Source organism: Clupea harengus, chromosome 17 (genome assembly GCF_900700415.2).
Source record: "Clupea harengus chromosome 17, Ch_v2.0.2, whole genome shotgun sequence".
NCBI lineage: Eukaryota > Metazoa > Chordata > Actinopteri > Clupeiformes > Clupeidae > Clupea > Clupea harengus.
Genome location: NC_045168.1, coordinates 26,693,527 through 26,765,615, shown reverse-complemented (window position 1 = coordinate 26,765,615; position 72,089 = coordinate 26,693,527). Strand labels below are relative to the sequence as shown.

Below are 72,089 nucleotides of genomic sequence, written 5' to 3'. Positions count from 1 at the left end.
GAGTTCAGCAATAATTTGCTACTTTTAGTTTTTAAAACAATTTTAAAAATAAGTGTCAAAGTTTATATTGTACTGGCCTCGTCTCTATAAGGAAACCTTTTTGTGGCCGCTAAGGCTATACTCTAACTGGTTATAGCACATCTGTTTTTATATCTCAGAGTCAATTTAAGGATCTGATCTTGGATGCATCTTTCAGGTCAGGATTGTAGGTTTGTTGAAGGGCTGTTTTCTGTAGCAATAGACCCAGTGTGTGCCTGGTAGCCATCTATCCTCTGTGTCCATCTCTGTTCAGAAGTTCAGCTTTCTCACCATAAAAGAACATCATCCAAGATAAGCTGTTTCCAATGTTTGATTGTTTATGTTGCTGTTGTCACCATTAGTATTGGCCTCCATACACAATAAAGAGCATTCAGATGTCATAGTTGAGAATCCACTCAATAAAATGGAGAAAACGACTTCACCCAAACCCCCTTAGACTAATTCATATAATCCAACTTTACCTGTGGTTCCTTGTACAGAATTCAGAAGTCTGTTTTGTGAAAGCACTGTATTCAAAGTAACATGCATATTACCGGTTCAAGAAATCCGACATGACTAATAACACTCAGTCTAATAATATTAAATAGCATTAAAACATAGTTCCGGCTCACGATTCTTTCACAAAAGGAAAAATATTCAAACTCTCTGCAACTGCTATCCAGCTGAAATACATTTATGTCTTAGTCCTTCACTCTACAGGAGAGCCTACATTGCAAAAGGTGATACACGTCATAGAGATTATCTTCTTGAGGGATAATTAATGCTATTGCCATTTAGCAATACAAATGATAATGAACTGCATTTCACTAAATCTGCAATCTCAGCTCTATATTAATACATATTGTAATACTGAAATTGTGAAATTATGAAGCTTGTCTAAGAATGGCATATTGCAATGAGAATAAACCAATTCCGTAGGGTGCGTATGACACACGTATGTCTGTCCACACAGAAGTAGCCGCTCATCACTATTGTAATTATACGCAATATATTTCTCACAAATATGGTTAAATATTGCTATGGTTAGTAATTACATATGTATCTAAAGCAAGCAGTGTGTTTAGGTTAAGGATAAAAATGTGCAACAATAACATGGACGCAAGGCAGACTTGACTAGACTATTTGATTAAGAATTTCATTTTTTATGTTTTAGAAGGGGTCAATTACTCTTCTACTGGACTGATCTCGCTCTCTCTCTCTTTCTGTCATTTCTATCTACAAATAATAACCATAATCTGCAGTGGTGCCCAGACACAAAAATTGTAATACTGATTTCTAACATTGCACAGAGAGCAACTTGTAAAATAATTACAAAGGCAATGTTATTATGAGCAATTTTCATCACACGAGAGTCTGTTCAGCTTGAACTGCCTTCAGTTAAATGACTTTTGCACAGGAGAGGAGCCATAGCCCCCCAAGACTTGAGCTTTAGCTTGGAAATGTGTGTGTGTTCCGTTGAGAGTGTTTCTGCCAACATCTGCGTATGTGAGTGCGCGCGCGCGTGTGTGTCTACTGTGTGAGAGCGTGTCTCATTTTATTTTATTTGTATGTGTATACCCAGTGTGTGTGTGTGTGTGTGTGTGTGTGTGTGTGTCTGTGTGTGCGTGTGTGTGTGTGTGTGCGTGCGTGTGTGAGCCTGTAAGCCTGTGTGTGTGAACTCCACCATGCCATATAGCGCTACCGCTATGCTGGGGGATGAGGCCAAAGCATGTTGCTGTTTGCTCCCTGATCTAATGGTTTCAGATGGGTTCTGTGCTGTGGAAGCTGAACAGATTTGGTTTGACAGTCAGCGGGCGGGGTGTGTGTGTGTATGTGTGTGTGTGACTGTGTGTGTGTGTGTGTGTGTGACTGTGTGTGTGTGTGTGTGTGTGCCCCCCCCCCAAGCCCTCACCCCCGCCCCCTTCTGTTGGGCGCTTTGCAGCACACTGGCCTCCACTTCCACTCTCCTCATTTGGCAAAGCAAACGGCCTGCAATTCAATTACTCTTCACAAAAGAGAAGATCAAGCAAGGTCTGTGTGAACATGCTAATAAATAATACCAAGCAGAATTTGTTTATAGTCACCAGGGCTGTTGGGTCATTTCAATACGGACAGCGAATGATGGTGACAGTCATCTATGTGAATGTGAGGAAACATTTTGCTCTTTCATTTTGGTGAAAAGACAGTGACTATAAAAACGATGGATTTATATTTGTTCAAAGAGACGGTGGCTTTTGTCCCTACAAAATGTCAGCTATGTATTATTTCTCTCTCTCTGTAAATTGGCTGTGGAGATTTCATGGAAAACAAACATCAACTGACCTGTGTTGGGAATGAAAAGTTTAAATGGATCTGTAAGTTGAATAAATCAGTCTTTGCTGTATCTGTTGTTTGCTGTTTTGTGAAATTATTTTGTTTAATGCTCTGAAAAAAATGAAACAGACGGTAACCATTTCCTGACTCAGAGGAAGCCAGGTGCGGCACAAATTTTGTGACAAAGAAAGACGGCACACTCCAATTCACTTTCAAAAGTCAGCGGAAAAAGTTTTTGTCTGGCATGAACTCTGTGCACTCTGTGCTCTACATGTTCCCAGGGTTTTTAGGGTATGTTCCAGTGTTCATATTCATTAGACCTGTAACACTTTACGATACCCCTGGGGATTCCTGAATGTATCATAGAACATGTGTGCATATGTGGGAGCAATTGGCTAATGAGAAAGGAGTCACTTTTTACAACTACATACTATACTTATATATTTATTTGGCCGATGCTTTTATCCATTGAGACATCCCAGTGAGGTTCAATAAAGACAAACGGCTGATTCAAGGTGAAAATATAAAAACGTGCCATAAAGCCACGCTTCGTTCAAGTGCCAGATAGCGGTGAGCACGGTGAGGGGAGTGCTTAGGAGACAAAAGAGCCAGACAGAGGCAGAAGAGCTGGAAGGAAAATAAAAAGGATTTGTTGGGAGATGAAAGTGCATCAGGTGCGTAGGTGATAAAAGAAGAGTTGGTGTCTCCAGCTGGCATTCAGCAGAACTGGATAACTCCCTCGGAAACGTCAGGACCAGAGAAGATATAACTATAGACCAGGATGCCTTAAGTGGTTGCACTAATTGATCTGTACAACTAGAACTCAAATATTTGTACAAATGTAAAATGGCATACATACAGTATATACCCCTTAGAGGTGCATTTGTCCATTCAAATGACACAAGTTCATTCATTACAAAATTACAGAAACAAAATTACAGAAATACTAGAAACACTGAAGACTGCCGTTCTTTGCCTTGTACCACTGGTCATGTTGGCCTATTCCTACTGCTACCAGATCTCACTGGATTTCATGGAGGACACCCATCACCTGTTGTCCACTAACTTGTGTGCATGACGTCGTGCTTTTGCCATGTATTACCCAGCACTTACACTGAGATGTGTGAATCCCATGGTTCGATACAGTATGTGAAAGATGTGTAAAAGATATGTGATAATGGTAAAAACCCATCATGAATATGTAGGGGGGTGGGTCTGGGACACCAGACAACACCGTTGAGCCTTCTGGAGGTGTTGTGGGCCTAATTCAACGAAACACTGATGGGTGAAGATGCCAGCTTGAAACCCCCGTGAAATGCTCACAAAGGTAGCTTTGTTGTTGTGTATGTGTTGTTGTTGATGGCTAGCTAGATAGACAGTAGACACTGCATCTTGATGCATAGTACATCTCATATTGAGATAAGGCATACATACATACATAGACTATTATGAGTATAGAATTTTATAAAGCTTAAGTCCAGAGAAATCAAATAACATTGGGCCTGGCAGAAAGCAAAACACCCCTATATGTATACGTTCATGTGTACAGTCTGGACACGCATACGTGTAGTACTGTAGGTTCCAACTATGATTTGTATCATAAAGTGCACGACATGAATCCTGCCTCCAGGTAACCACAGAGAAACACCAATTACTCTGTCCTCTATAGGTGATTAAAACCACATCATCTGGGGGAACAGATTCATGCTCTGGAAAAAATATGATTGATATCCAGACAGTTAGGTGTACAATTAGTCTCCCTGGGCCATTATCCCACTGTGATCGTACACCTACACAACCCTCCTGCAGCGTTCAACATCTAAAACCCTGGCATTCCACTTCTGCTGTTTCACCACTGTAAAAAAGCCACAAGGTAAATGAAAGGGCTTTGCACATCAGTATGCCCGGTGTTCTATGCAAGCGCGTAACACTCATGAAACATACTGCAAGCACGTTTCGCTGTCGTCTAATGCGCTTTTAGAACGTGTAAGACTGACTTAAGTTTGTAACACGAGAGGAGCGCTCCGTGCCCATCCCAAGTGAGGTGGAAAACCCAGCAAGCAGACATAAAGTAACAACAGATGTTTGTGACACGTGATACCCAGGAGGAGGGGGAGATGCTACGTTCCCACAGAGCATCCCGTTTTTAGAAGTAGGAGATGGATGCACTTCAAGTGTGAAGTTATTTGGGCTAACGTTCACCCAATGTTAGGGTTGTGCGGTTTCTGGTGCTTTGTGTTTCTCTGCCTTATTTACAACCTCTGATGAAATGTTAGAATAATATGCATTGTGTATTTGTTTGAGTAAATGTTTAGGGGCTGAACATTGAGAGGACCAGATTTTGCAGATTTATGTGTGACAACTCACACATTTGAAAATGTAAATTATTTAATTCAAAAAGCACTGAGGCAAGGGCACGTCACATCAGTACTCGCTTTCAAGTGTGGTGCTGGGGTGCCAAATCAGGGTGGATCGTGCGTGTAATACACGGGTCATCTGAGGTCATCTGAGGCTGAGCCTGGAGGTGTTGCTGTGCTAATCACTGAGGGCTGTAAAAAGACGACAGGCTCTGCAGGCAATCAAAGACAAAGCGAAACCAAACAAGCTCCTGGAGGGGGGTGAGGGAGGAGAGCGGTTGGGGGCCACAGGCAGAGAAGGGACCGGGATGTGGTTCAGTGGGAACTCTTGCGTCTCTTTCAGAAGGCGATGGGCAATATCTGAGTGTGCCCCTTACCCAGACCCTGAGCAAACTGGAAACAACAGATAACCTGCAACTAATATATAGAAACCCAATGAATTGTTCAGCTACTCAAAGGAAATGACGCTGCACAGAGAGAGTAATGGAGGACATTCTCCTTCCAGGCCGAGTGAAAAGAGGACAATGTTTCCAGTACTGCTGCAGATAGGGGTCGCATCAATCACACAGCGAGAGAATACAATGAGCTCCCAGCAAATGACACCTACTTTTAGAAATGATACTGCACTAATGAGAGGCCATATTTCAAGCAGCAGACGTCTACTTGGGTGGAGACATGGGATTATCCTCAATCCCAAAGCTCACTGGAGCTGTTCCTGAGATAAATTAATGACAGATGCTTTGATGCTATAAATTCAATTACAGGTTGTAGATGACAGAAAAAGCCCCTGCATTCATTAAGCTGGTAATAGTGTTTGAGATCCTCCACTGAGCTTTCTTCATGCTTATGTGTTTAATGCCTAATGTCTAATGTGTTTTGGTGAGAATACATACAAACCTCTAAATGAGTATGCCTTGGCATTTAAATATGAAGGAATACCATCAGTGCCTTGCTGGTTCTGGAGTCAAGGGACATTGCTGAAGATGTCCCCATCTGGCTCACCTGCAGGTTTCCGGGACCCTCTGGTTCCGTCAGCCATTAAAGGCAGTGACAGTTGTCACAGCGCGTCAGTGTAGACTGCTCATGTTTGCTCTGGACTGGGTGCCAATTGCCTTACCTGCCCTGCTGCATCATGGTCAATCTGTCGGGCCTGCACACAAGCATACTTGCCATCCGCTGATCCTGCGAATCCACCATCACGGGGATGCCACCAGCCCTGCAGACACTCTCGGCGCCCCCAGACTACGGGTACCCGGCCATGCGGGTGCGCCGCGTGCCTCAGACCGGGGTCGGCCAGTGGTCAGGGAACTCGGCCCGACAGTCACAAGGCTCAAGCATGAGAGGATTTCTGGCATAAAAGATGTAGATACTTTTCATTGCACACAGCAATGTCATACGCCCCCAAACTAGCAAATATCTGATTGCGCTGCATGCAGCATTTTATATGATTGTAAAAAGGCAATAACAAATACATACAAGTAGTGATTGGTATGAGTCATTTAGAACCGCTGTTGTTTATTGGTTTTAATCACCAGTGAAACTAATTTATAATAAAAGAGCTTTGAAAATCTCGTTATATTGGATGTTACCATTGCTTAACCTATATACTGTTAAATGACTGCCAAAGCAGCACAACAATGGCCATCATTTTAATTAGGATTTAGTCAGAAATGCTACAAACAGCAAATCAAATTGGGCAGCAGAGGGGGGAAACATTGAGGACATTTTTTTTTTCTTCTGTGATCCAAATCCCACATGAATGCATTTGCATGTGTATGTGTATGCACTGTTTGTGTTTGTTTGCATGTTTATGCACTGGATGTGTTTGTTTGCATGTGTATGTGTATGCACTGGATGTGTTTGTTTGCATGTGTATGCACTGTTTGTGTTTGTTTGCATGTGTATGTGTATGCACTCAATGTTTTTGTTTGCATGTGTATGTGTATGCACTGTTTGTGTTTGTTTGCATGTGTATGCACTGTTTGTGTTTGTTTGTATGTGTATGTGTATGTGTATGCACTGGATGTGTTTGTTTGCATGTGTATGTGTATGCACTGTTTGTGTTTGTTTGCATGTGTATGTGTATGCACTGGATGTGTTTGTTTGCACGTGTATGTGTATGCACTGGATGTGTTTGTTTTTGTTTGCATGTGTATGCACTGTTTGTGTTTGTTTGCATGTGTATGCACTGTTTGTGTTTGTTTGCATGTGTATGTGTATGTGTATGCACTGGATGTGTTTGTTTGCATGTGTATGCACTGGATGTGTTTGTTTTTGTTTGCATGTGTATGCACTGTTTGTGTTTGTTTGCATGTGTATGCACTGGATGTGTTTGTTTGCATGTGTATGCACTGTTTGTGTTTGTTTGCATGTGTATGTGTATGTGTATGCACTGGATGTGTTTGTTTGCATGTGTATGCACTGGATGTGTTTGTTTTTGTTTGTATGTGTATGCACTGTATGTGTTTGTTTGCATGTGTATGTGTATGCACTGTATGTGTTTGTTTGCATGTGTATGCACTGTTTGTGTTTGTTTGCATGTGTATGCACTGGATGTGTTTGTTTGTATGTGCATGCACTGGATGTGTTTGTTTGCATGTGTATGTGTATGCACTGGATATGTTTGTTTGTATGTGTATGCACTGTTTGTGTTTGTTTGCATGTGTATGCACTGGATGTGTTTGTTTGTATGTGTATGCACTGGATGTGTTTGTTTGCACGTGTATGCACTGGATGTGTTTGTTTGCATGTGTATGTGTATGCACTGGATGTGTTTGTTTGTATGTGTATGTGTATGCACTGGATGTGTTTGTTTGTATGTGTATGCACTGTTTGTGTTTGTTTGTATGTGTATGTGTATGCACTGGATGTGTTTGTTTGTATGTGTATGCACTGGATGTGTTTGTTTGCATGTGTATGTGTATGCACTGTATGTGTTTGTTTGCATGTGCATGTGTATGCACTGGATGTGTTTGTTTGTATGTGTACGTGTATGCACTGGATGTGTTTGTTTGCATCAGACATTTGCTGTGAAAATAAAAAAAACTTCCAGGGCAACAACCGTAGCAACTGGCTCCATGACTGGCTAACATGTCTTCTGTGCTCTTTGTAAACTCCTGTTAGTCAATATATAGTCTTTTTATCAGAGACAGATTTCTCCGATTGTTTAAATTCCATGTCATGCCTCCAAGCACATTTCATCAATGGATCATCATGGTAGTGCTGCTTACATTGGACCCTTCATCAGGTTTGTGATATAGCCAATTATAGCAACAACTGTAACTGTTATAACTTTTACACTCTATAATTAATACATAAAAGAATAAAAATGGTACAATGATCAAAATGAACAGTTACTGTAGAGATAGTAATGAAACCTTGCATGATGTTTGTACTTCGCTTTCACGAGGCCCAACAGTCTGAATTCAATGCATTCATTGGCCTGAAAAAGCTGACACAAGCATGAATGTAGGTCTGGCATAAAACACCACTGCCGTGATGAAAAACAAAAGTAAATTGTTGGCAAAACATCAAGACACCTCACACATGGACACATCCATCACGTCTGTCAAGACTGAGCAAATTCTATCTCTTCCAAAATCACCTCTCAAGGAGCCACAAACACATTTTCTAGAATGTTCAAAGCGGTTGACAGTGACTGGCTGCAGAGTGCAACCAAATCACTGTGGGAGGGCAGCTTGTGAGCCACGCTGATTCTGAAGCCTGAGCCAGAAGGCTAAACCTGCCACTTCACACTAAAGGGAGAATCTGGCATTTGGGTCAAAGTGCACATGATTCTCAGACCCAAAAAAAAGAACTCCAGTGCATCAACCCCATCAAAAGTGAAATTATGGTTGAAAAACACTCTCTCTCTCTCTCTCAAATTCAAATTCAAAAAGGCTTTATTGGCATGACTGCATACAATACAACGTTGCCAAAGCATGTTTACATAAAATGTACAAGCACAATTAACATAAATAAATAAAAACAAACAATAAGTTATAGGTGGTATCAATCTCTCTCTCTCTCTCTCTCTCTCTCTCTCTTGCTAAAACACAACCATCCCAACCCAAACAAAGACTCACACAGACCCACGGAAACACATGCAAATTGCAAGGCACGTCAGTTCACACAAAGGCAAGGCGGGTGGACATTCCAATCACACTCACTACCTCCAGACATCCAAAGGCTGATCTAAAGACTTTGGCGTCTACTGCTCTGCCTGGTTCGGTCCCTCCTGAGGGGGGAGAGGGCACGGGGCATCCCAGTGGCGAGAGACCGGCTTTTTGAGAGGATGGTGTCCGTCGCCCTTCCCATCAGCACCACCTCTGTGAGTGAAGACTTCCCGGCAGACAGGGACGCGGGCGGGGTGCCAGCCTGGTGATTAAATGAGCCTGAGAAAGACAGGAGCAGGCAGGGGACTCACAGAGCCCTTTTCTGGACAGCGCCATCACCCCCAAGCCAGGCCTTGTGTTGTTTATGGCAACTGGAACATCCGAATGTTATGAAGACTCCCTGGCGCTGTCACTGCCAGGACAGAACACAGGGAATGACAAGGAACTACTGCGGGGACGTTTTTATGATCATAACACAAGCTTTTGTTTTTCTCTTCCCATCCCCTCGCTTGCCATCTAATTTCCTGATCTCATCTCTGGTTTAAAGCCCTGATTTCCAAAACACACGGGCTGCTGGGTAGCTGTGTCTTGTGGCGAGCAAATCCAAAGCCGTAACAATACCACAGCAATCATTTAGCTAAAGGCTGAGGGATCAGACAAAAATGCTAAATCAGTAGCAGCCCAGCATACTGTGGGTTCATTGTCACGAGCAGCACTGTAGTTACAAGAGGAGAAGAAGAGTGGGGGGGGGCGGCTGTCAGAGTAGAAAAGTTCCCTCCATTTTGTTTTTTCCTTTCCTCTGTCCAAATTCCACTCGGGCTCCTCTGTCCCTACTTTGTCTTTGTGGTTTTTTTCCGTCCTCCCGTCTCCCTCTCGCTCTCTCTCTCTCTCGGCCTCTTCATGCGCGTAGAGATAAGTGAGGACCCACGAGAGTGGTGTTTGCTGTATGGGGTTGCCATGGCAGCGCAGGCCCTGATGAGGTCTCTCGGCGGAGCGGGAAGACGAGTGTGTTCTCCCGGTGGGAAGCGCTGACCTCGCTCTCCAGAGGTTAATCCTCCTGTTTGTCTCAGACTGGAGCAGCCGGCGCACCGCGCCACACGGCCCGGTCCCGCACGCGCTGCGCCCCCAAACAAACATGCACAAATGCACAGACGCATGTCAGGGCACGCATGCACATGGACCGCTGCTGTACAACACACCCAGGTGGGGAAAGGCAGCACCTTTGCAGCCTGGAGGAGTTTGGAGGTGTCGAGCACAAACCTGCTGTAGGCTTAGTGCTCCTCTGCACATGGGTAACATCAGTGGGCTCACATGCTTTACCTTGTGGGAGCATTCAGGCAGATCCTCACGCAAACACACTAATAGAATCTACATTTCCTTCTATGCTGAGGGCACAAAGGCATACGGATAAGTCTACATAGATGTATTGTAGAATACTGGATAAAATCATGAGAAGATTACATTCTCTGTCCATATTAAAGATACAGCACATTGTAGATCCAGGCTAATTTCACTGAACCAGCTCTTAATGTGAGGGATAATTCCTTAGCCTCTCTTCCTCTATAGCGAATGAGGCGGTACAGGAAGCCGAAGAGAGATGTGATGGGGAGGCTTTTTAGTGTACAGCTGCTCTAAGCGATAGAGTTTTTGGCACACTAATGCTAGCTGGCTTCTGACAGCCACCAGGAAAGAAAAAAGAAAATTCTCTGTCACTCTCCTGCGCTCAGCAACGAAATTTTCAATACGATGAGACTGCATTAACCAATTAGGAGACGGCCGTCAACGCCTGCCAAATGTTTTGCTTGTATGACACACCTCGTTGGCAGGGAGCGTGCCCCTGAGGTGTCTAAGCCTGGCAAAGGTTAGGAAGATATATAAATATTGTTGAACGGTTGAGCAGATCATTAAAGGGTGAATACTAATTTCACAAAGAAGCTTTTTAAAGTGAATTAAACCTGTTTTACTGACTTAAGTGAACTTATTTAAGCACACAAATATGTACTTATGTACAGCAAAAAAAAACCTCAGCTTCACATTTGAGCATTGGGAGATTTTAAACCACTTAAAGCAGCTGATGCAATCACACAGTAAGGGAACTCCATGATCTTGTAGGCTTTCAGGGAACACATTATGTTATGTGGAGGGATCCTGTGAAGTAACCATAGGCTTTCAGAAGGGTGAGAGGGGAGACACCTGGGTGAGCACTCCTGCATTATCTCACTGCCCTTTTCATTTTAGTCTCATTACACAGCAAGGGACCTTCGGAGGATGCGGTGCTTTCCCCCCGAGACCACCGATCTCTAGGGTTTTATTCCCAGTTTGACTTGGACTATTTCCAGCTGAAGCTGATTCTAGCCGGCGTCTCGCGAGGACAGCGAGATCAGCACTTTCTGACAGGATCCAGAGTGTTTCCAGTCTGCCCAGATCCAATTAATTGGCTGATATGAAAAAAACTCGTATCCATTTTAGATCATTTGGTGGCACTGTCTACTTTGCACCGACTAAAGAAGGGAACGTACAACATTAGCATTGAACGATGGCGGGCTACTGTAGATGTTGCTCAGTGCCCCAGTTGTATTAGTACAGCAGCTTCACATAGAAGTTATATGTACAGAGGTTCAATAAAACACATTGTAATTGGAGGTCAGTAAAGGACATGCTACGTAAGATGATGTTTTATATAACATAAGTTATATAAAATATCATGTAAACAGATGTTTTTTTGCTTTGTTCAATTTAATATTGGGTAAACACTAAGCGCTTTTATCTGACACAGCAATGACTGCTGCTTGTCAACATGTTAAATAGGCTCTGGAGCTTATTTATCTGGAAAATAATACACAAGTACAAATAATATATGTGTTAGATATATGACCACACAAAAACTCTCGCCTGTGTAATAGGTTGCCGATACTACAAAATCTACAACTACAGGTTCAGCAAAAATGTATGTGAATGAAAGAAATACCTTTGCACAGATGAAAATGTTTGTCAGGCAGCACCTGAAAAGAATACTGGAGCAGGAGCAGCTCTGACTATCAGTATTTGCTAGTGTCTGAAGGGTGTGATGGCCACACAGCTCTACCTGCTGGCCTAAGTGAGAGTGGCAGGAAGGAAGCAGCTGAGAAACTCATCTAGAGGTGGTCTCCCCCTTTCTCGTCACACAGACGGCTGTATGGAGTGAAATCATAGCTGATCAACCATCTAATTATAATCACTTCATTGGTCATGTTCATATAGCCTAGCTCTTTCTTTAAGCAGCTGCAATATACATTAATCATCAGTTAGTAAACCTAAGTATTTATTCACAAGTATTAATTTCTGTAAACAATTTAATTTTGTAAACAAAAACTATACATGATATCAATTGAAACTGACAATGAATTTGAACTTTATTGTCCGAAACATGTATTCTTTTATGGGAAAAACAGAATCATCACCTCCGAACTCAAACTTCTGATATATTGCACTTTATTCACATATCTCGAGAAACAGATCTTTTGGCAGTTGCTTTCACTGACCTCTCCTCTCCGAATTAGCATATAAAAGCATAAAGGAAGCTGAAATAACAACTTGTGCATCAGTATTGGGAGTCAGTTATATTCAAACAATGATGCGTTCTTTCTTATAGCGCTTTTCTGGCGCTAATTCGGGTGTGTTCAGGGTCATCAACGTTCATAAATGTTTTCAAAGGTTTTCAGTGTTGTTTCCAAACAATGTAAAATGACGTAAATAACAAGTAAACTCCTAGTGTAGAGCACAGTGCTGATTAGGTATGGGAAAAACCCTCCCTTGGGATGAGCCTTTCGGTACAGGGTTGCTAAGGAACCCCCAAAACGCAGGGAGAGCCCAAGCCAACCCAACGTCAGATCCTCACCCGGAGTGAAGGTGTGAAACCTAATGGGACAGGCCTTAGAGAGAGACTTTCCAAAACAAGCCAGTGAACACATAATCACGCTCCTTTCTTCGAGTCGAAGGGTAGGTAGAGCAAAAAGTGTGCAACTGTTCTATGGCTGACCCGAGTTAATTAATAGAAAGCTCCCTGCAGCTTAAGTTGGAGGACATCATTTGAAAATTGGCTGAAGCCAAACCACCTCTGTATCCTTTCCATTTAGGAAAACAAATGAATGCTGTGAAACAGTCCTGAATGGTAAGCTAACCACATCTGTTTAGGACTTCATCAGACTGCTGTTGATGGATCACTGGTTTCCAATTACTACGGATAATTACAAAACAAAGCAGCACAAATCAAATCAGACATCCGCCAAGAAGGGAGGTGTGGGCGGGAGGTACAGCAGGCCTTGGCATGGCTGGAAACATAGGCTAACTGTGTTGTACAGAGAGAGAGAGAGAGAGAGAAAGAGAGGGGGGGGCATGGCTGCAAACATAGGCTAACTGTGTACTGTACATATTTGGTTGTTTACAGGAGGAATGTTCCAGAACAAGACGGCAGACTGCGACCGCTAATTACAGCCTGGGGTTTGGCCAAGCACCTGCTCCTAAACAGTGCAAGTCTGAGATTAGGAAACGATGTGTGAAACAATGGAGAAAACTTATCACCATCATTTCCTCATTTATAATATTCCTAATGTCTTCCAAAAGGATCACATCTTTTGACTTGCCACTTCCCATTTAAAACAGGACAATGCATCAAGCATAAACTAAATGTCATTGTCACACTAACAGAAAGTGCAGGCACAGGAGTAATACAGTCTAGGTGGTGTTCATTTTTAACAAATATCGAAATGGTTACAATATGATTTTTAATTCAGACTAACAATGTAGCACTGTCTATTGCCTATGATTTGGGATTGGAGTTTCCACTAGGATGTGACCTCTGCATCCTTCCGTGTTTAGAGATCAGTTTGAAGGTGACCCATGGGCCCTTCTCCCTCCCAAAATGACAAACAGCATTACCAATATGACAGGATTAGACTGGATTATGGCGGCAAGTTATTTCCTTTATATCAGCTTCTCTCAATGAAGCAGTGTCTAAAGGATTTCAGTGTTAAAAAAACGTTGTATATTTAATGCTTTGTTTGGATCTGATTGTTGGTGAACTTTTGTCCTCCTCCGTAAGCCAACCTATTACCCTCAACTCAAAGCAACAGGCATAATGAAAGTATTTATATCTTTTTTATTTTCTGCTACTTAAATAACCTGCGGCAGGTGAAACTCTAAGAGGAGCACACACTCAAGATAGACAAGACAGAAGGGAATGCATGAGAAACTAAACTGATGATGATTACATTAGGCTTCCAGCTCAGACTGATCTGCCACTGCTTGTCAGCCATCTTGACTGATGGCACAGGTTTTTATGAGGACAACATGAATTGGTCACACTGTGCGAAGCTCACTTGTAATGTTCATACTTTGCTTTAATACCCTCCAGCGGTGCAGTCACTTCCCCCCCTGACTTATTAATGCCCCTGACCTCACTGTGCCACTTCATCAGCAGCAGCAGCAGCAGTCATAATGGGCCCTACACACATCTATAACATAACAGGGGACACAGCAGCTGAACAGCCACACTGCTTAAGGCCAGGGCTGTTTTTAAAGCAAGAGCTCCTGGGCTAGCCTTATCTCAGGCAACTACAACAGCCTCCGCGACACAAGTCAGATTAGAACAGTGATGTACGGAAAATAATCCCGTGTAAAGCCAGTTGAGGCGATCGTACATTAACAGAGTACATAAGTGGTAATGCACTATTCCATGTTGAAAGGATAATGGGCTGCCAATAAACAAACAATCAATCTTGTTAGTGCATTTGTTCCAATCTGACAGCTCAGATTAACTCAGATGCCTGCTTTCCTCTGGTGCAGCAGAGAAGTCAAACGCAATTATGCACGATTTCTGCCAGGGAGCAAATTGGCCCCGAGTCCTCCATTAGCTCCCGTCCTAAATAAAAGCCTTCCTTGATCAAAAGATTGAGCTGTAAGATGAGCCTCCATCAGACATGACGAGACATATAGGCTCAGACAACAACCAATTCCAGGCTGGATTCAACCTTCAACCTACTACACAAGCTCACCCCTTAAGGAGATATGGCCCATTCAGCAGAGGAGGAGAGGGGGGGGGGGGGGGGGGGGGACGAGAGCACTCATGTCCAATTTCAGATGAGAAATATAGAATGCATTAAAGATATGGCACATGACAGATTCGGAGAATCTGTTGACAAATTGAACTTGTTTTCACCGTTTCAACTTTCTGTAGCTTTATTGTTTCTTTGTATTTCTAAACCGTCCTTAATAATAAACGAGGTCCATCAAGAGGACAACAAGTGGATAGCCCAGTCGGGTAGATCAATTCTTTGAAATAATTCTGGGTCCCATTTACAGTGTGGATTATTGGGATGGTTCCCATAACAACATACAAATGAAACTTTTCTAACAACAAGCAGAGGCAACTTTAATGCTTACACTGTACATTGGCACAATTAAAAACTTTGCTTTGTTTAAAGTTATCAGTTTTCATAAAAAATACTCTTATTGGAGGTTTCAATTGTAACGAATAATTTGCAGTCACTGCAACCAGTGTGATCAAATATCAGCTTGTATCATAATCACTATTTTCATTTGATGGCCAAATACTTGCTGGGTGATAATGCAGTCACCTCTAAAACACAGTAAAGGCCTCTGAGCAGTAATCAGTTTCCCATCTTGCCCTCCGGTGTCTCCTTTTGCCTGAGCTCTTCCTTCTTTCGTTGGTAGAGTTTCAGAAGGTAGTCGTCCGGAACGATCCCCATCTCCTTCAGCTCCGCCATGGTTTTCTCCAGCTTCTCTGAACTCCTGGCACCGCCTACCTTGCGGCCCGTGATGTAGAGGGTGAACTCTTTGAAGTCCATGAGGTGACACGAGTCCAGCTCACAGAGGTTTCCCAGAGTCAAGGTGGGGTCCACTTCGGGGAAGAAGGAAAGGCCAGACATCCTCTCCAGGTCAGACAGGCTGACCCCATACTCCGCCAGAGAATGATCAAACCCAATAGGGTGATTAGGCACCACAAAGGCACCCAGTGCCAGAGTGTCTGATGAAGGGGTCCTTCGGGCAAGGATGACTTTGAAGAGATGTGTAGGGACGGCGACGTCGTCTTTACCAATGAGCTGGCCAGACAGAAACACATGACACGCATGATAAATATGTGATTTTCAAAATCACAAATGGATTAAGCAATTGAACATGGTAAAATGGATAGCAAAGTGATATTGATAAGCTTTGATGCAACTTCCTCCAAAAAGGAAGCTCGTACTGAGGGTAGTCACAGAAGTTAAACGTTTCATCAGTAACCTTGCCACAATACAACTTGAGATTTTGTGAAACAGGCTCACAGATTTGTGGGATGTGGGACATGCAACCAGTGCTGAGGCAACCTCAAACTTTAATATAATGTATTTAATCTCATTGAATAAGAAACATTAATATAATGTATTTAATCTCAATGAATAAGAAACTTTAATATAATGTATTTCATCTCATTGAATAAGAAACATTGGTATTCTGCCTTTCAGCTCGTAAACACCTATACTTTGTCCTGTAGTCAATTTGACAGCACACAAGTTAGGCCCTAAAAGATACAGGCTACAGGTTTTGCTATATGAAAGATATGATGAGCACAGTGCTGTTTGTCATCCCAAAGACACACTAATTTTGCAACGTAACATGTCTTTATTGATAAACATCAACATGCATTGGCCATTACAGGCCCATCAAAGAGAACTATCCTCAAGCGAAGTATGTGGTCATGATGTCATCTCTTAGCTTCTACCTTATCTGCAAAGTTTGTGTGTGTTTGGTTTCAGTGACGTAACACAGGAGTTCACCAGCCCCACGTCTGCAAAGTTTGATTGATGGCAGTCACTGATTGACAGCATCTTGATGACTGCCTTCGCTGCTCTCTTCCCAGGTATTGGATGAAAGCCAGGCTTTTAGAAAAGCTTGGCTGTGTTGCATTTGTATGCATTTGCTTTTGACACAGCGCTTCTGACTTAAATAGAGCAGAAAAACTAAACTATGCCTCAATGGCATTAGTGGCTCATGTGCCGGGCGGGATAAAGAACTCATCCATATATGTTTGCATTTCTAACAATTAAACACCAAATTACAAATGATATTATGGGACATTAGCTCAAAATGCCGGGTGTGGGACAAAACGGTCAAAACGCTGTGCAGTACAACCCAAAGCAGGCCACCTCGTCACCCCAGGCAGAGGGAGCCATCTGAGCCTGAGTACCTCCTGGGGCTGGAGTGTATGCCAATAGGAGGAACATGGCCGCTGTCGCAGCTGGTTTGCGGTAGGTGCCGGCCTGGGGGTGGCTGTCTCTGTCCATCTCGCCTCACCAGGGAAACCAAACCCTTCGCCCAGAAACCAACTGTGGCTGCTATGCCTAGCAGCCCGGCTTCTGAACCCACAGAAGATGTCACTGCCACATAACTGCAGTATTAGATTTTTTTCCCCTAATTTGTTAGTAATGGAGTTCATGTCAAAATTATGAAAAACTACAACCATTAGGCCAACTGAATTGTTATTACTTCCTTCACAGACTCCCATTATTTACATTTGGGGTATGTACATTTTAGTTGACACTCTAATCTCCATGTCCATATACTGAAATGTACAGTATAAATATTGAAGTGTCAGCACTATAGTTCCATAACACTACGCAGTTAGAAAATATACTACATATATGACAGGTATCAGATCAGGTGATTTAATTATATTTCCTTTTTCCAGTGATTACAAGTGATTCATTCAAATTCAGATATACACTTTTATTCCATTAACAATGTGATTATTATTACCTGATACGATGCAGTCTTTTTGCCATCATCTCCTACTTCAGGAAGCACAAGAGGCCCGGACACAACCCACACATCTTCAAACCTCTTGGTTAGGTCCCTGCAGTACATCTCCAATCTACAAATGACACAAAAAACAGGTTATAGATTTCGAATGATATTTAAAATGAAATATGCACTTCACATGCTCAGAATGATAATAACACAAACATATCAGGCTACCTATTCCAAAAGCCAGCATTATTTTCATAGTTCTGCGGCACAATGTTCGAGAGGTAGAAGGTTTCAGTCATGGATTGCTGTGAAAACAGAAATAAAACATCCATTTAGCCAACACAACACGTTGGAAGCCTTACAATTCACTGATAATAGTGTTGGTTACAATAAAAACAACTAGTAAAAATGATTTAAAAATCTCTTGATTATGCATCACTACACATAACATTCTAGGCTACACACACACACACACACACACACACACACACACAACACATCCAGCCTTGTGACAAACTCTGTTCACTGTAAACTTTTGATGCACTGAAATGAAAGAAACAGTCCATCCAAAAACAATTTCATCCTCATAATTTAGATCCAACTTGTTTACATACTTCCACTGACAGGTAAGTGGTTTTGTGTAATCCAATTATGTTGTGCAATTGTTGAACGTCTGATTAATGTTAAAACGCCCTTTGCTCTTTTGTTTAGAATCATAGACCACTTCTAGAGTAAATGCAATGACTCCCTGTTACCTCCAACCCCGTTCTCTAACTAGCCTATTTCTATATTTACAAATACCTGAACTTTATCAGAATAATTGCACTACCTGCTACTCCCAGTTGTCTGTAGTATAGTTTATTATATGTTACTATATGTGTATTATATGTTATATGTATATATGTTAGTATTATATGTATAGGTTGTTATATGTTTAGCATATTGTATTGTATATTTATCTGGTATATTTAGTAAGGTTATTATATGTTATTACATGTAAATTATGTTCAGAATACTTGTACAGAGTGTATGTCACGTTATGTTATGTTATGTTATATTATGTTTGCTATGTTATGCTATGGTAGGTTGTTGTGTGGTGCCTTGTCCTAAGAATTTCAGTGCCCAGTCTGACCCTGTGTCATTCTGTGCATCTGACAATAAAAGACTTGTAATTTGTAACTTGAGTGTGAGCATGCTGACTAAACGAATGTGATAATGATGATGAGTATGCTGGCTAAATTAATCCATTGTACATGACCAACATTTAAGGAGCTCAAAAAGCTATTACCGTAGAGGCTTTGTTGTCCCCCGCTGGTGCCATATGTCCCCTTGACCACCCACTGCCCAGGTAATCATCGTTGTGTGCTGTGAAGGCCTGTGGGACGGTGGGGTCTGGCCGAAATCTGCAATGCTTTCTGTTAGCTTCTCCTACAAAGGAGGACATAAGGTTAGTATTTCATGTCATAAGTAGAAGTGCTGTAACGAGACAAACGACTGGGCCGGTTGACTTACCACGCAGTTTGGTGTTTGAAAGATGTTCAGCGACCCATCTTGGTATTCTTCTCACTTGATCATAGGACAGAGTGTGGTTGGCGTAGTACCTGGTCTCAGCTCCAGTCAGGGGTAAACCGTACCGCCCTATATCTTGCTGGGCTTGGCTCTCTAAACCGGGATGTCAAAAAAATGGGATTTATGAAATCATATTTTTTAACATAAGGCTAAAACTTTTGCAAGGCAGGTTTAAGTTAACCTTTGCAGGTGTAACAAAGTAGGCTACCGTAACTTTTTTTTGTTTTGTGTTTTACTTTTTTTTACCATCCTACAGGTTGCATAGCTAGAATGAATGGGTATACTGCATTAACAGACATGTGCTGGCTGAGGGCGGCTATGCTGTTAACCTGTTTGTGGGCCCTAGCTAGGGATGCCTATTGGTTATGACCATTATGGTTATTAAGACCAGAGTTAACAAGTTGGATGAACTTATCTTTACGGTTTTGAATATTAGGTGTAGATAAACAAGCCATACCTTTGGGATCGGCAGGTCTGTCGTTGGATCGGCAGGTCTGTCGTTGGGTTCGGAAAGTCTGTCATTGTGTTCTTCGCTCCTCTGTAGATAAAGTTGGATCCCAGCGACACAGGAGCCTGTGCTCACAGCCGCCCCACAGACAAATCCACTCAAAAATGTTAAAGATTTTAATTTTGAACTCATTATGCCTTTATTTATCTCAGAAAGGACAGACTTGTGTGCCGCAGCCTATGCTGCTGGCTTAATTTCACGCAGATTGTTAGCTCGCTAGATAGCTATCCTACCTATCTAACCCGCGGTTTCGATTCTCAAAAATACAAGCACTCCCAGAATTCCGTGTATACTGACAAGGAATCCAAGTTAGTGGACAAAGTGGAGTCCTAGCGTCCTGGTAGCCGCCATCTTGTTTTGCATTCCGATACGTCATTAATGACGACACCAGGAGACTGGCTGTTTAGGGACTAGTCTACAAAACTGTTCCCTTGCATTACCAACATGAATGTCCTACAATGAGCAATCATGCAAAGTATAAGTGACGTTTTGAAAGTTGAGAAAGAGAGTAAATTGGGCGGGAAATGCCATTAGAAGGAAATTGGCATCAATCATGGGTCTCTTGACGTTTTTTTCTGATGTGAATCTACATCATTGTATTGCATATGCAAATGCGCACGAGACTGAACTACATCAGAATAAATATGACCGTAAGAAATGATGTGGGCAAGGCCAATCTATCTGGTCTCTAGTAGTGGTATCTATATATTCGCCTGGTTTTTATATTGTATTTATTTAACAATTTATACCAATTACGCTGTATCTCTGTAATCACCCGTAATAATTTGAATCATGTGCTGCACCAATAAAATAAATCCTGTAGACCAAATCGCTTACTCTGACAAAAGCACGGATGCCTCAAATGATACCAACACTGTCACCCAGTGGTTAGAAGTAAGCTCGCATTACATTCTGGCTGTGGCCAAAAAAAGAGATCTTATTATTCTGCCAGAATTTCACAGGAAACATTAGGCTAAATCATGAAAGGCTCTTGTGAACCGACAGAGGCATGGGACAATGGCTCTGAATGTAGCAGGATGAACATGTACATGGATCCCTGAACATTAGAGGGTAGGTCAGTTTCCCATGTTTCACTGCTTTGTGCACTTTTAAAGGCCAAAGACATCCCAGGACTTCAGTGTATGTGCTGGAAGTCTCAATATGGGATACGCCCGTTTTTTCTTGTGTAATTATACTTTCCAGGCTATAAATAAAGACACACATTTTCAGTTGTATGTACCACCAATAAAACATTTAAGAGTGATACTGTGAACCTGGTAGGTAGCCAATCTCTGAACACTATAGTAATAAGGAAATCCTAGACATAATTGCTATGTTTATCATTTACATGAATCACTTGAATAAATGTCAAAATCACAGATCAAGAGGAAACACATGATAAAGAAATGCTTTATCAGTATTTTATTGTTTACTTTCATATACAAAAAGATAAAATTGAAATAATCCTTTCTAGTATTTTTTTTCTCTAACAGTCAGGGTGTAGTTGTTTCACACTGGGCAAATACTACATTCATACTGGTTTAATCTGGCGCCAGAGCAGAGCTGAAACAACCACATCCCGAAATCTAGGCAAATCTATCTCAAACTCTGGATACTGAGCTCTAAAATAATTACCACAGTAAAAAGGAACAATGATCCACTGCAAATTAAAGAACTATGTTACAATGATCGTTCAGAAAGTCCTCAGTTCATACAACTCAGCAATACAATGGATGTTGGATTTTTCCTGGGCATTTCATATATATAAAACCTTTTTTTTTTCTCTTTTAACATACTCTTCAATTGAAAGAGGGGTTACAGCAACAAGCTCAACTCTGTATACAATTTTGTCTCATACAGATTTTTTTTTAGTATATTTATGTTAAAATCAGTAGTACAAGCCGTCTCTGTTCTACAATTTAGCTACAATAGTGAAACATACCCTACAACATTTACATTTCACATATCCTGGTATAGAAACAGCACTTTAAATATGACCCCTTGACAAGACAAGAAAGAAAACCTCCTTTGGAACCGTCTTGGCCAACACAATATGGACCGTGACATGAGACCTGAAGACTAATAGAAAAAACAAAGACCGTGTATCTGTGAATACAGAGGAATACAGCATTTTTACTCAAAGTGGTTGCAAAGTCACTGGTATCATTCTAGGAGGCCACTGATTTCTTCCAGTATCCTTCTATGGTGACCAAGACCCGTTTGGACAAAAACATGGTACTGATGGGGACATTGGCCAAATAAAGAGAATTCCAGGTATCATACATTCCAGAAGTTGTGTGAGGCCACGGAAGTAGTACTGTGTAGCAACTGCTATGATAAGAACAGTTTTTGATACCTGAACTGAATTAACTGATTTAACTGAGGTAATATATTAAATCATCCACTTATCCATGTATGTTTGCTTCAGATTTCTATTGTGCAGTCAAAACAATAGCTTACATTGGGAAATACTTGATAAGGATACATTGGTGTGAATGGCACATATGAGACCAACATATTCAAAGAAAAAAAAATCAAAAAGAGAAGCTTGTTGCCAAAGTGAACATGAGGGAATAATTTTGTCTTTACATTTTTTTTGACCTGTCCCTTAAAGTTTCTAATTCCCGGACACAAATTCCCATTTGGTTGTTTTGTTAGCGTTTCATTTTTTTGTTGAGCCAATTGATAATCTCTGAGAGCCAGTTGCATGTTGCATTTGCTTCTCGGCGTCCTTCTGTAAATCCCTTTCATGGTGACTCAGACTCACAGGGAACGCCCAGAAGCCTACCATCCAGTACCATTTCTGTCATCTCAAACAGAGGTCAGAGGTCAGAAGCTCAATGAGGAAGAGGTTTTCACATTGTCAAGGGGTGCATGGTCATATGTTACACCAGTACAAAAGAGGTTTTCCTGTTCGTAAGACGAAAGTGTACATCACTTAATCATAGTATCTACGACTATCCAGCTAGCAACACTGTTTTCACATGAGGTCTGAGGTAATTGGTTCCTGAAAACCTGGATCTAAGACTGCATCCAGAATTACAGCTGGTCACTTTTTAGAGATTTATATTATATATGGTGGGTTTTTTTTTGTCTTTTTTTTTTTAAAACTTTTTGTGGTACTATGACAAGAACAACAAGAGAGGAAGCAAAACAACAAGGGCGAGGCTTTTGCAGAGGCTGCTTCAGTGATGTGATGGGATGTGATGAAGAAAACAAAGGCACAACATCAGAACACCTCCGGCTAGTCAGAGGTTTGGACTGTTGCTGATATTGGATGCATTTCATCCTCCGGAGAGGCCATCTTGGTCAACATGGACCCCGTCTCACGGGCACGTCTGCTCTGTACTTGCACATCTACATTTGCAGCACTAAAGCTAAAAACATTTTTGGAACGACTCCTGTCATGTTGAAAAGATACATTATCCCAAACCCTAACCTCAGCACATCTCAATTCACAGAGAGGACTATTCCTTTTGGCATAACAGGGGGGAAACCGAAATATGATGAAACACCAGGGAAATACAGGTCTCTTCCGTTGCCACGGAAAACCATACAACCTCAGTCAGTATTGCTAATACATAGTAACATAGCTCAGCCTTGTGTAAATAAGATATTTCTGACCATGTGTAACAGCAAATTTGTAACGTGGGTGACTTAAACCAGCACAGTTGTTTAGTACAGCCAATCATGTCTGAGTTTCTTTTTTACTTAATATAAACATTTAGGTGTCTCTGAGCTGATGGAGTTACCTAAATGAGCATAGGAGATTTGAATACTGATGAGCTAATCGTCTTACAATCTTACAGCCATCATCTTGAAAGAGGTCTCACATGACTTTCATGGACGCTTTGATGCCAATTGAATCATTTTGCAAATTTATGAGGAGCTTCAAAGAGAGGGCACAGAGATCAACCTCTCTTCCAAACAGACAGACAGAAGACTTTGGTTACCCTCTTGCAGATTTAAAAAATGCAAGGATTTTGGCTACATCTTCTCAAATGATACACAAAATGATGTCAGTAATCGATTAAATGGAAACAAATCCATCAACAAATCACCAAAACATTAACAAGGACTGACATACATCAGAACCATCCGGACGTAATCAAGACACAGCACACCTGAAGTACAGTGGATTTGGTTGGTTGCTAAAGGATCTCACAGTACCTCTGAGTACACTCCGTTTAGAAAACAACAGAAATCGATTTCAGAAGATATTGCTTGCTACGTGGTCTGTCACAATTGGCAACTATTCAAAGCACCAGTCAGCAGAAACAGGGGCCAAGAGCGGAGACTCTTCTGAGGGCACTGGTAGAGCGAATTATGCCAACGACCAAAACAAATGCTTTTGATTCTTTTAGAAAACTGGTACCCTAGTATACTGTATCATAATGAAACGCCTTTGCAAATTAAACTACTTTGGCAGTGGGGGCAATTCCTTTCCTTTCACTTATTGGCAATAAGCTTCATTGGGGAAGGGCTTCAAACTTTTCATCATCTTTTCGGAGTTGAAATGAAGACCTACTAAAGCATTCTCACAGCAAATGAAGCCAAAACAGCTCTAGTACCCCGGGGCCGAACTAACCACGCATCCATCCGGAAGTAGGACGCCGAAACAGGGCTCCATGATGACCAAAGATTCAAGGACTTCTGACTATCAATCTATTCTGTCACCGTTCACAAATACAGCATATGCTCTACTACGCATCGGGTGGCGGCGGTGCAGAACCCAGAGCTAACACATGGCACCATGAAGAATAAATTAAAGCTCTTCGTTTGGGGTGAGATGGGTGTCGGAAGCAGCCGCTGCAGAGCCTCGCGTAGCCTATCTATGCGCCAGGGACAGCGGAGGGGTGGGACGCCAAACCTTTGACTTACTGCCCTCCCTTTTGGAACAACCAGCTCTGTCAAAGAATCAATCATCTTTTTTTTTCTTTTTTTTTTTTAAAGACTAGAGCTGGTATTTAACCAAAGAATTTTTAGCAATGGTAAATTTGGTGAGGTCACTTTGTGTGAGTTAAGCAATGAAAGAGCCACTCTGCCTTCATGCCAATTCATAAGTATGCTTTTAGAGAATGTCATTTAAGGAAACAAATGACAAGAATAAGGGACAGCATTTTGGGGTTGTGCAAATAAAATACTATGCTACAGTAAGGAGAGATAGGAGGGGGGGGGGGCGCAAATCTGAGGAGATTTTTAGATTTTTTTGTTATAGTTGATTTATAGCCAAACAGATCAAGGTTCAATGTCCCTTGTAGGTACAGACAGTAAAAGAACGTTAGAGGAAACAGCCAGCACAGATAATGAATAATGCCCAGGTGTCATCAACAGGCAGAATTCGAAGGTTGTATACAGCTATTTACATGATTTCTCTCACATAATGCAACATAACTTTGTAGCACTTCTTAAAAGATTTTGGACTTTTTTTAATGTTTCCAAAACTCCCTAATCATAAAAGCCAACTTACATTAAAATATACTTACTACAAGTGAACACAACTAACAAAATATATAACAGAAGTCATACACATAGAAAAATCTGAGGTATTTCTGGTTTGAGGTGGTCTGTGGTTCATGAAGAATTATCTGGTGTTTTTTTTTTAGTTTTTAGTTTTTTTTTTAGCATTTTTCGTTCGGTTCTTTCAGTTCTAGACTTTATTGTTTTCGTTCGGTTCTTTCAGTTCTAGACTTTATTGTTTTATGATGTTCTGGTTCACCTCGGAAGCCTTGACATTTCTGTTGACAAATATATGCATTTGTATGCAGTTTCTACTGAGAATTGTATGTGTAATGCACAGAAAAAAAGGAATATATATAGAAATATATTCATCTTTGAGTTGAAACAGCAGCATTGTGGACATTCACTGTTACATTATGGCATACAGAAATGTGGTTTCTCACGTGCCAGGTTTAAGACAAAGAACAATAATGATCCTTGTTTTCTTTTTTTCCTTCTCTTTTTCTCTCCTCTTATTCAAATAGAAGGTGGCCATTCAGTCATGAAGTGAAGTTTGAACTCTTTTTTTTCTTCTTCTTCTTCTTCTTCTCTGTCTCATCCATTGCCATGTGGAGATGTCTCTACAATTCAGGACCATTGAGGTCGCAACTAAAAATTTGGTCCCTGTGAGAAAGAGGTAAAATACGAAGGGACCCGGCCAAGATGCATGTACTGGAATCCATCTTCATGTCCAACACTAGTTGAAGATTCAGGCTTTTATGAGGAATGAGGCTGGCCTCTGTTGTCAGAATCTAGGTCCTTAACTCCCGACATCCAAAATGTATTCTGGATTGAAGAAAAAGAAAAAACGCGGACAAAAACATACCAAAACGAATAAAAAAACCTAAGTAAAAGCCAACATGACACATTTATCTGCTGACAGCCATCTAGGCCGACACCTGTTTCATGGTCGTCTTCCCACTTCCTTGTTCAGACTCTTTCGCATACATTCGTTCACTCACTCACTCACTCACTCACTCACTCACAGCCAACCCTCCTCACCATGGTCTTGCACATATTGTTTTAGTTGTTTTTAGTGTTCTAATTTACTGGGCACCTTCAACTTCCAGTCTGGCTCATCAACCCATGGGGCTAACTGAGCCACAGAAGTCATCAGGTAGCCCCCTCCCCTGCCTAACTCCTCATGCCTGAAGGGTCGGCCTTCTTTCGCTACACGACGTTAAAAAGACGTAACCCCCACATCCCCCTTGAGACTGGTTACCTGAGAAGTAGTTCCGTACCAAATAAGATGCACTGTCCCTGACACTGCACTAGCCAAACTCTAAATGCAAGCCATTTTCTTTTTAACTAGCTTGAACATTTCTTTTAAGCCTTTTGTCATGGAAAAGAAATGACCTTCATCCAATCCCTCGCTAATCCCATCCCAGTCTTCACACCACACAACCAAAACAATAAAAAAGAAATTAGTCTTGTCTTCCAACTTTTTCTGTGTTCTAGTGACACCCGTTAGTTCCGTAAAAAGACACGTTTACCGTAGTTTTGTATAGCACATGCTGTCAGGAAAAAATAAAAATGTTCAGAAACAAACAAAAAAAATCCCTTGAGGAAAGTTGTGTGTAACAGTCTTAAATGTTCCTCCAAGGTTTTGCAGCATTATTGTATTGTCCAACATGGTAGATGGTTGCTTGGTTTGTTGGTTGTCACAGGCAATCTTGTACAGAAGACAGAAAAATAGGAATAGATATAAACTAAAAAAAAGAGAAAAATGAACTGAAATGAAGAGGTTGAGGTACCTGCACCTTGTCAGCATTCATAAGTCGGCACCTGAATGCGCTTTGAGATGTCCATTTGCTGTTTTTTTTTATTCTTTTTTTCCTCTCTTCATAAAAATACAGTAGAGAAGTGTGCTGGTAATATTGATCCGATCAGAAAAGAAAAAATTAAAAAATGTCGGATAAAATAGCAGCTGCATTCATGTTGTTGTCTGAGATCCGCTGAGTCTGGAAAGACGAAGGTTGTTTCATTTTGCTTGCTTGCCTCACAATGTTTCATGGTATGTCTTTTCCATTTGTTGATGTTGTTTTGAATTCTGTGTCATAGACGAAAAAAGGAAAGGAGGGTAGGACTCAGATACTGGACTCTTTGGGTGGCAAGTCCACGTTAGTGACCGAAGTCACCATAGAAACCAGGCAGTCCGAGGTAGTGGCACTGGTGAGCCGGCGGATCTGGGAGATCCGCTCCTCAACACAGCCAGCTGAGAGACGGGCCTCTGCATCATGGTCCCAGCACTCCTCTATCGTCTCGCACAACGTCTCCAGGCCCTGACAGGACAGGACAAGACAAGACCCGCACAGCGTTAGAAAAACACACCACAAGAAATATTCTCCAAAGGATCGATGAGAAAATGTGACTGGCAGACCTCATTCGATTTAGTTTTAAAGCTTCTATAAATGACATGGTTTGCGGTTTGTGCTAACTCCCAGACTGTAGGTCACTTTTCACGGTATGTGTGTATTTTGTCCCATCAAGATGTTGGGTACATGCAAAATAATCACTAAACCGGGATGCCCATCTCTTTAAGAAGTTCCTGACTTTCTATTCAGCAAACCAGATGAAATTTGACAGCATCCTGGAGATTGCCAGAATTGTTTTACAATTTTAGTGATAGCTGTCCTCATGATGTTTTGGCTAACTTGTTAATGCTAGTGCATATTGTTCACAACAGCTTTAACAGCAACATCACATCCGAACTACAGGTTCAGGCTGAAAGTTCTATTTGTTGTTCTACTACAACATGGTGTCGAAGCAAAACTAAAGGAAACTCAAGCTTTCTAATGAATTTGTGCTGAAGCAACTGGCTTAAAACAGAGATTGTCCATACGTATGGTGTCTTCATGTTCGAAATATCAATGTTGCATCTCGGCAGGAACTCTGTTTATTCATACTTTTCCCTTAAACATTTTACTTCATCTCCATGCCTTCAGGGTCTAAAAACAAAACCTCTTAAATTCCACAGAAAATACAATCTTTCAGATTGCCAAAGACTAAACTCTGAATGTCTGAATGAATGCATCGCAAAAGGCAACAAATTAGCACCACGTCTACCTTGATTCATTAGCATGCTTCTCACAAACTTGGCATAAAGTCCCTTGTAATACGTGCATATGAAAAGGGTTTTCACAAATAACTCTAGTTCCTTCAGAGCGTGGAGATAACATACACAACAGAGACAGAAGGAAACAGCGTAATTGGTTGATGCTGGGACATCTTTGCATTGCATGACCAAATCTTAAATCTAGGCTACCATCATCTACCACAATCAAATGTAGTAGTCTGGCTGATGTCAATAATCAGTTGCAATGAAGTGGATCATATTGCACCTCTATGGCCTATGTAAATCATATGCACAATTTCCTGTCACAACTTCAATCTTTTACATGATACTTCAAAATGACTTGCAAACAGAGCCTATTCCGTTTCTATACACTGTGATGATGGGAGAGCTGTCTAGTGATAGTAGTATTCATTTCTGGTGGAAACCTGCTACAAGAGTAAACCAGATTAAAACCTTGCTTGCGAAACCAGATAAAACTCAGGGTCATACTGTGGCACATCATGACTTGTGCTTCAGGATTCATTTTCTGCAGTTGGCGTCTACTCACAACGTGTTTAAGCCAGCAGTCCTTGAACACTGGCCGCATTTTTTTGTGGACCACAACGTCCTGAAGGTCCTCCAGGGACGGGTGCTTCCCAATCTCCTCCTCGAAAGGCAGCACGTACTCGTCTACAGGGCCTGGGGGTACATGAAACAAAGTTCAGCCAGTGACGCATTAATCCTGCCACTGTGTAAATAATGGATTCCTTCAGGCCCAAATATACATTACACGGTAAATATGACTAACATGATGTTGAGGCCGAGCTTTCAAGGGCCTCCTTGTCATACCTTGTCCCTTCCCAAATGCAATCAATTACTCTATACACTTAAATCTAAAGATCTCATGTTTCAAAATGTGACGTGAGTTGTTATGCAGCGCTGGGTATAACAGAATGTCATAATATTAGTGGCAATAGAATAATATACGTAGTGTATGCAAGTTATTTGACTGTATATATATATATATATATATATATATATATATATATGTTGCCCTCTGTACAGTCGCAATTGTGTGTATATGATCCAACAGTCGCATATGATCCAAGACAGAATCCTCACCATCGGCTGCTTTGCAGCGCGACGCCAGCTCCCAGAGCACCAGGCCCATGGCGTACATGTCTATTCTCAAGAAGGCGTCCCTCTGGAAGTTGATGGCTCCCTCCAGCACCTCAGGTGCCATATACCTTCTTGTCCCCACCTGCATGCACAAGAACAGGCAACTGCGATGTAATGGACCCATTGATCAGAGATCCCAACCGGGGCCACCTGGGTGAGGAGAGTGACCTACCTGTCCGTGGGTGTCTCCGGGCGGCTTCCCTGGCTCAAACCGCACGGCCAGGCCGAAGTCACCAACGATCGCTGTGAGGTCGGTTCTCAGCATGACATTTTTACTCTTGAAGTCCCTAAGGTCGCAATCAAAACATGTGGCTGAGTTGAAAGTCTACTCTCTATAACCAATCTAGATAGACAACCCCCCCCCCCCCCAAAAAAAAAAACCACACCTGATTGACTTAATGCGACAATACATCGTCTTTTTTTTTTTACAACTAACTTCCATCTGACAAGTGAGTATTTTCAACTTTTAACTTTTAACTTCCATCTGACAGACTATGTCTTTGCTGTTCACAACTTTCCAGTCACCTCAGAGCCTTCAGGGGAAGTTGAGAAGGGGTTCTTGTTAGAACTTTAAAGTGCTTCTTACCTGTGAGCGATGGCTGGCTTGGGTCCCTCTCCCTTACAGCGCGGCACGTCTTCATGCAGGTAGGCCAGGCCACAGGCCATGGTTTCTGCAATGTGACACATGTCATGCCAGCTCAGTGCGTTCCCCTTCAGGTAATCGGTCAGGGAACCCTAAAGAAAGGACATAGAACACAACACTACATGTTAGCACGTGACCTATAATGATTTATTGATTGGCTGCATGTGTAGTACAAAATATTTGTTTGCAACATTTGTATCTTTGATTCAACTACCATCTGTAGATGGTAATATTTACATGGGGGTATAATTCCATATATAATAAACATAATTCAGAAAAAAAAAAAGTCCTGACTGACTATCTTGGATTTGCTTCACACTTTACGTAAATAAAGTAGTTGTACCCAACAACAATATGGGAGATATGGAGGCTTTACAAAGGGGTTGTGGCGCTCCAAAAAAACGTGTTGCTAAAAATGACATTCCATGCTAAATGCTTGACATTTTCAGGGATTGTTCTACACTATTCAGGTTCGAGTGCTTGTTTTCTTCCTTGGCTGCCATGTGCTTTTTGTTAAATTACCCCTCCGCCCCTAATTCTGTTTATGAGCCTGGTCATTGTCTGGTTTCACCTATTCCCCTGTTCCCCGTTGTGTTTACCCAATGGGGTTCGCCCTGGTTCCCCATGTGTATTTAAGCCCAGGTTAGTAAACAGAATTATAACATAGCAATCAGTGCAACATAGCGATCATATGACATTGGACACATTATGTAAGTCAAAAAAAAAAGTAAAGACTTGCCAGCACTCGGTCATACCACATTAGCTAGGGAAAATGTACAACGAAACCGGCTACAGTAATGTAACCTAAATATATCCAAGACCACACCAACATAGCACAGGCACACAGGTAATGACAAAGATCATTAGCGCCATCTGTAGGTATTACAAGTTACAACAGTAATACACTAATGTAGCCTACCAATACACTAATGATAGTGAGTAGGAGTTAGCCTACAAAATTAGCGGTCTGGTTGTTTGCGTGAACAGGGTGGCCTGGGATAGAGTCAAACTCAGAGTAAACAGTTATTTGTACATAAAGTTATGCGAAAATGGTTTACTGTCCTGTGCATTTCTTTTTTCTTTCTTGTCTTTCGTTATTTGACAGCAAGAGAGTGACTTGCCCTTTCATGAAATTCGGTGATGAGCCAGAACTCGATCTCCATGTTGGCCCCACGCTTCTCTGCCGCGATGAAGCGCAAGAGGTTGTCATGCTTCATCCCGTCCATACAGAAGATGTCCCGCTCATTCTGCCACGACAGCTTATCCTGTGCACACCACAGTGGGAGAAGAACTGTAAGAACAATTCAACCAAGGTGTCTATTGGATGTAAAAAAAACCACAAATTGAATTATAGTGTTTTTTTTACAAACAAATGTCAAAATGTGTAGGAAATTCAAGGAAGATGTGTTGAAGGGATTGCATTTTTTTTATTATACTTTGTTGTATAATGTATACATTTTCATGCTAGCATTACAAACAAATTCCCTGTGCTGATGGCAGTAGTAATCTGCACTGTGGTATGCTGTCTTGGGGAAAGACTATGCGTTTATTAATTATTAAACATAATTAATGATGAGGCTGTGTCGTCTCAACGCACTATCCAGAAACTGAGGTCAAACCCCTGAAAGCAACTTAATGACAACAGGGGCCAGCAACAACACCTTAAGTAGAGCCTGTTTGACAGAAGTAGATGAGAGGGCTACTAGCTGCGGAACAGAGATCCGATAGGAGAAGGGGGAGAGAAAAGAAGGACGGACAGAACGGAGATAACAGGAAGTGGCATAATAGAGGCGTGTAACTGATCAGATGCAAACGCCCTTCATTTACATTTACATTGTCATTTAGCAGACGCTTTTGTCCAAAGCGACGTACAAGGGAGAGAATATTCAAGCTACGAGCAATAGAACCTGGTGTAACAATAAATAAATACTACTTTACATAAGAAATATAACAAAATGAAATAAAAAAGAAAGAAAGAAGTGCAGAAATGTAACTGCAAGTTACTTCATCAAAGCATGTACTCCAAAAGGAGTTTCATCGAACTAAACCCACCTGAATAGGGAAGACCTTCACAGCTACATACTCATTCATCATCTGCGCCTTCCACACGCAGCCAAAGCGCCCCCTAGCTTTGATCTCCAGTAACTGCAGGGGTTTGAGACAAACCGATGGAGAGGGTGGAGGAAGGCCAGGGTCCTGGAGAACACGAAAGAGAACTAGTTATCAGGAGGGGAAAAGAACGAGCAGGAGCAGGAGCAGGAAGTGATGTCAGTTCTATTATAACACAGCTATCAAATGTGCAGTCACTGGACAATGGACAAGTACATGGACTGTTTTTTTTACTGTATGTGCAATACATACATCCAACCAAATAACAGATAGCATAACTCGAGAAACTAAGAGGGGGGGGGGGGGTTATTGTCAGTAAAGGTAGAGAAAAAGAAGGAAATCTAAAATAGAAAAGGTAGAGTCTGGCTGGTTGTTTTCTTGACAACCACACAGTTGCGCAAATTATCAAATTATTAAAAGGTCATCTTGTGTGTTGCATTTCCTTTTTTACAGTGAAAACTGGTGGCCGAGGCGCTCCTGTGTGGTGAAGACAGCTGCACCGAGGGATGCTACTGAGCCACCACAAGATGGAACCCTTGCTATAGAATGGGGAAACAGAGAGGTCCTGCTGACTACCTGTGGACTATTGAATTAAATGTCTTTTAAAACAAAAGGCACAGGAATACAATTTCAAAGGGTCATAAAGGGTTGGGAGGGCCCCTCATAAAGGATGATGGAGTATGACTGTAAAAGAATTGGGATAGATGCAGAGGGACAGGGTGTATAGGTTAGTTGGAGAACAAAAAGCGAGAGAAGGAGGTGTTGGCCCTACCTCATTGATGTCCACGTGGCCATAGGGCGGCTTGCGGTGGCGGTACATCCAGAAAGCCAGCAGCAGGGCCATAGACAGCATGGTGATGGGGAGCAGGGAGTAGACCAGCACGTTCAGTAGCGAGGGGATCGGGGGAGGGGGCTTGATCGCTGCCGCACAGCAAAGACAGGAAGGTATTACAGACCACAAAGACAGCGGGTGAGGGAGAGAGAGAGAGAGAGAGAGAGAGAGAGAGAGAAAAAAAAATTAGGCATTTTTGCGTCAGTTCCCTTTCTTTTGTTCATTTTATTGCAACAAAGATGTATTCTCCAAAGGCCTTCTGAGCTGGAGAATACAGTGCATGGCACAATGCGTTTTTGGAGGTTAGGAAGAAGGCTGTAAAAAAGGGCAGTGTACAGCTCTCCTGACAGAGATGCGTCACATACAGTATCTCCCTGCCAGAGTCAGTAACGGAAGTCATTCACTCGCTGCCGTGTGGACTATGAGACACTCAAGTCTGCCATGTTTACTTCTAAAAGCCATGCCGTGTGCCCGTAGTTAAGAGAGAGAGAGGGCAATACAAGTTAATGTTAAACAGAGGGGTGTTGATGCCCTGGAACTGGGTTAAGCTGTCAGCTAAAGGGAATTCAAGGTATTTGTTACTCATGTAAATCACTGAATAAATTATAGGAGAAAGGAGATGAAATGAGATCTGGGCATGAACTAGTGTGACTAACGAGATCTGTGCAAAGAAAAAAGAGGAATTCGGCATGGTAACCTCTGCATTTTGTTAATTGTGTATGAGAGAAGGAGTAGATGAGACTGCTTTGGTTCACACTGAGGTTTTTGTTTCACGTGAGGCCCTGCAGGGCCCAGTCTGACCAGGAGAGAGGGTGCTGAGGGCGACTGACAGCGGTGAGGGAACTGTGGGGGATTCCAGAGCAGATTCTCACCTGGTCCGTTGACGTCGGGCAGATGGGTGAAGCGCTCGTTGCAGAAGTTGCCCTCACAGCAGCAGAAGAACACCTGCGGGTTCTCCTCTGTGGCCACACACTCTTGCCTGTTGCCATGGAGAAGAGAAGAGAAGAGAAGAGAAGAGAAGAGAAGAGAAGAGAAGAGAAGAGAAGAGAAGAGAAGAGAAGAAAAGAGAAGAGAAGAGAGGAGAGGAGAGGAGAGGAGAGGAGATGGATTACTACACACATTCCCAGATGTAAAAAAGCACAAACTCATGTTGTGACCATTTTAAATAAAGACTATTTGGGTTAGAGTCCTACGCACATTGGTGGGTGTCAGCCTGTGTTTGACAACAGTCTCTGACATTGTTATTGCACCAGAGACCACAGATGCCATCCCTAGTTGCTTGTTACCTCATCAGGTATAACAGATTCAGTCCTGCTTTGGCACTGTGGGCCACTCTCAGCCTTGCCCTTGAAATGTCACAATATCCGCCGAATGAGCAATATTACCACCGCTGTTGAAAACATTTAAAGAGAGAATGGGATTCCTTATGGCTTTTATGATCTATGACGTTCTGCGATCTGGAGAGCTCCTTTCACAAATGTATGCACCCAAACGAGAACTCTCATTGCATTATTCCAGATTCATGAAGCAGGCCGCACGAGAGACTGCGACGACGCTTATCAAAACGATCCCACTTCAGTTCCGCGGGAGTCCTCGCTCATCTAGTTTCCATCCTTTTTTCTCTCTCTCTCCCTCTCTTTTTGCCACGCGGATGACTTATTGCACCATTGGGCCTCCTCTTTGTGCACCAGGCAAATGAAAACGACTTATTGACCTTTCTTAGGGACTGCTGGGAAAAGGGCCTGGCGAATGGCGTGCCGATTGTGCTGATGGAGCACACTCTCTCTCTCTCTCTCTCTCTCTCTCTCTCTCTCTCTCTCTCTCTCTCTCTCTCTCTCTCTCTCTCTCTCTCTCTCTCTCTCTCTCTCTCTCGCCGTCGGAGTTTGGCTCGGTCAGCGCTCTGGTGGCACGTGGGTCACTCATTCAGCGGCGTCCTCTTTGTAAGGCCAACACAGAGGGCAAGCCAGAGCCCTGACAGATGGCCCAGAGAGCTGCTGCTGCCTTATGATTAGCAGAGTCAAGCGTTACTCAACGGCATCGATTCCCTCAACAGCACTGGGGGGTAACACTCACCACTATCCACTTTTGAGGTCTCTATTTGCTTTATTGCTGGAAGAAAAAAGGCACTCTTACTCACTGGTAAGACTAAATAAATTGGCGGAGAATTCAGTCGGAGAATGGAATCAGGAAACAGGCTTTCTTGCAATGATGCATCAAGGGAGAGAGGGAGGCTTCACTCAAAAGATTCAGGTATGTCTCCGATTAGTAGGGGTGGGAATCTCTTGGCACCTCACGATTCGATTCGATTCCGATTCAGAGGTCAACGATTCGATTCAAAACCGATTCTCGATTCTAAACCGATAAAACGATTATCGATGCATCTCAATTTTTAAAACATTTGAGTTTGCTACTCAGAGTCTCAAATCACTTCCTACTTTGTGTTTGATAATTAAAGAAAATCAACAGATCTATTTTTTTATTAGAGAAAAAGTTTTTCCTTGTTACAATTATGACTTTCTATGAACAATGCAATAATCGATGCAGCTTGCATTTCAACACAAAATGAATGTGTAAAAAGAAAAAAAAAAAAAATATATTATTTTTTTTTATTTTTTTTTTATTCAAAAATCGATTATGAACTTTTCTGAATCGAGACAGAATCGTTCTAGAGAGAATCGAGAGAAATCGAAAAATCGATTTTTTTCCCCACCCCTACCGATTAGACATTGAAAGTTGAAGTATCCTACACAGCATACAGGGGTGTCAACCAATAGCCCCGACCCTACATGAATGTGTCTCAGTCTGCCTCCTCGGAGATGGGAAAACGTCACAATGGTGGTTCACAGGGGAAGTTGTTGATTAAGATCCGGCTGTGAGCAAATGTCTCAGAGGCCTGTATTCATGGTCGTGGGGGGTAGAAGGAAAACACTCTGACACTTTGATATGACCTGAGAGGGGAGGTGGTGAAGACACCTGTGGCCTCACACCTCTCTAGGGCATTCCATATGGCAGGACATTCAACCAGAGACCTGTACATTTGAACCCAAGTCCAATTAAAAAGCAACAAATACAAATTAATATAAGATTCATTGGATTATTGATCATTGTCAATCATTACTAACTCTGATCTTTAATTCTATGCTATTTTTTTAATTTGCAACTCTTTTAACACAGAAGGCCAAATATAAAAAAGATGTAAAAAAAATAGTGAGGTGGCCCATTATCACAAGTCAGTCCGTATCAACATGGCATCTTTGCCAGCTAACTACGTTTTCAGGCATTTTTAATTGGAGTTCTCTCTTTCCAGCTTGTCTCTCGTTCAGGAATGTTTGGAATTTGAAGGCTGCACCTGGGGCTTAAGGGATAGCTATTTTCAGAGCAATACCCATTAGAAAAGGCAACCTGGGATTGGCAGAGAGTGTTTTTTAAAGAGCAGTCATTTGTGACTGTCCCACTTTCATTTTGATAGAAGTCCAACAGGGAGCGGTACGATCATTTAACCAATATTCTTTTCACAGAGGGTGGTGACTTGGACTGATTGTCTTGCATCGACTTGCTTTTATGGGTGATTTTTCCTTTTTGTTTCTTCTGGTTGTCAATAAGATCCAACTTTAACACGAATCAATTTAAACACATAGAAAATCTACAAGGCATTTTCCTTCTCAGCACGCAACAATGTTGAAAATTGTTTTTTTTGTAAATGAAACTTCATGAAGCTCCTCTGTAATGTGCATCCTGGGATGCCTTCAGCTTCCCATTCCGACCCATTTATAAAACCATTTATCTCCGTCGTCAGAAAGGCTCTGGGAACAGATTTCCATAGTGGGGAAGCGATGTTAAAAATCTAACACGCTGAGTTCATAGCTCCTCTTGTTCTCCATAGATAGAGCTTGGCCATTTGCCACCTGTATGGCCTGGCAGGGGGGTTGTCAAGTGGATATTCAAGAGATATTTAAATGTCATGGCGAATGCGTTTGGCCAGCGGTGCAGATGGGATTTTTGAACTGGGGGGGACCCTAACATCGCCTAATCAGCTGTGCAGAGTTATTAACTGATGATTGTCGCCTTACGTAGGGAGAGTGGTGGGGACGGATCGGGGTCACTATGAATCTGGGGGGGACATGTCCCCCCCGTCCCCAGTGCTATCTGCGCCCCTGCGTTTGGCAATGCATTAAATACAGTTACTGATTGCTGGCAGTTGCACAAGAGCTTGGGAGGCAGGTAGCTCAAACAGCAGGTCATAGGAAGGGACAAAAACTACAACAGTCATAGGGAAGGGACAAAAACTACAACAGTCATAGGAAAGGGACAAAAACTACAACAGTCATAGGGAAGGGACAAAAGCTACAACAGTCATAGGGAAGGGACAAAAACTACAACAGTCATAGGGAAGGGACAAAAGCTACAACAGTCATAGGGAAGGGACAAAAACTACAACAGTCATAGGAAGGGACAAAAACTACAACAGTCATAGGGAAGGGACAAAAACTACAACAGTCATAGGGAAGGGACAAAAACTACAACAGTCATAGGGAAGGGACAAAAACTACAACAGTCATAGGGAAGGGACAAAAACTACAACAGTCATAGGGAAGGGACAAAAACTACAACAGTCATAGGGAAGGGACAAAAACTACAACAGTCATAGGGAAGGGACAAAAACTACAACAGTCAAAACTATAAATCATTATGAAAGGAAACGAACATGTCTGGTCTACAGATGGGGATTCTGTACAGCTCTTGTTCCGACGCACCCTTCATGAACTACCGTTGGTTAGACCCAGACAGAATGTTCAGACAACATTTTAGGACGCTGTGTATTTTCATAGTTTTTGCAGTTGATTAAAATGCCCGATTCTCATGTATTAATCTGAACAGCGATGAGAAACTGACCATGACCCACTACTCCGCATTCCATTCCTATTAAAATGAAAGCCATCAAATTTAGGAATGTATCCTCACTTCAGTCACAGGTCTTCAACTTCCTACTCCTAACAAACCACCTGAGAACTGTTGTAGACTTTCATTGCTTGTATTAAAAATAATAATAATAATAATAATAATTAAGACCTTTGTCAGGTTTTTAAATGGCACACACGACACACTGGAACACACACGTGCATATATGGAGGCGACACAGGACACACACACACACACACACACACACGCAGGTAGGCCTGAGGTCGCGGTGAATTTATTTTCTGCATTTTTCCCATCCTGGACCCTCCTTCCTCAAGGACCGCCCAGGAGCAGTGGGCAGCTTGTAGCGCCCGGGGACCAAGTGAAGTGAACTGTCCATCTTTGGTCAGGGTTGGACATGTGTTCTGTTATTTTGCATGTTTTTTCTGTTGGGGTCCTTAGTGGAGGAGACCCCTTGTGGGTAAAACATGAGTGAGCCGAGCTGAGATTGAGCTGAGATTACTGGATGTGTATGGGTAGTCCCCCCATCTGTTGTACGGCCCATGGGAAATATATCTGAACTGAGCTATTAAGCGTGCAGGCCATCGTCATTCTAGAGGCGTGTGGGAAGTTAATACTGCCAGTCAATTCAATATATATTTAGCATTAAAACATACCACGTATTCACCTTCAAATGGTGTGATATTCATATACTCTGGTAATATGCGGGGACAAATGTTTGTGAAATGTCCTGAATCTATATTCTAACAGCTATTTTTCAAAAGGAACAATTTCATAATAACACTACTCAATACCTGACCCTTAATAGTTGTTAAATTGTGTTTTTTTACCCCCCCCCTAGGCTGGAGTCGCCTTATTTGAAATCATGAAAAAAGCCCTCTGGGTATTGTGACAACATAATCCAATATGTCTTTCATTTCGGATTCAATTTTCAATTTTCAGGAGATAATAACAACCCCCTTTCAAAAATGTAGCTTCTGGTGTGAAGGCAACTTGAAGGCTGACCTGTTGTAGCAGTTGAAGTCATCCAACCAGCATCCTTTCTTCACCAACTCAATGGTGCCGGAGTTGTTCCGCCAGGAAGCGTAGCAGTGCGAGCGCTTGTCCTTCTCCCCCTCGCAGCGCTCCAGCCCCGCTCTGGTTGGTCTTCTCGATCTCCCAGTTGATGTTGTAGTACAGGCACTCATGGGTGTCCACCTCTCCATGGCTGGGTCCTGGGAACAAACCAAACACAGAGAAGGAAGGATGTCAGTCTTCTCTGATCACCAACATAAAGCAGCTCAGATATGAGCCAGAAGATGAGCCTATGATGTGATGATGAGCCAGAAGCCACAGTAGCCGTACATTAACATACATTACATTAACAGAAGTTGCAGTGTAGCTTATACCACAAGTATGTGTCTTTAATTTTTCTGACAAGTCAGTGTGCTTCTCAGACCAAAGATGTCCTGTGCTGTGCTGTGCTGTCACACACACACACACACAGCCACACACAGCCACACACACACACAGCCACACACAGCCACACACAGCCACACACCTGAAACTGGATTTTCTAGACATATGGGCATTGCAAATGCAAATGCCTGTATGCAACATAAATCTATAAAAAAATGAAGAATGAAAATGAAGAGTCTACTACTGATGGATTCCACAAACGACACAGATGATGATAGAGAGCCGGTGGCACTGATCTCTCTAACACATCCCGCCATTGCAATGGTACCGGCCATTGGCAGAGAGAGAGAGGAGCCTTGCATCAGCCACTAATGGGGGAGAAAGTTTATCACTTGGCAAGGCCCAAGGGCGGCGGCGCTGGGGACATTGGGTTTGAGGCGCTTTGTGGCTTTGGGTTCGTAGAGAACTTTTGAACTCCTCCACATCGGCCCATACAGACTGAGGTCACTGCAGCCGCAATCCAGACCGCACCAAAGAGCAAGGTGGCTCGCCGCGTCAATGAAGATCCGCAAGGCTGAGAGAACTCCCCATTAAGGATTCTCATTTCAACCCACAAACATAAAATGGCCCTGCTATCTACACAGGTTTTTTTGTCAAGCAAAGTGACTTATGAGCACAACACTCATAAGAAAGCCTATGTCCTTGAGGGGGATGTGATCCGTGGGACTAACATATATGAGAGCATGAATTCAGTGTGTGTTTTTTTTTAAACTGGAAGCCACTGGCGAGCAGCACGGCCCTCTACTTCCTTTGAGATATCAGAATAGCAGTGTGACAAGGGCAGCGTATCCTTGCGAACGCAGATGAGATGAGGGTCATCGTGGAGATTACACCCTGAGGTCTGCCCACAGTGTGAAAGGCCCCTCTCCCTCCAAACACGAGCAGCCAAGGAGAACAGCGGGGAGGACCATATCTTTCTCTCCCTCCCCCCCGCTCCTCTCTGCTGGAGTGCAAAAGCATGGAGCCATGTTTACTATACAACACAACATTTGGCAGAGCTGGACACGGCAGATGTTCTTGCCAATCTGTGCATTACGGTTGCTAGGCAACCGCAAATGTGGGAGTAGAATCGTAGACTCGTCTCGCAGACAAAGCCCTTTTCAGTCACCGGTCTGAAACACACACACACACACACACACACAAATGTAGAGATAAACCTACAACACACAAAAGCACACTTACACTCACACTCTCACACACACACACACACACACACACACACACACACACACACACACACACACACACACACACACACACACACACACACACACACACACACACACACACACACACACACACATCAACTGTGGTGCTGTGCGAGCGTTCCCGTCGCTGTACTACACACACACACACACACACACACACACACACACACACACACACACTAAAAACCCTGCTGGCTCGACGACAGGCCCTCATCTGCATTCAGCAGCTTTATTTACAGGGCTCCATGGGGATATTAAGGCTAATGGCGATAGCAGATGTCAGCAGCACAAAGGGAAGTATGTCATCAAAACATGACTTCAGAAACCCTGTCCCTTTGAGCTGCCCAGAACTGGACTCCCGCCCCCAATACATTATACAGCCCATAGAATTTTAATGTAACCAAGCATATTTTCTTGGTTTATGACCTCTCCTGGCAACAGGTCTTGTATGGGGGCGACAGTGGTATAGGAGGTAGAGAAGTCGTTTAGTAATCAGAAGGTTGCTAGTTCGATTCCCTGTCGAAGCGTCCTTGAGCAAGACACACTGAACCCCTAATTGCTCCTGATGTGCAGTGTGCCATCAGTGTAAATGTAAAATGTGTATACATCCTTGTAAGTGGCTTTGGATAAAAGCGTCTGCTAAATGACTAAATGTAAATGTAAATGTAAATGTAATGTAAATGGTGATATCGGTGGGTTGAGGGGGCTTGACGTCCTCCTTTCAGAGCGTCACCCACCCCAATGACTGCAACCCACACGCCACACTTGATAACAAAAAGGTAAGGTAGTAGGATTTATATCATTAGTTACCATTGGTGTTCAATGTGTTAGTGCATCAGGGCAGAAAAACCTTCACGGAGAACCCTACTTCTATTTATACTGATAGGCAGCTCGCCACTGTGGACACGGAGAGTCGGCCTGGCTATTCTGAGACAGAAGAGGAAATGGTAGTAGAGAAACAGCAAAAGAAACAGCCAGAAGACGAGCACTGATACACTGAAGTCGGCATGTCCACTTCCTTCCTTGGGAACGGCTGCCAACTCACAGGCAGCTACAGGGAGCAGCGGGAGAGAGAGAGAGAGCGAACATCTGTTTCTGGGACTTGTGAGGCTTTGCACTCTCCAAAATCTTACTTTGGAACAGCTCACAGCACCCCCGGTCCATTTCAGTCCCTGTACAGCTGATAACTCCAGATCGCTGCGAGATTTGGCCCAGAACAGAAACCAATTCCTACCACTGCCACCAATCACTGTCAAATCGACAATCTTACTGGAAAAGAAGGGTTTCTTTTGGGATGCCGCAGGAAGCTAAAATGTTTTACACAGCTGAAAACTGCTAGAAAAATTTGAATCCTATCAGAGGGTCCTACATAAAATCTTTTCCTCTAAGTGGACGTGACAGCGTAAAATCCATTCTGATGGCACAGTCATGGACAGTGAAGAGTGACACCACCACTGCTTAGGGTTGTCACAGAAAGACTTTGACTTGACAATGCCTCAAGCGAAAACCAGAGAAAATACAAGGATTACTTAACCTCAGAATACGGGGACATGGGTCAGACTGGCCCACGGGCAGATTTATTCCTGCCTAACTTTACAACAGAAACACATCACACGGTGATATTCCATGGTATCCTCAAAAAACATGTTTGAAATATGTGTAACTAGATTTCAGGGAACCCATTTTGATGGATATTGAATGTGTTACCTCCAACATATTTCAAGATAGATATCATTTGCATATATGTCAATCTACCTGTGCTAACTCAACTCTTGCTTCTCTTCTAAAGCACCACCTATAAGCATCACCATATAGTATATATAGGCCAATGCGTGACATTTGGGAGCCACGATGTAAACAAACATTTTAAAATGCTGAAATATTACAACAATGCATTAGGGAATTCTGCCGCAATATCTGTAGGCAATGTACAGCACAGGTCTGCCATGTCAATCAAAGTGTCTGTGTGCATTTAGTGCCGTTTAGTGATGCTGTTGATCAGAGATCTGCAGAGGACCAAACACTGAAGCACTTCTGTTTCATGACAAATAAAAAGGGGGTCTGATACTCTTGACCAATCAGTTGTGACATACACACTGAACTGAAGCTGTAAATCAGAATGAAGCCAGTGGCTCTATTCTACAATCTACTGGAAACGGCCAGAACCACAGCATTGGATCCAGTGTAGTAGCCCTGAGAACCCCCCCCCACAGCATTGGATCCAGTCTCCTTGGATCCAGAACCCCCACCCACAGCATTGGATCCAGTCTCCTTGGATCCAGAACCCCCACCCACAGCATTGGATCCAGTCTCCTTGGATCCAGAACCCCCACCCACAGCATTGGATCCAGAACCCCCACCCACAGCATTGGATCCAGTCTCCTTGGATCCAGAACCCCCACCCACAGCATTGGATCCAGTCTCCTTGGATCCAGAACCCCCACCCACAGCATTGGATCCAGAACCCCCACCCACAGCATTGGATCCAGTCTCCTTGGATCCAGAACCCCCACCCACAGCATTGGATCCAGAACCCCCACCCACAGCATTGGATCCAGTCTCCTTGGATCCAGAACCCCCACCCACAGCATTGGATCCAGTCTCCTTGGATCCAGAACCCCCACCCACAGCATGGGATCCATCGAGCCCTGAGAACCCCCACCCACAGCATTGGATCCATCGAAACCCTGAGAACCCCCACCCACAGCATTGGATCCAGTGTTGTAGCCCTGTGAACCCCCACCCACAGCATGGGATCCAGAACCCCCACCCACAGCATTGGATCCAGAACCCCCACCCACAGCATGGGATCCAGAACCCCCACCCACAGCATTGGATCCAGAACCACCACCCACAGCATTGGATCCATCGAAACCCTGAGAACCCCCCCCCACCCACAGCATGGGATCACAGGGGCCATGAGCAGGTATAGGGTGGATGTGGTGCGGACAACAGAGCACTGGAAAAAGAAACCACTGTGCTTTGTGTTCTACTCTAAAGGACAGGAAGTAGAATGAAGAGAAGCGATACTACCCTCTCTACCACAACAAAAGCTACCGCAGCAGCACCTCTCCGCTTGCACACGCATACACACGCGCACACGCATACACACGCGCGCGCACACACACACACACACACACACACACACACACGCACACACGCACACACGCACGCGCACACACATATAAACACAAACACGCACACACACACACGCACAGAGTGCATGCACAAAACACTAGATCTGACTAAATTCCAATGTAAAACAACATTCATTTTCATCATTAGAAACAAAAAGAGTAGCCATTTCAATTAATGGCCTGTCAGTATTACAGATTTTTTTTTCCAGTGTATGGCTTTTCAGAAATCTTTTTTTATCATTTAAAAGCCGTTATATGGATGAATTCTGTAGTCCCCACAGTAAAGCTCCTAATCTACTGTTCACTACTCAAGGTAGTAGAATTAAGGTACAGTACATGTTACGAATAGGGGGTGCTATTGGAACAGTACATGGGTTAAGATACATACTATACGTCTGTTAAGCGCCGACAACGGAAAAGATCTGATGGGTTTGAGGGCTCTACCTTGAATTATACGTGAAATATTGCATTTAATACACAAAACCCGTCTTGGAAAACCCTTTGGAAGTTCTTGGGTCATGCACTCTAGGTTTAAAACAATAAAACATAATGCTGTATTCCAAATTTCTAACCACTTCTTTATTTTAACTTTAATTTCAACCTCATTACGTTTATGGCACACTAGCTTTGGGCAACAATGCTCCAGTGGAGAAATGGGTTGTATACATTATTATACAATTATGGATGTATGTGAATCTCCATCAGTCTACATACAATTGTGCTCACTATATTTTACATTACAGTGGCAAAATACATACCATCTGATGGAGATAATTTCCAAACACTGTTAATGACTTAATATAATAATCAAGGGCCTTGCTTTAATAAGTCTCTTATATGTTTTTCTCTTAACAGTGACATGGCTTTTCTGTGTCTCTGTGTATATGTGTAACTTTGATTAACTGGCGCCACTGATTGTTTTCTCGACCCTGAGAAAACACAAGAAGCTCGGACGAGAACCTTGTTTTGAATATGATTGTTAAGCACATATGGCGTCAACATTAGATAAATCTAAGTATATAAACTCTGTGCAATGTGTTTATCGGGGCTTCACTTTCATCCTTGTTTTGTGAGTGAGCCCAATTGCAATTGTTGTTTGTCTAATAAATATACTTATATGCAGATCCGGAGTCCTGAGGTAACTAGGGTGAATTTTCACCTAACAACATCCACTATAGGTAAACCAAGACACAAAAGCATGACCTTTTCTGTTAACGGTTTTAAATGCAGATCACCAATCCACACCATTGCACATGAACACAGCATCAACAAATGCATGAGTCAGAGCAATTGCTAAGGTTATACCTGCTGTTCTGATGCAAGCCTGTGCATCAGTCATGCTAGTCTGCTTTAACTCTCAAGTGTCTAAGCTTTAAGTGAATCATAACCACGAGGATATCCAGCCTGAATATCCACCCATTGAGGCAATTGGGAGTGGACTTTTGGTGGCATTAATGTGAATATTTCATATAAATATAAACGTACCTCTTCACATTAGCCTTTAACTAGCTACCACTTCGCACTATATATATATATATATATATATATATAAATAAATAAATAAATAAATAAATAAATACTTTTAATTTAATTTAATTTAATTTAATTTAATTTAATTTAATTTAAATCTCTACTGGTGATATTAAGGGGTTAGATTAAATATATCTCTATAATTATATAAAAAAAATTTGCACTATATCTGAGTTATGTTTCTTTGATGTCTATTTTTATGTGCATGTAATTTCTTTGTGCATATTATGTATTTGCGGTAAAGCACTTTGAGCTGCATTCTTTTGCATGAAAGGTGCTATATAAATAAAGTTTTATTATTATTATATAATGTCAGTAATTTATCATGTCCAGAGTGGATGTGTTCTGTTGAAGTTGCCTTCTCCTTGCATGTGTGATGTGAACTGTTAACTGTTAGTTCCCTTTTCCCCGATGAGGGTTTCTGTCCAGTCAGAGAACCAAGAGCCCCTGCACACTTCACTGTGTTTTTTGAGTAATGAACTACATTACAGATGGATACTTTATTTATCCCGAGGGAAATTGATATGACTGTACTGTGACTGAAACACTTCAATGCTGACCAGTGAGCTCACACACTATTATCATGTGTGTGTGTGTACATCAGGTGACCTGAGATGAGATCTAAACATTCAGTTGCAATCATTGAGGCTGGCTGCATAATATGGCAAGGGTAGGTGCAGCTACAAATAGGCTTAAATAGGAAGAAATAGCTTTTTGCTGAATGAAGTCACAAGCAGTGTAAGGGGGTTGCCTGTAGTGGCTGCACCCCGGGGCTATGGGTATGAGATGGTTCAGGTTCGCTAACAAACAGCTTCTTTAACTCATTTCCATCCGTTTCATTCTCCCAACTACAAGCCAACGGATGAACAACATTACACATTGTGCAGAACTTTGCACAAATCGTCCATTCTTAAGGAAAATGAGTTTCAGCGCAAGAATACGAAAGTAAAAGGGATGAAAGAAGAAAAGAAAAGAGAAGTCTGGAACTGATTTAGTGTGGTCTCATAAAGACCGCTAGACAGCACTACTGTATACACACACTGGCCACAAGGACACACAAGCCCGAAACCTCGAGCGCTACTCCGACATTCCTGACCAGACCGCACTCTGTAATTACAAACAGAAGTGGCTGACCACAAAGCATGGTGCTGGTGGCGGCGGCAGACACGAGCCATAGTTACTCTGTCACGCTGAACAAGCTGAGGTCTTCTGTGCTCCTCTGTCGAAGACAGTCAAGCCCATAACAACAGATTATTTCAATAACTGGGAGGGTTGTTTTGTTATGCCTAACAATCTCTTCATGTCCAAATGAACAACCCATATCTTAAACACAACAACTGCTGTTTCATTTACGGTTGGGGTTTGTCTGCTTGAAAAAACTGATGGCTTTAGAGTCAAAACTGAAAAAACTTTAGCCAGAATTGGATCCAATGCATGCACCAATAAAAACACTTGAATAATGTAACTATGAAATGCATAGATCATAAATCTTGACTGCCTCCTCTCGGCAAGCGCCCATAAACCTTGTCACGGTCTTATTTGAATAACATATTCAGACATGCTCTATTGTTATAGCACCACAACCAACCAGTCTCTGGTGGTAATCAGAGCAGAGCCCTTAAATAAAACAAATATAAAAAGCTTCAGCCATTAACATGTTAGGATGTTGAGGGCGCTAAACTGACTTCCCCCTAGCTAATTGCAAACTATGTATGTAATCTTTATTTTGGAATGAGAGCGGAGAGAGAGAGAGAGAGAGAGAGAGAGACAGACCCGAGAGGCAGAGATAGATGGGGGGGGGGGGGGAGAGAGGGGGAGGGAGAGAGAGAGAGAGAGAGAGGGAGAGAGAGAGAGAGAGGGGGATACACAAATCCTGACATCAGTCCTCTTCAGTGGCTTTGGCTTTGGCTCAGCTAACCATGTTAAAAGGCGTGGGATTCACCCATATAGTTGTAATTCAGCTCCAGGACCTGAGCCCAGAGCTCACTGCTGCCATTGTGTCCAACACGGGCCCTCTCTTCGCACCGTTACAGAGGGTCTGTGCAGTGGAGGGTACCCTCGCCTGGACTGCACATTCCATGTCTGCAGAGCAATCATTTCTCTTCTTTGATGAGGAATTGATATCAACCCCCTTGAGGCATAATACAGGACAATAATCTATACCCACTTAAGTATCAGATCAGAGGAAACATTTCCCTATTTACCTGCAGCCGTCAACTTAGGTGAACAAATAAGACGGCTTTATTGATCTTGTTTCATTCTCAATGTAGTTTGGAGGTCTGATATGATTTAGAATGGAGGAGGACACTTGTGTGTGTGCTGCTTTAGCTTTAAGTGTATTTGCAGCACAAGAGGCACACAGTATATTGCTGACCTATGCAGTGTTTGTCTGTGAAAAAGAGACTGCAATAAAAGCAGACCAACACAAACATAACTTGAACACAGTCACGTGTCGCAACCTCACAACAAACCAGCTGAGTTGACAAATCCAAACTGGATTCTGGTTTACTCCCGAGATCACAAAGTCAGCTCAGACCAGCAGAACAACCCACAATCCAACTGGGCAAAGGTTAAAGCTTCTTAGGGAATGCTGCTACCATTGTGTCTGACAAAATCCAGAGCACATTCTCTCACAAGATCACCCAAGACTCGTGTCTTAGTGTCCTAGTGTCTATCTGGACGCAGAGTCACCCTGGCATTTTAGCAAAGGCACATTCACTGCTACACACATGATAATTATATTTGTCCAGAAAGCAAATGTGGGATTAAGACATCCACCATAAGCAGCCTCTATTTATCAGTTCTTCCCTTCAAATGCTACTCTTTAGATCCAAAATAGTTGGTCCTTCCCTTTCAAGTCTGAGAGAGACGCCACATTAATCAGTCGCCTAATCAGGCACGGATCTGCACACATCTCAGTGTGGTTTATGGTGGAGTCTTTTTCAAAGCATGTTTTCAATGGAAGACTTGAAGCCTGTGTGCTTGTCATAGCATATAAGCTTTTTGCTGGCTTCAAAGACCCAGGGCTGAATCTAGCAGTCAGCCCAGAAGCCATTATAAAGTAATTATAACAAAATGTAGATTGAGCAGTGCATTACTTTAAAAGCCTAGTTATAGGAATAATTACTTACAGTAGAAGTAGCACACCTACGGAGAGATCCAGACAGTGAGCATATCCCTGTGGAGACACACTTCTACACTATATATACGGCTCTTTGGTGGTTTTCCGTGCAAAAAACCCATTTAAAACAGGCACACACCCTTGGTTCACATGCTGGTTAATTATACCTGCCGCCTATCCTAAATATTTGCATTTCAATCTGTACCTCCCTTTGATGGCATGAATGCAACCTGCTTCCCGCTGCCTTCGTATGGCACAGCACTGACGCCCCAGCCCCCCCCAGGGGAGTGGAGGTGCTCAGACAGAAGAGGTGGTATGAGGTAAGAGGGAGCCAAGACACTGCCGAAGAGAGACACCGGCTGCCGCATTCCATACTTTTAAATGGCCGCGGGCAGAGTAATGACACACAGCTAAAGATGAACTAGCTGTCGCTACCTGTGAAGTGCACACGTGGAGCTATGTGACTAGCGGCCATGGAGACGGTTCAATATATTGAGGCTGAGCACGGAGACTCTGAAGGAGCTTTTTTTCTCGATCAGGCAGAATTCAGAGCATTAAAGCCTAACCCGCTATACAGGGCTCGGCTAAATAGAACACCAGGCTTACACCGACTTTAAATAAGCCATTTTGTTAGACAAATATCTGTATAACAAGCTGGTGGATACAACAAGCACTGATCAAACATCATGTTCACTCCCATCAGACCAGTAGAGGGTTCCACACGCCACCGGGGTCTGCCATAGGCATGGAATGGTAGCATTCATATGAAAAATGACGGCCATTTTCCATTTTTTGTGAAAAATCTGTGGCTAAAAACAGGGATACCCCATCTTTCCAGGATTGTAAATAAAGCACTCCCATAAACCGGGGGCAGCCTGTAATGGTCGGACCCTGCCAATCCACTCACACACACACACAGAGTTATTTGTTTTTTTGTTCTTGTTGTTGTTGTTGTTGTTGTGTTGGAGTCCTGGCCAGCACTTCCTCACTCTCCTGGCACCGGGCTCGCGCGCACACGCTGGGCCCCGTCAGAGAGCAGGAGGCTCCCGTGTCGGTCTTGGCAGATGTCCTCACCTGAGCGGTGGCGTTCAGGCCGACTCCAGACTCCACTGCCACAGCATAGTCCCTCTGTTTACTACGCCCCAGTGTGAGGTTGGGAGGGATTGCTGCACAGATGTGCAGTTATATTCACACACACACACACACACACGTGTTTTTTTTTTATCAGAGTAGTTCTTTGTCCCCATATTGACCCAGAAGTAACATTTACTGCTTACATACAGGGTAGTCCTCCCCCAGTTTTCGACACATCTAAAAATACTGTACTGAATTCAAAGTCCAATTCAATGATTCTGTGAATTGGGGACAACATCTAAAAAAGGGGACACTGTGGATTCTGGGTCTCTGATTTTGTAAGAGCTTTAGTAAGATAACCAAACTAAAACCCTCCCAAGGTAACAGCAGTTATTCATAGCGAATGCAAAATGCTATTCCATGTTTTATGAAGTGAATTCACTTGCTAAGGGCACTTTAAAAATTCAACTATTTGATATTTTCTCCTTTTTTTTTTATTGACGAGCAATATCCCTCCTGGCCCGATTCGTACAATTACTCCATAATGTGAAACAATAAATTCATTCATCATCATCACAGCTGTCCATTAATCTACAAACGTATGAGAAGTTAATGACCAACATCTGTCCTTTAAGCACTACTTGGAAGGATTACACAGGGCATGAATGAGAGGCATGAATGTGTAATTGACGCTGGAGGATGGAGAGCAGCATGAAGTTGTGTACACTGGGCTGCATTGTTACCCGAAGGGCCAGAGAGAGAGAGAGAGAGAGATGCCATTGTTACCCTAGCGCAGAGTCCACTAGCAGTCACAGGCAGAGAGAGAGAGAGATGCCATTGTTACCCTAGCGCAGAGTCCACTAGCAGTCACAGGCACAGAGAGAGAGAGATGCCATTGTTACCCTAGCACAGAGTCCAATAGCAGTCACAGGCAGAGAGAGAGATGCCATTGTTACTCTAGCGCAGAGTCCAATAGCAGTCACAGGCAGAGAGAGTTACAAAAGGCTCAATGCTAGTCCGAAGGAGCAATGTATACATACTTGGGACAGCTCATACATTATTTCAATAACTTCTCTGTGGCTTGACACTACTATTAGTGTAAAGCTGAATTGAAACGAACAATATTTTCAAAAGGCATATTCAGGGAGTGTGTAGACTCCCTCCTGACAGAGGCTTTAGGCTCAACTGTGTGAACAGATCCTGTAAACATGGAGCGAGGCGCTGATAGTGGAAGCGTTTGGAAAAAGGGGCCATGGACTTTGGCCCGGTTGTGTGGCTGTGAGCCTTGGACATTCGTAAAGTGCACTTTTAGGACCACAAGCTGATGTAATAAGTGGTCAGAGTGAGGGCTGGGCAATTCTTTTAAATAATTTAGATTTTTTTTTCATTTAAAAAAATAAGAATAATGTGCGATACCACCCTTTTCTCAATGCCATTCCACACAGCCCAGAGGGAAGCAGAGAGACAGCATTTTCTATCAAAGAAATGAACTAGTCTACTTCAGCCATTTTAAGAAGGATTTTAATTAGGAATTTCAACAGCCATATAATGATTAACTTAATTAAATAACTTTACACACAACATAAATATTTCATAATTGAATTACATTCAGTCGTTTAGACTCTAATTGATAATGGCAGTTTCACACTGAACGTGTGTAATCATGGGGATGCCCTGCATGACTGGAGGATCCACACAGTAAAGCGTCGACTGAGAAGTCATAAAAGGACAGGCGCAATAGCAGCTTAATCACGAAAGAACATCCATGTGTCAATCAAAAGCAGACTGAAATTGAGAACTAATCTCAGAGAGTAACACTGTTTCTTCAGTGGCAGTGCAAACAGGTCCGTGTCTTTGAAGGGGTTTCCCCACAAAAAATAACAAATCCATCCAGGAGAAGCAACACAGGAGAAATGGCCCCTTTACACTCCACTACTCCTACCTTGCATCAGAATCTGTCCAGCAAAAAGTCAATTCAAAATTAAAACACATTTCCATCCATTTTTCAATGCACATGCAAGCTGCAATTTTAGCAGTGGGAATTACTGTTAATGTTCATCATTTTCCCCTGTATTGTCGTCCAGTTATTGCCTCAATTATGTTCATGTCCAAATGTGAATGTTCAGTGACAACAGAAGCTCAGTATGAAGCTGTTCCCAGTTCTCACTAGTCTCCCATGCCATGACCTCTTCTCACTGCTATGGAGGCTTTGGATTGGCCCACCAGGATTCCCCAGCAGCAGTGACCTGGGCGTTTGAGTGAAGGCGTGCTACAGACCATAACCAGTGACCTGGGCGTTTGAGTGAAGGCGTGCTACAGACCAGTGACCTGGGTGTTTGAGTGAAGGCGTGCTACAGACCAGTGACCTGGGCGTTTGAGTGAAGGCGTGCTACAGACCAGTGACCTGGGCGTTTGAGTGAAGGCGTGCTACAGACCATAACCAGTGACCTGGGCGTTTTAGTGAAGGCGTGCTACAGACCAGTGACCTGGGTGTTTGAGTGAAGGCGTGCTACAGACCAGTGACCTGGGCGTTTGAGTGAAGGCGTGCTACAGACCAGTGACCTGGGCGTTTGAGTTGAAGGCATGCTACAGACCATAACCAGTGACCTGGGCGTTTGAGTGAAGGCGTGCTACAGACCAGTGACCTGGGCGTTTGAGTGAAGGCATGCTACAGATCATACCCAGTGACCTGGGCGTTTGAGTGAAGGCGTGCTACAGACCAGTGACCTGGGCGTTTGAGTGAAGGCGTGCTACAGACCAGTGACCTGGGCGTTTGAGTGAAGGCGTGCTACAGACCAGTGACCTGGGCGTTTGAGTGAAGGCGTGCTACAGACCATAACGAGGCCGGTTGTTACATGGACATACGTCTCACTCGGAGGAGGATCTTCTAGCCAACCAACTCCTACACAAAGCCCACATATGTGTGTGTGTGTGTGTGTGTGTGTGTGCCAGTGTGTGTGTGTGTGCCAGTGTGTGTGTGTGTGCGCGTCAGTGTGTGTGTGCGTGCGCCAGTGTGTGTAACATGCTAGCCCGGGTGCCCTCATCTTGAAAGCACGGGGATGCCCTGAGAGTGCACAAATGCAAATTCTTTGAAGCCCCCACAGTCATGTGTGATCCCACACAAACTCATTTGCATTTCTATAGGTGTCTGACTGACCCCTGAGCCTCATACCAACAAAGACACTATGACCAGTCTCGCTTTGCACACACACACACACACACACACACACACACACACACACACACACAGACACACAGACACACAGACACACACACACACACACACACACACACACACACACACACACACACACACACACACACACACACACACACACACACACACACACTCTCTCTGAGTCCGTCTCCAACACAGTCAATGTGAATACCAATGCTTATGTGTCTGCATAAAATGATCAAGATCAATACCCATGCTTTAATCCCTGATGAAGAACTCCATCTCTGACAAATACTTCAAGGGACAAACTAAGCCCACACACACACTCTTCTGCCAAAAATTGGGTTTTCTTCTTTTGAAAGGAGAAATATGTGTGACAAGCAGACGTAAAGAGTTGCATTCTAAAATGTGCCATTTCTAATGAATGTCAGATCAAATACAGCCGGTCTATAGAACTACCTGCATCTCCAAAACAGTTGTACCTCACTTAATTATATGAAGATATGGCCTCGGTCTCTTGTTCTCGAGCGGAAGACAACAAAGAATGACCATATTCATATTTGGAACTCATTTATTGGCGGAAGACAAGGTAATAGAAACTACAAAACAATGTGTGGGGCCAAATTAGGGGGGGCGGGGGGGGGGGGGGGGGGGATTCTCACAGAGCAGACTTGTTACAGAAAGCTGGGTAAGTGGTTGAAATTCATGCTCTGGTAGGTCTGGCTGTTTGATTGTCCACACTCGTTTCTTACATGAAAGGGTACTCCCGGTCTTTTTACTCATTGTCGTGAGGCTGTGGCACTGCCAAATCACCTCCTCCACGACCACAACTGTTACCATATGCCGTGTGTGGTGTGAACACATGCAGAGACTGGCAGAGTTTATGGCGTACAAGGGAAAGCCCTCAGCCTCCAGGTTTTCCCACCAAAACACTGACAACTGGAATGCATCACAACGCCAGGAATACTGAAAACTTCAGTGTCACACACTGGGCCACAGGTACCAACTGGGCGCACGCACTAAAATCACGCTGCGCGGTATTTATGAAAAGATACTTGCCGTATTCGTTAGAATAATTGACTGTATTCGTATTGAAATACAGGCACCAAGACAGAATGATCAGTTTGATAATCGAAAAGCTTCTTTTAAACCAATACCCAAATTCATCTTACTATGACACTTACTAATGTTGTGGCGTAACGCCCTGGATGATTTATTCAATCTTTGGTAAAGCAGTGTACGGTGCAAACTGCAAAATGCAGAAGTGCGTCATCTCAGTTAAGACCACATTGTCAATATATTAATTTATCTTTCGTTTTATTTCGCACATTAGTCCGAATTTCACTTTGAACACAGATGTGGCCCAATGGCAGCTGATTCCCTAAAGAAAACCACAAGAAAATGCAGTAAGAGAATTTCAAGTTCATCCATACGCGCGCCTTCTGTGAGGAGGTTTACCTCGAAGATGTACATGCTAAACCGCACTCTTTAAGCTGCGTCTAGACCCATATAAGGATATTTGTGGGAGTGGACATGATTTTACACTGATTTGACTCCCGTTCAGATTCATGAAGAGAAGGGGAGTATGCCTTTTGGCGAACGCTGTGTTTGAACTATGACGCAAGTCTTGCGTAAACATGGTCCTTCGGCATGTTGTCCACAAATAGTGATTGTCCCTTTCTACTATTTCTGCTTGGCAATGTTTTCAAACACAAATGTCTAGCTCTTCATACCAAGAGAGAATTGAATGTTCATTGAATATTCCCCATCCCAACATGATCTCATTTCCTAGACTGGAGCACAGTGAACATCTGTTTACGTTTCGGAGAGAACAGGGGGATGACATAATGACAACACTGACATCATCAGCCCATTCAGGCGAGATCGGGAGGCCTGAGAACGTGCTGCTACGGTGCTCATTCACGAGGCCCTATGTTTTAAGCGGCAGACGCAGGGAGGGGAGGAGGAGGAGGAGGAGGGGGAGAAGAAAAATCTCCAAAAGCTCTTCAGCCCTCTTTACTCTACCACCTCCAACAACACTCTGGCAGTGGCTGGCAGGCGGCCAGCTGGATGCCAAAAAGGGTTTTTCCTTCTCTGCCGCTCCCCTTCATTCAGATGCTAACTCCAACAGAACTCTATTTATAGCCGCTGGCATGACGCCAACCGCAACTCAAACCACAGTTCAGGGAGGGGAGGGGGGGTACAATCACAATCATAATTGTAATCATTATAATGATATACAGAAGAGGGGCCGCTCAGAAGCAAAAACAATAAGATGAAATAAGTTTGGGAAATGTGGGGCCTGACTGTGCTGCCTCTGTTGGCACCTGATCTGAAGACGAGAGGCGATCCGAGGTCAGAGAGGCTCTGGGAGGCAGAAATAATAAGGCGTGCTGCAGCAAGAGGGGAAAAAAAATGGAGAGAGATAGCGCTCTTGCCATCAAAAAGTGAACACGTCGTGGATCTTAGAGACCTCATTTCACCTCCGACAGTGATTTCACATGAGGTGGAAAAGTGGGTCAAGACCATAGCCGACACATTCTGTAAGCACGTCCATTTTATGGCTTAATGTGTGTGACACTGGCAGAGACTCTCGTCGTCGTCCTCCTCCTCCTCCTCCTCCTCCTCCTCCTCCTCCACAGCAGCCAACAGAGATGCTCAAGCAAGGCGAAGGCCTCTACCACACACCACAGTTCACACACAGCCTTGACATCTTAAGTTATTTTCCATCATTCGGCTAAACGCCCCTACCTGTCAACACTAGCATTCTGCTGGGCTAAATTAAGAGGAATTAAATACAGGTGGTACTTGATCACCATAATATAGCCTACAAATGTTGGCCATGGCCACCTCCTGCCAATAGACATAAGTTGTAAAAACAAAACTCCATGGGTCTCTGCAGGCAGAGGACCACATCAAAGGCAACCCAGACTAACCATTTGGTGCCTCACCACTGCAGTTTAACACAGCAAAGTAAAAGCAGCTAATCTAAATGATAATAAAGGTGATATTTTATATCTCTGGATGTTATTTAGCCCATTATGACCTAACGCGCCCTCTCAAAAAACAACCTAAAAAAACCCTGAGGGTTTTCTGAAAAACATTCATTAAATCTTAACATCTCAGCCTCTGCAGCAGATAGAAACACTAAATAAAAAACACTTTAGGGTTTAAACATTAAGCTTTAACTGGAAATTATTGGGTTTGCCCTAAAGTTTTTTTAACATTTCTTTTAAAAATCAATACAAAAAAAATATTACAAAAAAAGAAATGCATCTCAGCTAGAAAATGTGAATGTGATTACACCACAGCAGCAGTTGGCCAGTGCATAGTGTATCCTGTACAATTGTGTAGATGCTAATGCTACCCCTAAAAAAGAAATGTTTGACTCTCCAACCACCTGTTGGATAAGAAATAGATATCGTCTAAAAAGGCGCAGGGCAATGATTCTCTAACACCAATGACCGACTGGCATTCTGCCACGCATAGGCAGACAACGAACACTTTGCCATTAAAACATTAAATCCCTCAATGTTCAAAATGAGTTAATGGTCTCGAGGCCCTTCTCCTGTGTCCCCTCATACCCAGTGTACACTTGGACATTTGTGACATAGCCAGTCGAGCTCTCGGCCATGGACCACACCTCGACACCCCATTTTGTTGGTTTGAGGGGGAGATACCACCATACCATACTCTCATGTATTGTCATCAGTATAAACCAATCACCTCATGGAGTGATTGAAATTGACTGGTAAGATAGTTGCTAACTAACACGAACAACTACGTTTGTCTTGAATTGCGCTGAATTACATTCAAGATTGTAACAATGTGTTCCTGTTCAGTTTAGCTATCTAGCTAGTTATCACTAGGTATCTAGGAGGTTGTGATATGTATAGAAGTTTTGCCAAAAAAAAAAAAAACCTTTGACTGCACATATGTATCATTTGTTTCAGCAACATACGAGTGAAGGCAGCGTGAAGGCGAGGGGTGTCATCAACGCAACGACTCGAATCGCTGTAAATTCTCCGGACAATGACTTGCTCAATTCCCACATGGGCTCAATCAGACATTAAAAGGACTTGGTACTAGGGACCTGGCAGGGTTAAGTCCGTTTAATGTCCAGTCCAACTGATTCGGACATTTTGGTTGTCATATACAGCTGCTCCGGTTATTGTCTAGATAAGTTCAGGGTGGCAGTGCATGTCTCCAAACAGCTTTAGCTTCCACACCTTGTCAGAGCGAACTCCCTGTGCTTAATTTCTACAGTTTCTGTAGTTCTGTACTCTCTTTACATTTACATTTAGACATTTAGCAGACGCTTTTATCCAAAGCGACTTACAATGTATACACATTTTACATTTTACACTGATGGCACACTGCACATCAGGAGCAATTAGGGGTTCAGTGTCTTGCTCAAGGACGCTTCGACAGGGAATCGAACTAGCAACCTAGCAACCTTTTGATTACTAAACGACTTCTCTACCTCCTGTACCACTGTCCGCACATTCATTGAGGTAAAAAGACGCAGGTAAAATACAGAAATACTTCATTCAAATATGCTACCATTGTGTGCCAGACTGCCAACTGAGTCCAACCTGCTGATTATAACCTACTGAGTTCAAATATACTGAATAAAGTCCAGCTTTTCCTTTGAGAAGAGATGAAAATGAACGTTTCTGGGCAATTGAGAACATTTTCCCTGTGGGGATCTTTTCCATGTAGTCACACACTTTGCTTAGACCCCAAAAAATAAAAATAAATAGGTTAAAAATCATCCAAAGTTTCTAGAGTATAACTTAGCACACAGCTGCTAACCGAATCCACCGAACCGCAATAGCAAACAGAAACTGTAACCATATATACTAGGCTTGCAGAATACATAGACTTAAATAATAGCTGTGATAGTACCACTATCAGGGCAGTGAGAGGTGGAGGCAATCTTCTTTCAAACCGCGAGAACAAATATCATTTGCGTTTCTACTACCGGGCCGATAGCTCGGCAGTATTACTCTAAAACCTGCCAATAGCTGCCTTGGAGTAAACGGCAGAAGCGAGTGGGAAGTTCAAGTTGAGACATTATGCAATTCAGTCTGGATACCAGGGACCTACGACCTACAACAGAATATGTTAAGGAAGGGAATACAATGGAAAAAGAAGTGACTGCGGTTTCTGTTCCTCGCTTTGCAGAATGTACAGTTAACACTCAAATAAAACGTATCCCTCGTAAGGTAAACAGAATCGTCAGACTCTGCTACTCCTTAAAACTGTCATGTAGGCTTCTGGAATAGTTTAGCCATCCGTATCACAGGTAGCCTGAAGACGTGGCTCTAACATACGCCAGCTATAGGCATAGTTCACATTAGCACATCATGGCTCCTATAGCATGATAATCATTCATTGCAATAAATTAACTTCAACAATCAAGCAGTAATTTTTATGTTAATTGATGTCATTCATTTTAGCCAGCCTTTTTTTGTATTGTATACATTGTATAAATATATTGAGATTTGATCCACCAGTGTTGTAGATCATGACATGCCCCATGTCTATAGCCTGCCAGAGTCATGTAACACAGCCAGGGCAAGTTCACATTTTGTTAATAAGTTGTGACAGACATGGCAATTTTATGTGGCTTTGAAAGTACGTGCCAACCAGCTCCAAAGATTCTCCATTTATTTATTAAGGTTATTTGGTAGCTTGAAGGTTACATTTACATTTACATTTAGTCATTTAGCAGACGCTTTTGTCCAAAGCGACGTACAAGGGAGAGTATTACTCTATTACTCTAAAACCTAAAAGGTTATTGGATATTGACTAGTTAATGTCTTATGGCGCTGAACCTCTCTTAGCTGACTTGGCTAGCCATTCAGCTCAACACCGCCTCAAGCACCAGTTAGTCCTGCTTGGCCCAAGGGTAATCAGGCGATGGGGCGACAGTGGTACAGGAGGTAGAGAAGTCGTTTAGTAATCAGAAGGTTGCTAGTTCGATTCCCTGTCGAAGCGTCCTTGAGCAAGACATTGAACCCCTAATTGCTCCTGATGTGCAGTGTGCCGTCAGTGTAAATGTAAAAAATGTGTATACATCCTTGTAAGTCGCTTTGGATAAAAGCGTCTGCTAAATGACTAAATGTAAATGTAAATGTAAATGATCGGCAGGCCAGAAGCCCCCGGCCGTAAGCCCCGAGGACGCCCACAGACGGCACGAGTAAGCCCTGGAAGTGGCAATGCAACTGGCCTTGGCACACACTAGCCCGCCCGAGTCCATATCGAGGGGTATTTATCCACACAAGTCCATATCAAGTATCAAGTATACTAAAACCGGGGAGGGGAAGGAGTTGTTCCTAGGTGTGAAAGGTGTGAACGCATATCCATACGACTGTGCCTGGCTGGCTGGCTGCTCACAATAACTATTTTCAAAGGGGAAAAAACAGAGCTGGAAAACATGTGCCGTGAAATAAAAAAAAAAAAACACAGAAATACTTCATTCAAATATGCTACCATTGTGTGCCAGACTGCCAACTGAGTCCAACCTGCTGATTATAACCTACTGAGTTCAAATATACTGAATAAAGTCCAGCTTTTCCTTTGAGAAGAGATGAAAATGAACGTTTCTGGGCAATTGAGAACATTTTCCCATGCAACCCTAGGTTGTAATGGTTTAGGGCTCATTCTAAGCAGGTGGTCAACTCTTCCCATTTCCATAACAAAAGAATGCCCTTTCTGACGTCCTCCCTCTGCCTCTGTCTACATACATCACTGAGCACATATTATTAATAGACTATTTTAACTGAAAATGTATGACAATTCGATCTAAAATGTCTACTATGTCTAGACACATATAGTTGATAAACACAGCAATAAACTCTCCCATTTCTTCATTTTACAAGATCTCCAACTTTTTTAGAGCCAAGATGTCATTGCAATATTGTGGGTGGTGATCCGATGTTTTCGTCAATTACATCATTGCCAAAGCCCAGTATTTCAAATTATTTTTAAATAGAAGTTTATAAATGATATATATATTTGATATTAATTCAAGGACACGGAGAGGGGAAGTATGGCTGTAAAACAGTGAGAACCGTATTATGTGTAAATGCATGGGAATTATTCTCTAACTTATCCTGGCTGCAAGGACATATGGATATTAGGGTGTGAAATCTAGGCTGCATGCTGTAAATCTTGAACAATAATAACAATGGCGATACATATATTGAGGTGGACTGGAGAGTCATTTTATATTGAACTACAATAAACACTTAGTCTGATAGAACACTTAATATTGTATTGCATCAACGATCTTCTCTGAATGAAGCAGGCGAGCAGTTTTGAATGTGCCCTACACATCTGCTCTGTTTTAATACCCTCAAGTTGCATATGTACAACCTGTTTCAACCCCTAACAGTCGGCATAGTTCAATAGATGGATTTTTTTGTGTGTGATAAAGAATTGTCCAACCAGTTGAGAAACTATACAATGACATGGCCCCTTAGAATCTATCAAAAGCATCCCAAGGCTTCACAGAGAATGACCCTTCTGGGATCTGCTAATACTAACTCAGTTATGCCATTAATTGTCGAAGACAGAAGGCCTGTCGCGTTCGCCCTGAATTTCAAAGCAAAGTGGATCAGAGCAGAAAATGGCGTGGTCAAAAGGAGGGCCCTGTGACGGACCGCGACAGCTGGGGATCGAGACAGAGACGGAGAGAGGTCACCAGAGGGGCCTGGGAGTCACGATTAAACACCGCATACCTCCATCTGGAGACGGGAGAATGAGGAAACGAGACAAGCATCTGCCAAATCTCCATCTCAAAACCCCCAAGTCCGAGCAGAAGGGAGGCCGCATGAATAATGGGCGCTGCACAGACGCAGGAGCACACCCAGTCTGCAGCCTGCTCAAAGGTCTGTCTCTTTCAGGAGGCAACCTGGGACACACGGCCTATGATGGAGCTCCCCAAATGGGCTCCCACAGTCAGCCTGATTAAGGATTCCTCCATTTTCAATTGCAAATGTAACAATATTCAAGCAGGCAAAATAAATCACCCTTTCCCACCACCCAGTCTCTAATGTATGCAAGATTTAGTTTTATTCAGCAATGCTATCTACACATATTTGAGCTGTTAAATTTGTCTAAAGATGCATTCATTTTAAAAGCCAAATGAACGTATACTAATACAGGAGTGGAAGAGTTACTTAGTAGAAACCAATTTCTTCATAATTGAAGACGAACCCTTCCACGTCTTATGTTATTGTAACAACACCACTTAATCTCAATTTAGTTCCATACTGCTCCTTTGCAACGGTCTTTTTTGCCACCTCTACCCCACTCCAAGCCTGTGTTTACAGCATGCATTTGATTTGAGGGTCTAATGGGGTTTGCAACAGTGGCACCTTTGTTCTCTCCCTTCTGCCCCTTTGCAAAGGGAAAAACAAAAACATGTGGATCACAGGGAGATGGTGTCAATACCCCCTACACGCTCAGAAAGGGGGGAAAAAAAGCTTCCCTGGGCCCTCCCACCTGCACCCTGCCCCCACTGCAGGCCACAGCATGGGGCCAGGGCTCAACAAACAGACCTTTGCTGCCTGACATATCTCAGCACAGACGGAGGGACACAAAAGCAAAATGGGGGCCTCCGCAGGGGCAGGGCCTGCTTCACCAGACAGGGGCCTCCACAGGGACACACTCAGGGGGGCGGCCCAACCCCCAACTCTGCCTTCCTTCCTTCTTTTCTCACAACTCTCTCAGAAACAGGAATATGCTGCTGTGACGGACGTGGACAAGGTCACACACACACACATATACACAGACACAAACACACACACACACACACACACACACACACACACACACACACACACACACACACACACACACACACACACACGGACTGTGCAAGAACATCAGACACATGGTGGATACCATCTCAGGCAAAATAACTGACAGAAATCACATTTGACACCGTAAAAAACACCACAATGGCACCATATCTAAAAATAAAAATCAAATCAACTACAAACGCCACCGAGGTTATATTACAAAAACTGACATCATCCCTTTTCCCTCAGCTTTTCTGTAGGTTGCCTCTGACCCTTACTCAAACCATTGTGAATGCTAAAGCTAAAAAAAACTAAACGCAAATTAAATTAAAAAAATACAAAAAAATGGTCATCCATGATGGATAGTGTTCATGTATGAGTTCATGCCTGTGTCTGTTAGGGCCTTCATAAGCTGCTGCAGACTCCTGTGTAACACAACATGACTGTAGGCTCCTGCTACAACTGTTTAACAAACCGCAAGAATTTGTCACACATTATCTGCTCTGCAAGGCTGAGGGGGAAAAATAGTTCCACATGAGCTCGACACATGCATAGCTAATCCCATCCCTCCACATGTTCATGAGGACTTTGAGTGCTCGGTATGATGTACGACGCGGCCCACGCCAGATAAGGCCCGCGGAAAATATCATTGTTTATGCACCGCATTCCACCCGTGCAGCTTTGCCCTGATAAGCGTTATCGAGAGAGGTAAACAAACGCCAGGACGAGAACAATGTGCCGTATGAACAGCACGCGACCAAGCGGGAATGTTCGCAATCTTCCAGCGCACTTCAAACACTGCAGTTCAGCACACAAACAATTAACCAAGGAGTTAGCAAGCAAGCCAGTGATCCATTTCTAATCACTTTTGAGATTCCCAGAAAACTTGGGACCAAAGACTGTGAGAGCTTTAGAGATGACTGATCTGGCTGATAAAAATGGTTTTAGACACTGAACAATTCACTGAAATAACAAACCCGTTGAAAAGGAGTAAGTATAATTTGTGTGTCAGTCATATTTTTCATGGAAAAGAGATCCATATTTAAATCTATCTTCTAAGGAGATTGAGTAATTGTAGTGTGAAGCTTTAATAAACACATATGGCCTCATGGGAATGGGACAAACACTACTTCTGATGACGGCAACATCAGTCATCGAGAAACCTGTGAAAACAGGATGCTGCTCGTTCCTCCGGCAGTCAATCCTAACAGAATACACCACAGGAACAGAAGCCTTTCAGGATTAGATTCAGACTTTACATGTCATTTGCCTCAAACCCAAAGCAAAATCAAACTGAACTTGTTGACAGATAGCGTGCAGACAGTGATGAAGCGCAACGTCAAAAATAAAACCATGCAGCCAGCTTAGTTCATCCACGTGTTGTAATGACACAAAAGCCCTGTCAGAAAGTTGCATCGCCAGAGAAGATGTATGATTTCTATACTGTACGGGAATAGCGCAATGCCACGCGTTTCAATGGTCCAGTTTTATGATAAATTCAGGGCTGGGCTGGGCTCTAAGTGCCTCGAGACAATTTTATTGTTTTATAAATAAAACTGAATTGAATTCAATCTTCCCTTTTCGATAACAACCACATGCTGTTACTATCGTTTCACATGGGAAAAGTTTATAATCTGTTATCCTATAAGTCATTGTAAGTTAAAGTATGATTACTGAAATTAGGCCTGGGCGAAAAAAACCATAGCGATAGATATCGTGATGGACACTTCCTAGATAGCAATAAGAAAATTGTTAGATAAAAGTTTAGAGGTAAGGCTGGTTAAAAGTTTAGCTGGTTAAATGCAAAGTCGTAAGAAAAGCGTTCAGTAGCATGAACAAACTCAGCGCCGCTGATCCACCAATAAAATATAAATATACTCTGAAATATTTGACTCTTTGACTCTATATTCAGGAGTAGTATTTTTGCCCAAATATTGTTAGTATAGCAAAAGGGGTTTCACCATTACAACCAAACAGTGGTTATTAACAATTAACCTACCATTTCCAAATCAATTCCTTTCTCCACTGACATTTCCTTCTTCACAAGCAGCCATGTTTCCCCAATAAATAAACCTCGTTACAGCTCATTCATTCATTCTCATTATATAAAGTTTAAACAAGCACCAAACACATGTGTCCGCTTTTCTGCGCAAGCCGCAAGGACATTATGTTGGAATGTGGACCATTTTGATCTCAACTTATCATATTAGCTCATGTTTTAGATGTGGGTTTTCAGGGATCTGCAACACATTAGGACGGAAGCCAAACGAGTAAATGGCAGATTAATGGATTCCACATTGGTCCACATTCAGGACTGAAGTCAATTACGGTCAATGAGCGGCTCAGTTGGATACACTACTTCCTGTGTTTGCCTAGCATTTCACGTTAAAGCGCTAGGTCTCAGCAGCTTGAAAACGACAAACACAAAAGGGGGAAAACTCAAAAGGCAACACAGGACATCATCTACAGATACGTCCTTTTACTTCAGATGGTTGGAACCATGTCATTCATCAGGGGGTAGTAAGCACTTACTGATTAAACAATGGACAGGGGTTATGCAACTAGCATGATTTCACAGAAAGCAAATGATAAGAATGTGCCTGGAAGATAGAACATTTTTCCAAATGAATTCTCCTGTTCTTTTGGCACACCACCACACGTCCCAGGGCCCCTCTCATTATCTCCACTGTTTACTTCTAAATAATTAAGTGCATAATTAGCAGATTACATTATCCCTCGTATTATCCCATGTATCCCTTGTGGCGTCGATACATAGAACTACACAAACACAGCTTCTACCTTTTTGAATGTGCAGCAGAATTTTACAAATCAGTGGCTTTTTTGCAAAACGTTGCATGGTCCATTTATCAATTCCCAGGCCTAAAAATAAAGCAGTCATTCACAATGCCATATTTTACTCACATCAGTGTACTAATGAAGAAACACACAGCTGTAGCTTTTACAGCTATTTAACTTATCTTAGTAAAAAAAACACACACGCACACACACACACACACACAACCACACAACCACACACACACACACACACACCCTCTGTAGTTATATGGCAACAAGGCATAGATGACAAAGAAAATGGGGCTTTTCAGTGTAGGAGACTATGTCCAGGCACGTCATTACACACACATTCTAGGGATTCTAGGGACACACACACACACACACACATATGAGATTCTAGGGACACTGAGGCAACAGGTCCTTTGTGTTCCGAGACGAAAACACCAATAGGTACTGGATTCATAACATCAATAGGTACTGGATTCATAACATCAATAGGTACTGGATTCATAACATCAATAGGTACTGGAGGCATAACAGCATTTACACATCTCATATAATCCCACCAAATGGAACTCTTCAAGTCTATTCAGTCTAGTGTTTTAACCACAAAGCCAACCCCATTTGACCAAAAATCTGAGAGCTTCAAAAAACAGTAACCTAATTAGAACAATTGGGGAAAGGTTGTGTAAATATACTTAAGGCAAATAATGTCTTAAATATTTATTTCAGAACTGACCTCTAGTAAAAAACAGCTGTGATCTGCCCAGAGGACTAATAGAAATGACTGGGCAAAATGCCCAGTTATCTCAAATACCAAGCAACTAATCCAATCAATTGAACAATCGGAAAAATGAAACACTGAAATATATTCATAATTAAGGGCATTTATAATAAATATCTGTTTAGTCACTACACTACTTTCCAATGGAAATTCTGAGTAGTACTTCAGGGTTTTCGAGGTTACAAAAGACAACATGAAACCCCTCAAGACCTCCATGCACAACATCCTTTCAATCCAATCTATTCAATTAGTCAGTAACTACAACAACGTCCACATTTACATGTACACCAGAAACATGGTTTTACCATAAGTGATGTAAGCAACGTGCTTGTTGATGCTATTATTTTTCTGAATAACTATAGTTGGGGTGAAATGCATCTTTTGTACATTACTTAGGGCATGTATACACTAAAGGTCATTTTTTTTAAACTTTGTGTGCCGTGTTTGTGGAGTTACACATGCAATGTTGTGTGTACACTTAGCTATGCCAAGTTCAACAACAGAGAACTTTCACAGCTTTGCCTGATGGACAGAATGTGCATGGAAGATTGGCTGCAATGGCACATCAACATAGACGTCAAATACAAGAAGGTGAATTTGACAAGTCACTGAGTATTTATTTATTGTTACACCAGGTTCTATTGCTCGTAGCTTGACTATTCTCTCCCTTGTACGTCGCTTTGGACAAAAGCGTCTGCTAAATGACTAAATGTAAATGTAATGCACTGAGAACAAGCACACGAACACTGCTCAGAATTCTCTGTTACATTTGGAAGACAGACGTTAGAGCCATAACACTCACTGGAGATACTCATACGAAATGTCTCTTAACACCCTATAAAGAATCATTCTGATAAGACTTCAGAGGGGCAAGAAGCTAGGAGCGCTAATGCTCCTGATCGATGTTTAGCCATCGAGACACTGATAGTTCATGCCCCAAATATTGGCCATTGTTGTAGTGATGTGATCAAACTTATTTGAATTTATGCTAACAGTCACAATTCTTGCAAGAGTACATGTTTGTGTACCTTCAACATCGTTGTTCTGTTGTGCATGCTAGCAACCAAAAGTGATAAGCTTGTTTGTTTATATCTGAGCGAAACCAGTTCTTCTAGATTCCTTTTTAATACTAGCGGGCACAGGCTACCATCATCTCCTGTGCATACTGACCACCATGACCACTGACCTGCCAATCGTTTTTAACGAAAGGCAGGAGGCAGATGAAGTGGCGTACGAGCCGCGTTAGAGCCGCGTCAGAGCCACGTCAGAGTTAGAGCCGCGTCAGAGTTAGAGCCCATATGCTTCTCTGACCTGATATGCATTGAGCCCCAGTGACCACTGACCAGACCTATGACATCACAATCTCAGGAAACCAAAGTGGCAGTTTAATAAATGGCCACTATGCATTCAAATCCAAGCGGCCAAAACCACTGCACATCCTTTCAGTCGCTCTGAACTCATAAACATGTAAACAGGATTATTAAAATTTGGTTGACACAATATAAAAATCTCACAGTCACGCGTGAGTCCATTTATCAGCACTTTCATTTCTGTGAAGATATTAATGCACCCAATGCTGAAGGAAAAGGGATAAAGTCAGCCCTACAAATTTGCAACGGGGACAATACCTTCATGTTAAATAACACGACACACTGCAACCTGTGCCATCATCCAATCATCTAATATCCAGCCCTCCATCGAACATGTCAAAACAGTGTGCCTTCAGATTTGAGCTACCATGGTCTCAAATTGCGTAAGGTAAGCCCTGGTTATACAGACGCGGGGCGACAGTGGTACAGGAGGTGAAGAAGTCGTTTAGTAATCAGAAGGTTGCTAGTTCGATTCCCTGTCGAAGCGTCCTTGAGCAAGACACTGAACCCCTAATTGCTCCTGATGTGCAGTGTGCCATCAGTGTAAATGTAAAATGTGTATACATTGTAAGTCGCACATATGTAAGTCGCTTTGGATAAATGTAACAGACTGGGTAAGGACTTGCTATTATTTCTTATATTAGCAGTGCTCTGTCAATCAGAAAAATGGTTTGTGGGAAACCTATTAGGCTGATATTTTTAACCTGCATGTGTATGTGCACTTTCAAATCGGCACATAACACATAATTCCAACCTTTAAATCAAAACAGCAAACAAAAGAAATGGATGATATGAAATACTCTAATGACTTAAATGGCTTTAATACACTATTACATTTGTGGGGCTAATAAAACTAAGACAATTAAGTATCTTCCAGATGATTACATCTTTGCAAAGTCATCAAAGGAGTTGTTTTTATATAGCACATAAGGGCCGACATGCTGGACCTCATATTTAGTCATGAGGCCAGGGACAATAGCACTGGTGTTCTGATCAGCAGCGAAAAAAATAGAAAGACAAAATCAGACAAATGTACACAAAGGCAGTCATTTTAAATCAAAGAGACTTTCATCGTGTCAAGGGGGTATTGCCATTCTGAAAGAGGATCTGATGTGTGTTATTGCTATGGGCTTTCAAACAGACACCAATCCGGTTTTGTAGGCAAGAGCTTGCTTCTCCTGTCCAAAGCCACTGGAACACACAACATGTGTAACTCTGAAGCAACTGGGTCATGAATTTTCAAACTGTACACATATTTGATCCATGGCAGGGGAAAAAATACACACTGTCTCTTTAAATTCCTGTTCTTGGCTAGAGGCAACCCATCCCCCATCTCCCACAGTGCCACCCCTCTCCCTTGCTCCCTCTCCCTCTCCCTTCCCCTCCCCCATCCCAGCCCATGCACCACAGCATTTAACTGAGACAAAACGCACATAAACATATGTATATTACATCACACAAACACTGTTTGTGTGCTTTAAAAACCCGTGGCGCTTCTAACTGCTGAAGTCATCTAAAGAAGTGGCTAATTCTGTACAGAGATCAACCCATCCTTAGTGCTCCTCCCCTCCCCTCCCCCACTCCCACTACACCATGTGGCCAAACCTTTGAAAATCCACACACACACACACACACACACACACACACACACACACACACACACACACACACACACACACTTTATACAATGCAAATGATTTAGTTCTTGTTAAATGAAACCGGTGCAGCAGCAACCGCATTCCAAACCCAGATCCAATCTCGCACACATTCACACATACCCACTCGTACACATATTAACATGCAACACATTCGTGGATATGTTGGCATGGTTAGTTCGCGCACACACATAGGGAGGGGGGGGGTGGGGGGGGGGGCGGGGGGGGGTGAGGGAGAAGCAGCCCCTGCCTTGCCTGATGCCAGGCAGTCAAAAGGAATTTGGGGACAAACACACGAGTCTCTCTCCCACTTTTCTAACAGATCCTTAAGACAAAAAAAAAATACCTGACACAGCTGAGAAGCCGATACCTCAGTGATCAGAAAGCAAGACAAAGCAGCAAAAGAGTAGTATAGGAATCTTTTGTTTCCGCCTGTCTTGAGAATGGCACACAAGCCTTGCCTGTCTTTTTTTACAACCCTGACTGGACTGCTGGAGGCCACAGAGGATGGAATGCACTCAGTGAAGACCATTACACAATAGAGACGGCAGCCAAAACATCAACGTTTATGGGCCCCCTCACAGCATTGCAAAAGCATTTACAATTTTGGCATCAATGATCTGAGTATTGGGGAGGGTGGCGTATAGGGAGCAGTTCTGTTTTTATTGCAAGCGCAGCCTCCACAATTGAAAGCCTGTTCTGTACAAGAAGAATTCTAGTGCCATGACACAAAAGTAACTATGCAAGCGGGGTTATATCCATCATCGTTATGAGGTTGATGGGTTGACCTAGACTGAAAACAGTGGCTATGAAGATTTAAATCATTCAAACTTATTTCAAATGTCAGGCATGGACGTGACTATCTAAAACCAGGAGCTCAAGCTCAAATAGCTTAAATTGGGAAAATATATATTTCAACCCCCATGTAACAGGGTTGAGACCTCTAACAAAGTAATCAGAACATCAAAACACAGGCAGTCAGATTATTATTTGAGTTAATGTTTAAAAATACCGATAAATGCTGATCTTATGAATGGAATACAAAATGCAAAAAAGTGGGAATCTTGGGAGGACAATTTAAGCATACAAACTGAAGTTCACAAAAAAAGTAAAATAAAATGAACAATAAAGACAAATTGTAGCTGTGCAAAACATTGATGTCAATGTCTACAAAGTAACATTGGAGAAACTACTCCTCTGTGACAGAGAGGTCCATGTGTAGCTCTTACAACAACTAGTCTTATCTAATAAAGGACTCATTTAGTTATTCTACAGGACTGGTGTTTTCAAACATTTTCATTCCCTGAGGCAATTACCACAGAGGACAAACATTGTTTTATATTAAAGTGCTTCAGATAAGAAGCACAACTGAGCACATATTCAGACGAGTTCACGTGATTCTGCTAATAGAAATTCGCATTCAAACGAAAAAGTGGTAACTTTCTTTCAGAATTATTTTTACTAAACCTGGGGAAGCACTACCCGTGTTGAGACACTGTTAAATAAAGTTGCTGTCGAATCAATCTTATAAAATTGAGAGGACAACAGGGTTATGGTTAAATGCATTTGTCCTGGATTCCCCTTTGGAGGCAACGGTGCAAATATCTAGAGGTTCAGCATCGAAAGGAAACCATGTCAGTTTCCCCCGCTTTAAAACACACAATGTGACATTATACCATTAGCAATCGTTTTGATGGATAATGTGGTCAGCTTCGTAAGACAGCATCCTTACGTTAATACCAATGTAACAAAAACCCAATTCTAAGAATCTGTTTATATGGGCAAAGTGAACACAAACACAAAAGAACCAGTTCTACACCCCCAGTGTACCCCTCCCCCCAAAGTCATCCAAACAAGGAGGGAACTACACAACAAAAGGGTCGCGGTGGACAAATAGCCTAAATGAATAGGCCATCTTTCGATAGTTGAATTGGTTATGTGACTCTTGTAAATATTACAAAAAAAACTACATCCCATATGCATAGCCATACAGTTGCCATTTACTTTGCCATACAGTTACAAAAATCCTGGCATTGCAACGAGATAGGGCCCTGCCTAATTTATTACAGACATTAACAACGATGAAACTGCATTTGTCACAAATTTCCTTACACTTTAGATGGATAGTGTGAATCGCCTGACTATTTAGACTTCAGAGCAATGCCATTTACCCCTAATATCAAATTGTGCAATGCATGCGAGTCCGAAAATAAACGACCGTAACAGTAATGAAAAGCTACCAGTCTCCCTTATAGGCCAATATTACCACAATCAAAACCTCGAACCGATTTGTAGCACAATATATTTTTTGTAACAGGCCACATGACCAGCACCGTGAAGACAATCTCAGGTCCGGTTTCATTCATATTTCAGCTACTAGGCACCGGGGGTGGGGAAGAGTGCTTGGATAAAATACACGATCAAATCAACCAGATCTCTCCTAGCAGCTCATTACATGTAAAAGAATACCCAATTATCCAATAAAGTGCTCCTGGATGTGTGAAGAAACTGCCAAGGACTTATTTGTATCGAAATGAGCTGGACCATACTATATTTGTAAAGCAGCAAAGTGCATTAATTTGCTGTCATATTAATGTCGCCTGGTGCTGATCTGAATCACCATACAGCCGACGTAAATCTCAATATTAAGTAATTCGTGTGCAGTTTAACAAATGATCTGGGTACTTTCGCATTAAATGGTTGCATTTCAGATCAGAGATCTCTGTCTGCGATTACTTAAGCAACGAAATCATATAGCTAAATGTAAACGTTTGACACTGCAGTCTAAAGGAAGTGAGTGGGTCTTCCTTATGTGTGTATACACACACGTATTTGGGTAATGAAGTATATTACTTCAGAGTAATATTCTGAAAGAGGTTGTATTAAGGCTAATCATTTATACGGCAGTCGCTGTGTTGTGCAAAGTAATTAACGCATAAATGTTGGGCTTACCTGCACAAAAAGTTCCCAGAAGAAGTGAAAAAGTCACCCAGGAGGCAAACATATTCCTTTATTGAAAAAAAATCGCACCGGATTTTCCACTTTGTAATCTCGTTTCCTTCGCGAACATTTAAACAAGATGATCGGTACAACACTACGAGCCAAATGACCCACGGCCTTCGATGTCCACCGCACCGAGAGTTTGCCTTGCTTTTGTGCGTACAGCCCCCAATGCAACAAAATTGCACGGGCTATAACAACTTTAGAATGTACACAAATCCATTTGGAAAAGGTCGACCTACTCCAGAATGACGAACAAAACAAAAAACTAATCAGTTCTAATTATACAGGTGTCGGATAGTCGTTCTTCGTGGTGTACGTTCACCTTTTCCTCTCTGAAACCGAGAACGGCAAGGGACAGGGTCCGAATTTGACATACAAGAAACTGAACTGAGTCCAAAATGGCTTCTGAGAGGAGAGTAAGCACAGCCAGTAGGAAAACCCGGATGTTTAAATACAAAGAGAGGAATGCAATCAAAGTAGCGAGGGGTTGGGGAAGTGCAGCAATGTCTGCACGGGTATGATCGGACGAGTAGTGAAGATATTACAATTTACAAAATTGCAAACCAATTGTCACAAATCTCGTCAGAATTAAAGGGCACCTCTCATATGACAAGAGTGTTATATCAGAAATCCGACGATCGCTTGATATATCTGAAATAAACACAGAACCAGGCAGATTGTGATAGGCTGGCGTGGTAAATGTAAATCTAAAATCAGCAAACACACTGTATCATTTGTTTAAGATCAATTCACTGATCCCATTTGAAGTGTTCAATGTTAGTTATATTTAGGCTTACAACGATATTTACCATTTTTTGCAATACAATGACAAAGTCAAACTGATACTACTAATTCTACTCAGAAACTCTTTAGTATTCGAAAATACGAATTAGTTTATAAATGGCACACTCTTAAGTATGCCATTGATTGGCAATGTTACGCAACATGTTTCTCAACAGTGGTGTAGATGAAGATAATGTCTCCTGTTTTGAGAGAGAAGACATGGAAATTCATCAGCCTATGACTGTATACATGTAGGCTACATGCTGGGATTCCTT

General features: G+C 42.5%; 3 protein-coding genes across 4 annotated transcripts in view; 1 reads left to right on the top strand and 2 right to left on the bottom strand.

The window, feature by feature from the left end:
• Window positions 1–334, top strand: part of scn5lab (sodium channel, voltage gated, type V-like, alpha b) — a 107,090-nt gene extending 106,756 nt beyond the window's left edge. For both annotated transcript variants that reach the window (XM_031583531.2, XM_031583530.2), the window contains exon 27: window positions 1–334. This exon is cut by the window's left edge and continues 2,292 nt beyond it. The gene's annotated coding sequence lies outside the window, so the exon portion shown is untranslated.
• A 14,857-nt stretch (window positions 335–15,191) lies between these two features.
• On the bottom strand, window positions 15,192–20,297 carry LOC105894755 (exo/endonuclease G). Its single transcript, XM_042710291.1, has 6 exons — window positions 19,639–20,297; window positions 19,103–19,254; window positions 18,879–19,018; window positions 17,819–17,895; window positions 17,600–17,714; window positions 15,192–15,903 (listed from the first exon to the last, which is right to left on the bottom strand). The coding sequence occupies exons 1-6, from the start codon at window positions 19,797–19,799 to the stop codon at window positions 15,451–15,453; spliced, it is 1,098 nt and encodes a 365-aa protein (XP_042566225.1). The 5' UTR covers window positions 19,800–20,297; the 3' UTR covers window positions 15,192–15,450.
• A 753-nt stretch (window positions 20,298–21,050) lies between these two features.
• Window positions 21,051–71,460, bottom strand: acvr2ba (activin A receptor type 2Ba). Its single transcript, XM_012821336.3, has 11 exons — window positions 70,981–71,460; window positions 38,910–39,118; window positions 33,857–33,963; window positions 32,925–33,073; window positions 32,096–32,239; window positions 31,165–31,308; window positions 29,987–30,135; window positions 29,573–29,687; window positions 29,344–29,482; window positions 28,790–28,920; window positions 21,051–27,448 (listed from the first exon to the last, which is right to left on the bottom strand). Exons 2-11 carry the CDS (start codon window positions 39,107–39,109, stop codon window positions 27,254–27,256), a joined length of 1,473 nt encoding a protein of 490 aa, XP_012676790.2. The 5' UTR covers window positions 39,110–39,118; window positions 70,981–71,460; the 3' UTR covers window positions 21,051–27,253.
• Window positions 71,461–72,089: the final 629 nt, after the last annotated feature.

Bases quoted from the DNA above. Each gene is read 5' to 3' on its own strand.
- acvr2ba (XM_012821336.3), bottom strand. From the start codon at position 39,109: ATGGAGAGGTGGACACCCATGAGTGCCTGTACTACAACATCAACTGGG. The intron at 33,074-33,856 runs GTGAGAATCTGC...GCTGTGCGGCAG, and splicing joins GCCCGACGTCAACGGACCAG to CGATCAAGCCCCCTCCCCCG. The intron at 28,921-29,343 runs GTGAGGATTCTG...ATGTACCCCCAG, and splicing joins GCGCTGCAAAGCAGCCGATG to GCCCTGTAGACGAGTACGTG.
- LOC105894755 (XM_042710291.1), bottom strand. From the start codon at position 19,799: ATGAGTTCAAAATTAAAATCTTTAACATTTTTGAGTGGATTTGTCTGT. The intron at 19,255-19,638 runs GACAGACCTGCC...ACATCCCGGTTT, and splicing joins GACAGACCTGCCGATCCAAC to AGAGAGCCAAGCCCAGCAAG. The intron at 17,896-18,878 runs GTAATAGCTTTT...CTGTTTTCACAG, and splicing joins GGGACAACAAAGCCTCTACG to CAATCCATGACTGAAACCTT.